Raw genomic sequence first — 51,616 nt, forward strand, 5'->3', positions numbered from 1 at the left:
CAAGGGTTGTAACGGGGCTTGGGGTATTGGCTAACAAGGAAAGGTAGGGATAAACAAAAGTTCTTTAAGCAATAGTGAGTAAAGTAAAGAAATTAAGACCTAGAATTCCCTTAGAATGCAGAAATCAACTTTTAGACAAACAGGGGAGATTCAAACAACTCTTAGGGCCTAATTCATTGTTTTGGGCCCTTACTTCAACAACCAATACTTTTCAATTTTTTTTCTTTCATTTTTTTTTTCTTTTCTTTTCAACTCTTTTTCATTTTTTCTTTTCTCTTCTTTTCTTTTCTTTTTTTTTTTTTTTTTTTCTAACCGTGCCTATGGAACATCAACTCACATCAATAATCCTTCCCCCACACTTATTTTCTGCGACACTTTAATCAAAGGGAATTCATTCATGCTTACTATGCTTCAAGAACAAGGGTAAGGATGGTCATAATCTAGGCTAGGTGAGGATAATGTGGGTTAACAAAGAAAGTAGGCTACACAAGGCTCAACGGTGTTAAATCCTACAAAACAAATGAAAATGGAAATATGGCAATTTGGCTATGGTGTTCACTACACAACTTCATCTTGAATATGTGTTATGCAAATCAATGACATGCTTTGAATGAAATGGGCATGAGTTCTAGCATTTGGAACTAAGTGATGAAATGCCTTCTAAGTAGTAACCAAGAAAAGAATAATGAGATCATGCAACGACTTAGAAAACAATGATGCAAAGATTATAACTCTCCAAATAACGTTTAGGCTCAAGTCTCACAGGGATGTAGCGTTTGTTTAAGTTCTTTCCTTCAAGCATGTTACAAAAACTGATTTTTTTCTTTTGTGATTACATGTGAATTCGTAAACTATAACTACAACCAAGCATAAACCAAAGAGTATATCAAACGTCCAACCATGTTTGTAACTTTCTTTAACCATCATGCAATTAAAAACCAAATCCTCATCATTGTGTTGGAAGGTGACCTACGACACAAACAAACACACAAAAACAACTCTTTTTGGGTTTTTCAAAACAATTTTTCAAATTTTTATGGTGTGGTATTTTCGGATTTTTAAGTCAACACACACTAAAACACTCTAAAATAGATTAAAAACACTTAAAAACAGCAAAGAACAAGTTTAAACATGTTAGGTGGTAATACCCTACGAATTTCATGCACAAAGTCTCAAAACAGAATGTTACCCCCCCACACTTAAACTAAACATTGTCCTCAATGTTTTAGACACAATTAAAAAAAAACATTACACAAAACATAAAGTAAGCAACAAAGGAAAGGGTTTAGGGACGCAAATCTGAGTGTGGAGCGATTCCCAAGTTCTTCCTTTGTTGATTGCATGGGTTGCCTCCCACGAAGCGCTTGCTTTAACGTCTTCCAGCCGGACGAAACCTTCTTCACTCCTTACTAGGGCCCACGGCTTCCAAGGGTATGTCATCCACGGCATGCTCCACAAAGGTGTCATAATAGGGCTTCAAACGATGCCCGTTCACCTTGAATTCATGTCCCGTTTTCAAGCTTTGGATTTGGACTGCACCATGAACAAAAACGTTAGTAATAACAAATGGTCCAATCCACTTAGAACGTAACTTACCAGGAAACAAACGTAAACGGGAATTGAACAATAGCACTTTCTGCCCAATTGAGAATGATTTCCCACAGATCATGTTGTCATGGAAAGCTTTGGTCTTTTGCTTGTAAATGCTTGCATTATCATATGCCTCGTGCCTTATCTCATCAAGCTCATTTAATTGCCATTTCCTTTGACTTCCTGCTTCATCGAGGTTCATGTTAAACTTCTTGATGGCCCAAAGTGCTTTGTGCTCCAATTCAACGGGAAGATAGCACGCCTTGCCATAGACAAGTCGAAAGGGTGACATCCCAATGGGAGTTTTGTACGTCGTACGATACGCCCAAAGTGCATCATCTAACCGTAAGCTCCAATCCTTCCTTGTTGGCCCAACAGTCTTCTCAAGTATTTGCTTGATCTCTCGGTTGGAAACCTCGGCTTGGCCATTCGTTTGAGGATGGTAAGGTGTAGAAACCTTATGGGTGACATGGTATTTCCTTAATAACGCTTCAATGGTCCGATTGCAAAAGTGTGACCCTCCATCACTAATGATCACTCGTGGCATTCCAAACCTTGCAAAAATGTTAGTTCTAATAAACTCTGCAACCACTTTAGAATCATTAGTCTGGGTGGCCTTGGCTTCCACCCATTTTGACACATAATCAACCGCAAGCAAAATATACATGAAACCATACGATGAAGGGAAGGGACCCATAAAATCAATACCCCAGACATAAAAAATTTCAACATTTAGGATAGAAACCTGCGGCATTTGGTCCTTTGCACTAATGCCACCCATTCTTTGGCATTTATCACATGTTAAGCAAAACGTTCTAGCATCCTTAAAAATACTAGGCCAATAAAATCCACATTGTAACACTTTGAGGGCCGTGCGTTGTGTGCCAAAGTGCCCTCCACATGCATATGTATGACAAAAACTCAAGATTGAATGACATTCAGAATCATGCACACAACGACGTATAATCTGATCGGGACAAAATTTCCATAAGTATGGATCATCCCACACATAAAACCGTGCATCATGCCAAAGTTTGTCACGTTGATGCCTATTGAACTCACTTGGAATACGTTTTGCCACCAAAAAATTAACTATATCGGCATACCAAGGTGTACTAACCTTTATGGACATCAATTGTTCATCGGGGAATGTCTCTGCAATGGGTAGAGGCTCCTCATTATGCACCATTCGGCTTAGGTGGTCAGCCACCACATTCTCCACGCCCTTCTTATCCCGAATCTCAATGTCAAACTCTTGTAAGAGCAAAAGCCATCGAATTAGTCTAGGCTTGGCCTCCTTCTTTGTGAGCAAATACTTGAGAGCTGCATGATCAGTAAAAATAATAACTTTAGTCCCAAGTAAGTATGACCAAAACTTATCTAATGCAAATACCACAGCAAGTAATTCTTTTTCAGTGGTTGAGTAATTTAATTGAGCATCATTTAATGTTCTAGACGCATAATAAATAACATGAGGTTGTTTGTCCTTTCGCTGTCCCAAAACAGCACCAATCGCATAGTCCGAAGCATCGCACATCAACTCGAATGGAAGGCTCCAATCTGGAGGTGTGATAATGGGAGCCGAAGTGAGAGCCTCCTTGAGGTGCTTGAAAGCCGTGGAGCATGCATCATCAAACTCAAACGCCACCTCCTTTTGCAGCAGTCGGCAGAGTGGCTGTGCAATCTTTGAGAAATCCTTAATGAACCGCCTATAAAAACCTGCATGACCAAGAAACGAACGAACCTCTCTAACCGAAGTTGGAGCGGGTAAGTGACGAACAAGGTCTACCTTAGATTTATCTACTTCAATGCCTTTTTCAGAAATAATATGTCCTAAAACAATACCTTGTTTAACCATGAAGTGACATTTTTCCCAATTAAGCACAAGATTTGTTTCAACACAACGGTTCAAAATCAAACTAAGATTACTCAAACAACCATCAAATGAATTACCAAACACACTGAAATCATCCATAAAAACCTCAATGATTTTCTCGACATAATCAGAAAATATGCTCATCATGCATCTTTGAAATGTAGCAGGTGCATTACATAAACCAAATGGCATGCGACGATAAGCAAATGTACCAAAGGGGCATGTAAAAGTAGTCTTTTCTTGATCATCCGGGGCAATAACAATTTGATTATAACCAGAATATCCATCAAGAAAACAATAAAATGAATGACCCGCTAACCTTTCCAACATTTGATCTAGGAACGGCAAGGGGAAATGGTCTTTCCTCGTGGTGGCGTTTATCTTCCTATAGTCTGTGCATACACGCCAACCGGTTTGGACTCGAGTGGGCACTAGCTCATTCTCCGCGTTCTCCACAACCGTCACTCCAGATTTCTTCGGCACACATTGGATCGGTGACACCCACTTACTATCCGAGATTGGATAGATAACTCCACAATCTAACAGCTTGATTATCTCCTTCTTCACAACTTCCATCATCGGAGGGTTAAGACGGCGTTGAGCCTCTCTAGTTGGTTTGGCCCCCTCCTCAAGAAATATGTGATGCATGCATGTAGCGGGACTAATACCTTTGATATCGGCCAACGTCCAACCTAGGGCAGATTTGAACTCCTTCAAAACACGCACTAGTTTCTCTTCTTCTTGTGCCGTGAGTGATGAAGAAATGATGGCCGGTAATGTCTCCTCTTCCCCCAAGAAAATGTACTTCAAATGGCCCGGTAATGGTTTGAGTTCAAGGATAGGTGCCTGAATTATAGATGGAAGCAATTTGTTAGTCGAAATGGGAATGGACTCACGGTTAGTATACTTACCATCAAGCTTAGGTGAGGACTCAAGGGTAGCCACAACTTCAAGTAATTCCTCACTAGGGGGCACGGCATGGAGTAGAGAATGTATGCCGTGGGCATGCATGCAATCTGCCCCCTTTGTTTTGAGTTCCATGCCTCGTGTAATGACTTTTTCAAGCGCATCGTCATTCAAATCGTCGAGATATCCCTGCGCCAAAGAGTCAATTATATCAATAGAAAAGCATGAATGGTCCTCACTAGGGTATTTAATGGAATCAGAAAGATTAAAATTAACAACTTCCCCATCGAATTCCATGGACAAAGTTCCACTATACACGTCAATCTTCGTCCGGGCCGTCTTCATGAATGGCCTTCCAAGTAGAATGGGCAGCGAAGGAGCATGGTCCGATTCATCCATTTCAAGGACATAGAAATCCGCCGGGAAGACCAAATGATTAACCTGTACAAGAATATCTTCCAAAACTCCCTTTGGATAGGCGTTAGATCTATCGGCCAATTGTATTATTACCCCATTATTTTTCAATGCTCCTAAGTTCATAGATGCATAAATGGAATATGGCATAACATTTATAGAAGCACCTAAATCAAGCATGGCAGATTCAAATCTAGTATTCCCAATGACACAAGGAATGGTAAAGCTACCTGGATCCTTGCATTTGGGCGGTAGTTTGCGTTGCAAGATGGCGGACACATTCTCACCAACCTTTACCACTTCCTTGGTCGACATCCTCTTCCTCGTGTTGCAAAGCTCCTTTAAGAACTTGGCATACCTCGGGACTTGCTTTATTGCATCCAACAGGGGTATGTTCACTTGAACTTTACGAAACGTCTCAAGGATGTCCTTTTCAGCTTCTTCTTTCTTCGTTTGCCTGAACCTACTAGGAAAAGGAACATTCAAAGGGAAAACATTAGCAGGAACTGAATTTAACACATTTTTACCTTTATTGGCCGAATTGGGCATATTTGGGACCATAGGGACTTGCGGCAAAGGTGGAATCACCTTTGCCGTGGGCAACCTTGTTTCTTCCTCTTCGATTCTTAGTTTTTCATCCTCTTCGGGGCTTGATGGTGATGGTGTAGGACCTGCCCCGACTTCTTTTCCACTTCTCAATAATATGGCCTTTGCGCTTTCGAAGCCTCCCTTCGGATTTGGAATGGTGGAACTAGGGAGTTGTCCGGGATCTCGAAACTTACCTACAAATTCGGCAATCTGCCCAATTTGTTTCTCAAGTTGATCCACCCTCTTATCTTGGTTTTGCATAGCCTTCGCTTGATCTTCCTGCCCATTAGACAACTTAGTTAGTATCTTAAGGAGTGCATCATTGTCAAGAGACGTACCTGAGGCACTTGGGCCGGATTGGGCTTGATTTTGGGGTGGGCCGTAGGGTTTGGGAAAGAACCCCGGGGGTTGTTGCCTAAAGCCTCCTTGATTCTGAGGTTGCTGGGAATCCCTCCACCTGAAATTTGGGTGGTCTCGCCACCCCGGATTATACGTGTTGGAATATGGATCATGTCTTGACTGATTTTGACTTTGAAACCCAATGGCATTCGCACTCTCCCATCCGCCATTCTCGATGAGTTGAGGACACTTTTCGGAGGCATGTCCTTGGATAGAACATACGCCACATACCACAGGTCCTTGTATCTTCATTCCCTCGGCCATCTGTGAAACAATAGAAGTAAGATTAGCCAATTGTGAATGAAGATCAGACGTTGAACTTACCTCATGTACTTGGTGCCGTGGGTGTCCTCTTTGGCCTACTCTCTCATACTGTTGAGCATTCAATGCTCGGTTTGCAATCAAGACCTTGGCCGCCATGGGTGTCTTGTCCACCAATGCTCCACCCGCCGATGCGTCAAGCATTTGTCGTTCAATTGGCAGGAGCCCCTCGTAGAAGTATTGCAGAAGTAACTCCTCATTCATCTGGTGCTGTGGACAAGAAGCAACAAGAGATTTAAAACGTTCGTAATACGTAGGAAAAGACTCACCATCTTCTTGCTGTATACCACTTATCCTTTTTCGTAAAAGGATGATTCGAGAAGTTGGGAAGAACTTCTCCAGAAAAGCCCTCTTCATGCTCTCCCAAGAAGTGACAGTGCCGGGAGCTAACTCATATAACCAATCTTTGGCTTTATCCATCAAAGAGAATGGAAAAACCTTCATCTTCAATATGCTTCCATCGACGTTGACGAGAGTCATACTAGAGCAAACTACTTCAAATTCTTTCAAATGTTTGTTAGGATCTTCCATGGACAAGCCATGGTATTTAGGAATATGATGAAGTAAACTTGACTTTAATTCAAACTCATCCGTCTTACCTTGGGCTGCCGTGGGGTATTGAATGCACAAGGGTGCGGCATTATCCAAACCTGAGGCGGAAAGCTCCTTGAGTGTACAATTGTCCACCGCCATGCCTTGGTCTTCTTCAAATATCCCTGCCGTGGGTTCTTCTTCCTTTTCTAGGCCTTGTTCGTCAAGCTCAGGTTCCGGGCTTGGCGGATTTGATTCGTGATGCTTCTTCCTTCGTCTCAAAGTCCTCTCAAAGTCACTGTCAAAGTCCGAGATACGCTCACGAATCGGTTGAGAACTCCGAGTCATGCACTAGTACATAAAACAAGAAAAAAAAAACAAAACAAAATCAGAAACTTCAACAAAATAAATAAATAAACAGAAAGTAAACAATCCAAGGGATTAGCAAAGTTGCTAATCCCCGGCAACGGCGCCAAAAATTTGATGCGAACTAAGTAAGCACACAAATTAAAACCCTCTTGTGACAATTGTAGTAAAGATGCAAGTAGGGATCGTTCTAGACCGGGGATTAGGAGGGATTACTAAATCACTTGGACACTGACTCAAAAACGTAAAACAAACGTTAAAAACACTAAACTAGACTCAAAGAATGCAAAACTAAACAATAAAACACTAAAACAAACCAAAAGACTCAAAGAATACAAAACACTTATAAACACAAATTAAGACACTTTCTAACTAAATTAGACACTAAGGTAAAGGGGGATTGAGGTTTTGACGAAAATAAATTAAATGCATAGATTGTAAATTTAAAGGCAGAATGTAAATATGAATGTGATGAAATATGGAATGAATGCTAGCTAGAAGGTTCTTCTCCACACATGTTACACTTGCATACAAAATGATTTTCAGTTGGTCTTTCGATAAATTATGAAACTCAACGCCCCAAATTAACCGTGAATTGCACTAATTAACCCTCAGTTTTTCCACAAGTTATTAAGTTGGATGATTGCATACGACAACCCAAAACATTCCCTACAAGTTCCCTACATGAATTGCATAATAGAGATACAAGCAAGAATCATTAAGTTCTATGAAAAACATAAGCATTGACGAAGCATTCGTTACTATGAATTGCATGAAACTTATGCTAAGAATTCATTCAACGCGATCGTTTTCAAGCGACCTTCATTACTTGTGATTATAAGATTGTAACTATTAGGTGAAACTCCCTCATAATCTAGCATCATATTCATGCATGAAAACTAAGCGTGCACTCTCAATCAACATACACAAATACGTTATCAATCAAATAGATGAACGAATTGAATCCACAACTTATGAAATTCCAACCAAAAGTAATCAATTCATATTGCAAGCATAAACATGGTTTCGAATCACCCCCTAGCTAACTAGGGGGATTTAGCCTCTCATGTTCACAAAAAGAGAAATACAATTGAATTTAAACATAAAGCATAAAGGGTTGATTACACCTAGAACGCCCAACGAATCCACTTGAATTTCTGCGCGTCGAAGCTCCTCTTTCCTCTTCTCCTTGCTGCGACAGTGAGGTTAAATGGTGTTTTTGGTTGATTTTCTGGTTTGGGAATGGGTTTAGGGTAGTGTGGTGGTGCGGCAAGGGTGTGTGGAGGTGTAGGGTGGTTTGTAAGGTGGTGGAATGGTGTAGATGGCGGCTGGAATGGAAGGGGAAGATGGAGAGAATCTGAGATGGTGTTGCGGCTGGATGGGGAAAGGCACGGCTGGAAGGAATTTTATGGGATGGTGGCGGCTGATTGTGAAAATATGTGGAAGAACTCTTGCGGCAGCAAGGAATTATATGATATATTGGCTGATTATTGTATTAGGTTGAATGATTAATGGGGGGGGCCACGGCAGAGAAGGAGTTAAAAATATATGGTGCTGCGGCTGTGTTGTTTTGTGGGAGAATTTGGGAGGTTAGTCACGGCTTAGGATGTGGCAGATGTCTTGCGGTTGTTATGAATTCTAGGAATATGGTGGCTGCTGCCCTTTTTTAATTCCTTAGGGTTATGGTGCGGATTGGAGTGTAATAGGTTATCAAGGTGGCTGCATGATAGAGTTAGGGTGAATGATAGTGCACGGATTAAAGATGAAGGGCTGATGGAATGCACGACTTAAATGAATTTTGAAGGAGAGGTGCGGCTGCAAGGGTGTAGAACTAGGGTTTAAAAGCATGTGTTTTAAGTGCAACCCTAAGACAAAATTGCCCTCCCTTGCACGGCAAGGGAAGGGAAGAAAATAAAAGGGCACAGCAAGGATGGATAAGGAGCCTAGGGTCTTCGTTTTGTGTCCTAAAGTACCTACAAGGTCTTCAAAGTGGCTAGAAAATACGGACGTTTAGATTAGGAAAGGTTACCAAAACGGGAAACTTAGGGTTAACTTTCCTAAAATAGGAAACCTTGTTTGAGTAGGATTCCTCGTTTTGGTAAGAATTCATCGTTGGAGTAGGATTTCGTCATTTCTTCAAGTCTTCAACTCATTCATTCCTTTTTCGCTCCAAAAGGCTCCAATTTGCATCTTCTTGCACACTTTGGCCTTGTAATCTGAAAATACACAAAAGTGACCTTAAACACTAAAACAACTAAATAAACACAATATAAATGCACGAGAACAAGCTAATTAAGTCGCATGAATATGCTCCTATCATATATCTACCTTCTATCTCTAAAAAAAAAATTAAAAATTAAAAACTAACAAAATGGTTACTTAACGTGCCCTAAGGTATACGTTTTCTCATACTAATGACTTCGTAAACTTGATATCAACACGAAGTTTAAGTTTTGTGGAACCGGAAAGAATTTGAGTTCATTTTTAATTCCAGGTGCATTTAATCTACACGTGTGGCTTCATAAAGTTATGCACTTCTTATTCTCAAGCGATGCTTTATCTAATCTAAATTACGGGAAGGAGGGATTTCAAGCTCAGGTACGGGATATGAGGAATTCAAACTTAGGTGGAGGATTAAAATCATACTATTCTAGCCAACTTGACCACATGTCAGCTTTTATAAACTTAGTTGAATTGTGAAATTTTGTGGACCATGCAGGATTTTAGAGTGTAAACTGTAGAAGGTTTATTTACCAAACTCAATTACAGATCACTTCGTTCAGAAAAGCTTCAAAAACAAGGAATAAAGGTTCGTCCGGTCCTTCTCAAGAAATTCCAAGCTTTCTCACTTATCATGGTGTTTCACGTTTGAGATGAAAACTAATAGAAGCAAAATGTGATTCATGCCTTTGTTCAAACATGCAAAAAGAAAATCTGCTCACACGTAAAACTTTCTCACTCGCACTGAATTGCCGAAAAAAGGATGCTCGAAGGTGAAAATCTGACATGAAAGTTTTATTTGATTGTTGACGAGCACCATCTTACACTGTTACATGGGAAACAAACCATCTTACACTGTTACATGGGAAACAAAATTTAAGTCGTTGTATTCGTCAACTCGTCCGTGCATAAATAGTTGATGATTTTAGCCTGTTTGTTGAAGATTTTACTAGTGTGATCAGTTTGGAGCAAATTATCCTCACCTGAATTTTTGATGTGCTATATCCTCTCTGCTTCTCTCGTGTTTTTCCCATTTTCCGCCATAGCTCAAACTTATAGAAACATGTCTTTAGGCTCATCACTCACTGCACGAAATGATAATTCAGCATCCTGGCAATCACCATCTGGTGAATTTGCTTTTGGTTTTCGACAGATTGGAAACGACGGTTTCTTACTAGCCATCTGGTTCAATAAGGTACCAGATAAAACCGTAGTGTGGTCAGCCAATGGAAATAGTGTTGTGGTGCAAGGATCCAAAGGTGAACTCACTGCTGTTGGCCTGTTGCTGCTCAATGATATCGCGACAGGCAAAGACACGTTGGTAGCTTCAGTAGGTACTGGGGTTGTTACATACGCAGCCATGCTAGACACTGGAAATTTTGTGCTGGCCAACGCACATTCGAACAGTTTGTGGGAGAGTTTTGGTCATCCAACCGATACAATCCTACCCGCACAGACAATTAATCAATGTAGCAGACTATATGCTCCCTATACGTCAACAAATTACTTGATGGGTAGATTTCTGCTTACACTAGAATCTGATGGAAATCTCAAGCTTTCTACAACAAATTTCCCCCAAGATTATCCCTATTACGGTTATTGGAATTACACCGATACTCTGCATAGTGGCTTTCAGGTCATCTTCAACCAGTCTGGCTCTGTTTACCTCACTGCAACAAATGGAACAATACTCAAGGTGGTATTACCCTACACATTTTTTAACCAAGATTTATACCAGAGAGCAACTCTTGACTATGATGGAGTATTGAGGTACTATGTATTTCGGAGAAGCAATGACTCAAGTGGCGGAACATGGTCTGCATTGTCCTTCATTCCCTCGAACATCTGCATGAGTATCGTGCAAAAGCAAGGCGGGCGAGCGTGTGGCTTCAACAGCTTATGTAATCAAAACCAAGGTCGACCGATTTGCCAGTGCCCATCTGGTTATACCTTGATGGATCCACATGATGCGTTGAAAGGCTGCAAACCGAACTTTGTTCCACATAGCTGTGATGGGGCCTCGTCGGAGAGTGATCTTTTCTATATGCAAGAGATGCAAAACGCGAATTGCCAGGCATCTCAGTATGACGAGTTTTATGGTGTAACTGAGGATTGGTGCAGGCAGGCATGCATGCCTAGCCGATTGTTTATGTGACGTTGCCAGTTACAAAATTAGTATGTGTTTTCTGGAGGCAATCCCTCTTCTCAATGGGAGGATAGACCCCAGTTATAATGGAAAAGCTTTCATCAAAATAAGAAAAGACAATTCTACTTTGGGATCAGCTGGTGCCGCGAAGACCAAAAGGAAGAAAGAATATGATTCAACTTTGATTGTTGCCGGATCAGTGCTCCTGAGTAGTTTGGGGGTTCTCAACTTCCGCTTGCCATTAATAACCTATATGGTTGTTTCTAGCGCATATTCTAGAAAAGCTAAGCCAATTCGATCTAATCCAATCATGTTAGGCATGAACTTGAAGTGTTTCACATCTGAGGGGATCAAAGATGCTACGAACAAAGTCTTGGAAGAAATAGGACGTGGTGCATCTGCAACAGTTTTTAAAGGAGTTTTGGCATCTGATAATGGGATTGGCAAGTGTGTTGCTGTCAAAAGTTTAGACGCGAAGGTTAGAGGAAATGATGTGGAATTCAATGCTGAAGTGAGTGCAATTGGCAGAACAAGTCACAGAAATTTAGTCCAGCTACTTGGGTTTTGTGACGAGGGTGAACACTGAATACTTGTGTACAAGTTCATGAGCAACGGATCTTTAGCGAGCTATGTTTTTAGAGAGTTGAGGCCAAAGTGGTTCCAGAGAAGGCATATTGCCTTGGGAATTGCAAGAGGGCTTAGTATTTGCACGAGAAGTGCAGCAGCCAGATTGTACATTGTGACATCAAGCCTCAAAATATTCTTCTCGACGACTCTTTCACCGCAAGAATTTCCGACTTTGGATTGGCCAAGCTATTGAGAATGGACCAGACTTGAACCACGACTGCAATTAGGGGAATGAAAGGGTATGTGGCTCGGGAATGGTTCAAAAACTTGCCTATCACAGGGAAGGTGGATGTTTACAGCTTTAGCATTTTGTCGTTGGAGATTATTTGCTGCCGGAAGAAATTTGAAGAAGACGTCGAGGATGAAAATCAAATGATATTAGCGGATTGGGCGTAAGATTCCCATAAGCAAAACAAACTGCACTTCTGTTTCCCAATGACAGTGAGCCCATGGAAGCCATCAAGGGATGGAGAAGTACGTGATGATTGCAATGCGGTGCATCGAGGAGGATCCATTGTTGAGGCCCACGATGAAGAATGTCACACATATGCTTGAAGGTACTGTTGAAGTCTCATTTCCACCTGATCCATCCTCGTTCATAAATTCGACATTTTAAGTGCTTGCTGTATAATTTCATATTTGTATGTTTGATTTTCTCGGGTAACAGTCTAAGCCATGAGTTTGGTGAGTCAGATAGTCCTTAATCTGCGGTAATTAATGTATTACTATGATAAACCTCATGCAAGATTGAATCCTCAATAGTATATAAAAGAGTTAAGTACAAATAACTACCTAACCTTTTGGGATCATTCCAAATCGGACATAACCTTTTAAATCATTCCAAATAACTACATACAGTTTTGAAGAAATGATATTTGTTAGGTTCACTGGCTTTAAGTGATGTCGTGGACAAATATGAAAGCGTGTTTTAACTCTCAAGTTATCTATGGTGCTTTGGTCACATCCCGGCCTGGGTCCTCACCACATCACCGGCTCGATTGCGTTGTAGCACAATATTATCCGCTTTGTACCCCGACCACGCCCTCATGGTTTTCCCAATAAGAAAACCGAACTTACAATAAAAGAGCACTAAAACGTGTTTTGTATTACATGTTTAGTGAAAAACATAATAATTAATTTAACGTTTGTTAATATTTCTATCTAATGTTTAGGGTTTAGATAGATTTTTTGTTTTAACCTTCTAGGAACCTTCTTCGCCAAATTCATGGCAATTAAGTGATGAAAGAACATGATTTTCTTTTATCGTGCAATGCGTGTATAATGTGCCGTGGTGATCATATTATCAGTGAAAGTGAGGAACTTTTGAATTTTGAATGGCTACGTTGATTTCAATTGGAGTTAGGTGGAATTAGAAAAAAATTGATTCGATATCTGTGTAGTTCTAGAACTATTTTCAATCAAGACTTTTTGACACCATAAAATTTTCGGTGTCCACCGACCCACTCAAGAAGAGTGAGACTTCCATACATGTCATGTTTTCATATGGTATTGCGTTATTAAAATGTAAATTAGATTGCTATAGTGATGTACCTCTTCAGGTGTATGTAAGTTATTCTCTTGATACTGGCTTAAAAACTCTTAAAGTTATCTACTTTTTGTTGAAAATAAACCTCATCGAGTTGTAGACTTTTGTGAATTTGGAGGATTTTAGAGAAGAAGAGATACCAAACTCAACTAGAAATCCAGGCTTCCTCACAAGTCTATATTCGTTGCTTCATTTCTTCATAGATTTGTGCATTTTCTCAATTGACAGATGGTGGTATGATTTTTTGTTATTAATAAAATTTTCCTTGTACTTCAGGAAAAAAAAAAAATGGTAAGATGAGTCAAAGTAAGGCATGATTAAAGGAGCCAAAAAGAAGAATGGGTACAAAATAATGTTCAAGAATCGGAGTAAAAAAAAAAGCTGCTTCCATTTACACATAAAGATAGAAGAATAATTACTCAAAAGTTTGAAGAAGAATTACACCCAATAACTTGTGAGGATGAGATTGTCCTGTTGTCGAAAAATTAAAGAATCTAGCATGAGCTAAGAAGTTGATATATGCTCTCTATTGCCAGTTGATTTCAGGTATGGCTTCAACTTCATTAATGGTATTAGAGCCGGTTTGCTACTTGGAAACCCTAACGGCCACACAAACTCCAAGTCACACATAAACTCAAACAATTATATGAAAATTTTATTTTATTATTGGATGTTTTAGTGCCCCTCCATTTGATTATTTGTTAATTGATGTTTAGTTCTCTTAACATGCAAAGACTTTTGGGTCGTCGGACTCGTCAACTTGTCGTTAACATAAAATATAGTTCAGTTGATATTGAGTCTATTTATTGAATATTTTAGTAAAGTTTGATCGGAGCAAATTACTGTCTCACCTTAATTTCCATGGCTTTTGATGTTCGATATCTTCTCTTCTTCTTCCTTTTCATGTTTCTACCATTTTCCACCACTGCTCAAACTCATAGAAACATATCTTTAGGCTCATCACTCACTGCACAAAATGATAACTCATCTTGGCAGTCACCATCTGGTGATTTCGCTTTCGGTTTTCGACAGATTGGAAACAACGGTTTCCTACTAGCCATCTGGTTCGATAAGATACCAGAGAAAACCATTGTGTGGTCAGCCAATGGGAAAAATCTTGTGCGACAAGGATCGAAAGTTGAGTTCACTGCAGAAGGCCAGTTTAGTCTTAGTTACATCGCAACGGGCAAAAGCACATGGATTGCTTCTTCTGCTGGTACTGGAGTTGCACATGCAGCCATGCTAGACACCGGAAACTTTGTGCTGGCCACCGCAAATTCAAGCAGTTTGTGGGAGAGTTTTAGTCATCCAACCGATACAATTTTACCCTCACAAACTCTAAATCAAGGCAGCAGACTCTATGCTCACTACACGTCAACAAATTATTCGAGAGGTAGATTCATGTTTGCAGTACAAAAAGTTGGAAATCTTATGCTTTACACAACAAATTTCCCACAAGATTATCCGTATTTCGGTTATTGGAATTACACCGATACTCTGGGAAGAGGCTTTCGGGTAGTCTTCAACCGGTCTGGTTCTGTTTACCTTACTGATAGGAATGGAGCGATACTTAATGTGGTATTATCCTATATGTTTTCGAACCAAGATTTGTACCAGAGAGCAACTCTTGACTATGATGGAGTTTTGAGGTACTATGTTTTTCGTAAAAACAATGGCTCTAGTGGCGGAACATGGTCTACATTGTCCTTCATACCTTCGAACATCTGCATGAGTATCTTGCAACCAAAAGGCAGGGGCGCATGTGGCTTGAACAGCTTATGTAAACATGACCAAGGCCGATCGGTTTGCCAGTGCCCACCTGGTTATACCTATATAGATCCAGATGATATGTTGAAAGGCTGCAAACCTAACTTTGCTCCACAAAGCTGCTATGAGGCCTCATCGGAGAGTGATCTTTTCTATATGCAAGAGATGCAAAATGCGTATTGGACTTTTTATGAATATGACAAGTTTCAAGACATAACTGAGGATTGGTGCAGGCAGACTTGCCTAGCTGATTGCTTCTGCGCAGTTGCTAGTTTTAGAACTGGTAACTGTTGGTTGAAAGGAGTTCCTCTTCTCAATGGGAGGATCGACGCAAATTATAGTTGGAAAGTTTTAATCAAAATAAGGAAAGATAAATCTACTTCTAGATCAGGTGGCGCTGCGAAGAACAAAAAGAAGAAAGAATATGATTCAACTTTGATTGTAGTTGGATCAGTGCTCTTGAGTAGCTTGGGGGTTCTGAATTTCATCTTGCCCTTAGTAACCTATATGGTTGTTTCTCGCATATATTCTCGAAAAGCTAAGGTGATTCCACCCTATAAGGTTATGGCAGGCATGAATTTGAAGTGTTTCACTTATGACGAGATAAAAGATGCTACGGACAAATTCAAGGAAGAACTAGGCCGGGGTGCATCTGCAACTGTTTTTAAAGGAGTTTTAGCATCCGATAATGGGATTGGAAAGTGTGTTGCTGTCAAAAGTTTAGACGCGAAGGTTAGAGGAAATGATTTGGAATTCAATGCAGAAGTGAGTGCAATTGGCAGAACAAGTCACAGAAATTTAGTCCAACTACTTGGGTTTTGTAACGAGGGTGAGCACCGAATGCTTGTGTACGAGTTCATGAGCAATGGATCTTTAGCGAGCTTTGTTTTTGGAGAGTCGAGGCCAAAGTGGTGCCAGAGAAGGCATATTGTCTTGGGAATCGCAAGAGGGCTCTTGTATATGCATGAGGAGTGCAGCAGCAAGATTGTACATTGTGACATCAAGCCTCAAAACATTCTTCTCGAAGACTCTTTCACCACAAGAATTTCTGACTTTGGATTAGCCAAGCTTTTAAGAATGGACCAGACTCGAACCACAACTGGAATCAGGGGAACGAAAGGGTACGTGGCCCCAGAATGGTTCAAAAACTTGCCTATCACAGTGAAGGTGGATGTTTACAGCTTTGGCATTTTGTTGTTGGAGATTATTTGCTGCCGGAAGAAACTTGAAAAAGACGCTGAGGATGAAAATCAAATGATACTGGCTGATTGGGCTTACGATTGCTATAAGAATAACAAACTGCACCTTCTATTTTCGAATGATGGTGAGGCGAACGAAGACATCAAGGAGATGTAGAAGTACGTGATGATTGCAATACGGTGCATCGAGGAGGATCCATTGTTGAGGCCTACGATGAAGAATGTCACGCTGATGCTCGAAGGTAATGTTGAAGTCTCAGTTACTCCTGATCCGTCCTCTTTCACAAATTCGGCACTTTAAGTGCTTTCAGTTATAGTTCCAAGCTTTTGTATGTATGATGATCAAGCACTCCAGAGTCCAGTCTAAGCCATCAGCTTGCCGTAGGTCAGATAGTCTTTTAATTTAATATGCAGTAATTAATGTGTCGCAATTATAAATCTCATTTGAGTTGTCCCAATAAAAAGAGGGATATATTCTTCTTTGTTCAATATGTGCATTCAAAAGAAAAGAATTTCTCTGTAATTTCGTTTCTGTTTTCCAACTAAATTAATGCAAAGATTTTTATATGTTATCAGCTTTTCTTCTTGCATATTTAAGCGCTTAAATCAGCTTCATCTCGAACGTGAAACAGAATGGTAGGTTTCTGGCTTACTTTACTAGGCTTGAGAGGTTCTGCAGTAAGTGAGAAAGTACTTGCATACAAAAAAATTCACAAATTTTTAATATCTCGAAGAAATTGATTATAATCTGAAGCACCTAAAATATTGAACTTATGAAAGAAGATGGATCGGGTGGAGTTGAGACAACAGTTCCTTCGAGCATGGATGTGATTTTCTTCATCATGGGCCTGAGCGACGGGTTCTCCTGAATGCAACATATTGCAATCATAACATACTTCTCAATTTTCATCACGTCAAGCATTCCCTCACTGTCCTTGAATAGCAGCTGCAGCTTCTTAAGCTTATAGCAATCGTATGCCCAATAAGCTAATATCATTTGATCTTCATCCTCTGCCATTGCGTTAAAATGCTTCCTGCAAAAATCATTCCTAACAACAAAATACCGTAGCTGTAAAGATCAACCTTGGCCTTGATAGGCAAGCTTTTGAACCATCCAGGGGCCACATACCCTTTCGTTCCCCTGATTCCAGTCGTAGTTTGAGTCTGGTCTATTCTCAAAAGCTTGGCTAATCAGAATGCAGAAATTCTCGGCAATAGTCATCAAGAAGAATGTTTTGAGGCTTGATGCCACAATGTACAATTTGGCTGCTACACTCCTCATGCAAATACAAAAGACCTTTTGCTATTCATAATGCAATTTGCCTTCTTTGGTGCCAGTTTGTCATTGAATCTTCAAAGCGAGGAAGCTTGCTAGAGAGCCATTGCTCATAAACTCATATACAAGAATATGACAGCAACACATTTTCCAGTTCCACCAAGACCCCTTTGAAAACTGTTACAGAAGCACCGCGTCCTAGTTCTTCCTCGACTCTATTTGTAGCATCATTTAGCTCCTCACAAGTGAAACACTTCAAGTTCATATCTGACATACTGGATAAGGCTGAATGACCTTAACTTTTGTATAATAGATTCGAGATACAACCAAATAATTTCTCGACGGGAGGAGGAAGTTCAGAACCCCTGAGCTACTAAGTGAGTAGTGATCCAACAAGGATTGAGGAGAGAGATGATCAGAACGCTGCATTTTGGGAGTGTAGAATAGCAAGTTGCAACTCAATTGCTCTGCTCTTCTGGTAAGTGTAAAGTTTCAGAGAAATCAAAAGCGCGCAGAAACTCTTCCATTGCATGGAGGTTTTGAAGCACCAAAAAAGAATCCAAACAATGTGAAAAGTCCAAAACATCACTTTTGGTATATGGCAACAACAAATTATCTTTTAACAGGTGAATTACAAATTCTCCGCTCACTTTTTTTTTTTAATTAAATGACGCTTCCTTCTTTTAATTTTCTCGCATCTAAAATAACACAAATTGCTTCCCTTTTTTAACTTTCTCACATCTAAAATAACATAAATTCCGTCCTCCGTAAGGTTTACATCATGCATACTACTATTTAATTTTCAAGTCAACTGTGATGACTCCATCGCCTTCACAAACGACTAAGTAAACGTTGAATCATGGTAGATATTGACACGCCCCGACCCCGATATTCCCCGAATACCAGGATAGGCACGTGCTGGCCGACACCCGAGGGTGACGAAAGCCATTTATTAAGTGCAAATGCTGAAAATAAAGGATAAATAAGGTTTATAAATATAAAAGAATAATGAATATGCAAATAAGGACCGTGTTCAGAGCACACCACTAATCTAGAACACTAAAAGAAAATAATATAAAATTGAATGAAACAAAGAAGTGGGTCCTACACCGAGAGGACTCGAAGATGCCGATGCGGAAGTGCCTGGACGTCGGGATTGCATGCCTCGATTCTAAGTCCTGAAGGGGGCGCAAAACAAACATGAGTGGACCAAGTTGATATATATATAATAAAACAGTTATCAACATACTAACCCCCAGGTTTTATGAAAACACATATATATAATGATAAACATAGGTTTTCCGAAACCTAGCATGTCGTGCAATGTCTCAAATCATAATTCGCATAAATAATAAACACTAGTGAATGTCCGATATAACACTTCAGGCCCCATGCCGGCTCCCCGTCTCTGAGCACATAGTCAGAGGAAAATACACTTCAGGCCCCTTGCCGGCTCCCCGTCTCTGAGCAGACAGTCAGAGGAAAACACACTCCAGGCCCTATGCCAACACCAAACCGTCGCCCGGGACGGACCGGATCTATCCCTACGTCCCGTAGCGGAAAGGACCACTAGGTAAGTACAAAACCAGTGAACATACATATATTGAAAATCAACTTCATAGTATAAAGTCATCCATCATCTATACTATAAAGAGGTGTTCTAAACATGTTCTAAATATCATATCGTCATCCATCAGATATTCTACAAGAACATGGGTTATAGGAAAAATAGTAATAATTCAAACTAGCCTCAGTAAGCATGTTATCTCGTAAAACGTTTCATAAAACATAATCATCAAATCATGCTTTTCATGTATGCATTTCTACTATCAAAACATGTATTTTTAGAAGGGGTCCACTCACAGTACTTCGCCGTCGAAAAGCCACACCATCTAGCGAAGAAGGAAACGCCATCGATAACTGCCCCTAAGCACATAAACGGTACATTTAGTTAAACTCTACTCAAACGGTTGAATTTGGGAAAACGGACATCGGAAACGGGTTCAGGACGTCGAAATTAGCCTAGGGGGGGTCCCGCACGAAAACCGAAAAAGTCAACCCCGAGGTCAAAGTCAACGGTCAAAGTCAACTTTGACCGTTGACTGGTCAACGCTGACCGTTGACCGGGTCAACGGTCAACGGATCAGGGTCAACGGGTCACGGGTCATGGGTTTGGGCTTTAGGGTTTTGGGTTTGGTTTAGGGTAAATGGGTTTGGGTTTTAGGTGAATTGGGTTTGGACTTGGGTTGGATCCGGGTTGGGCCTAAGGGTTTGGGTCTAATGGGTTTAGGGTTAACGGGCCAGAGGCCCTAAAACAAACGGCCCAAAGGCCTAATTACAAAGGGTGTTGGGTTGGGCTGCCCAGGTTTTGGGCTTGGCAGGAAAGGCCCAAAGGCCTTGGGTGTTCGCCGGAGTCCAAAGAGGGAGAAGGCCGGATTTCGGCCGGAGAATTCCCAAGCTCCGTTGGAGCTCAAAACTCAACCAAAACATGTCATTCAATATACCAAATTGAAGCCCCGAAGGTAAGGAATCGAAATATACCCTTGGTTCCCGTCATTGTGGCCGGAGTTGGCCGGAAAACAGCTTGGAAGCCACGGGTGTCCGCCGGAAACTGGGTAAGATTCAAATGAGCATAACTTCTTCAATACTCAATGAAATTAGGTGAAACAAAAAGGAAAGTTGTAGTACTCAGCGAGACGAAGAGATTGATACCTCGCACGCCGGCCAACTCGCCGTGGTTTGGCCAGAAATCGCCTCGAAAGGGACGGTGCTCGCCGGAAAACTGGGAAATGTCTCCGAGGTGGTTTCTTCGTGATTTGACGTCCAAAACAGAACCATGGGGTTCGAAAAGAGCTATAGGTGTGGGCTTGGGTGTGTGTGTGTGTGTGTTCTTGTCGGACCGAGAGGGGGGGAAAGGAGAGAGCATGGAGGAAGAAAGAGAGAAGAGAGGAGAAGACTTTTCAGAAAAAAAAAAGAAAAGAAATGGGAAAGGGGAGGAACCGGGGGACAAAAACAGGGGGTGGGCCCCTTGGGCTCACCAATTAAGGCTCAAAAACAATTTTAAAAAGGAAGGTATCCCCCAAGCTTAGTGAAAATACAAAAATACCCATTTTCTTACGTAAATTCCAGGACGGGTTGTTACAGATATGCAGTTGGAGGTATTTGTCATTCGGGGTAAGGGATGCAAAGTCTTTTTAAATCTTAATATGCAAGCAGCCCAATTACTTGGAAGCTGCCTTCTTTGAATACTTCAAAGAGATGAAACATCAATGCTACCCTGACTCTAGTTTTAAATTCAAGTCTTTCCTCTCGTCCAATCTACTCTTTTTTGTAGAATTTAGTGTGAGAATGTTTCCAAGTAATGCACAGTTAAAGATTGCATCAATCAGATGCCATGATAAATAAACTCACGATTGAATGAATCAGTAACACATTAGACCTGTACAAAGAAAAATGAGACCAACTGAAAATTCCACTAGGGTTCACGACTTGTTCGGTGAATAAAAACCGAGGTTTTGAAGAAGAGATTGGTTGATAATAACTGAACAATGTAAAGCGTTCGGCAGGCATGGCCGGAACAAGAAGAAAACATTGGAAAAGAAAAATTGTTTGGTGTTTGTCGGCTGAACAGTTAAAGACCTTTGTAGCAGTACTAATCCACTGAAAAAAGGTTTTAACAGAAATAAATTGTAATCTTGAATGCACACGTTGGACAAATAAAAACTAAACAAACTTTTGATAAACATAAGAAATGGATAATTGGAAGCACTTAAAGTATTGAACTTATGAAAGAAGATGGATCGGGAGGAGCTGAGACTTCGACAGTTCCTTCGAGCATCAATGTGACTTTCTTCATGGTAGGTCTGAGTGACGGATCCTCCTGAATGCACCATAGTGCAATCCTCACATACTTCTCGATCTCCTTCATGTTTTGCATTGCCTCATCATCATTCTTGAATAGCTGGTGCAGCTCATTCTGCTTGTAGCAATCGTACGCCCAATCACCTAGTATCATTTGATCTTCCACCTCTGCCGCTGCCACGAAATGCTTCCTGCAGAAAATAATCTCTAACAACAAAATTCCGTAGCTATAAATATCAACCTTGGCCGTGATAGGCAACCTTTTCAACCATTCAGGGGCCACATAACCTTTTGTTCCCCTGATTCCTGTCATGGTTAGAGTCTGGTCGATTCTCAAAAGCTTTGCTAAACCGAAGTCAGAAATTCTTGCAGTGAGAGAGTCATCAAGAAGACTGTTTTGAGGCTTGATGTCACAATGTATGATTTGGCTGCTACACTCCTCGTGCAAATACAACAGCCCTCTTGCAATTTCCAAGGCGATTTTTCTCCTTTGATACCAGTTTGGCATCGACTCTCCAAAGAGGAAGCTCGCTAAAGATCCGTTGCTCATAAACTCGTACACCAGAATTCTGTGCTCTCCCTCGTAACAAAATCCAATTAGCTGGACTAAATTTCTCTGGTTTGTTCGGCCAATAGCACTCGCTTCCGCTTTGAATTCCAAATCATTTTCTCTGACCCTAGCGTCTAAGCTTTTAACAGCAACGATCGTTCCATTATCAGAGGCTAGAACTCCTTTGAAGACTGTTGCAGAAGCACCGCGTCCTAGTTCTTCCTCGAATTGGTTCGTAGCATTGTTTAGCTCCTCATAAGTGAAATGCTTCAAATTCATACCAGAGATGACTGGATAAGGTTGAATCACCTTCGGTTTTCTCGAATAGGCTTGCGAAACAACCAAATAGGTTATCAATGGTAGGAGGAAGTTTAGAATCCCAGAACCACTCAAGATGACTGGTCCGAAAAGGATCAAAGTTTTATTGTCTTTCTTTTCTACGTTGGAACCTCCACCTGATTTCACAGTCGAATGTTGTTTCCCAAATTTTATAAGAGTTTTTCCTGTAAAACTGGGGTCAGTCTTCCCATTTGCTAAAGGGAGTCTCTTCTTAACACACCCTCCGTTTCCAAAAAATGCCCCGGCACAAAAACAATCATCTAGACAATTCTGTTTGCACCAATCCTCAGTTACATCCGGAAAATTCTCGTAATCTCCGCCCGGATAATCTGTGTTTTGTAGCTCTTGGAAATCGAAAAGATCTGTTTCCTCCTTTGACACTTCACCACAACTCTGTGGGGCAAAGTTTTGCTTGCGTCCTCTGCGCTCATCTTTTGGATCAGTAAAGGAATAACCATTTGGGCAGTGGCAAGTCGGTCCTTGATCTTCAAGCGTGCACAAGCTATTTAAGCCACATGCACCACGACCCATAGAATCCACAATTGACACGCTGATGTTTGGAGGTTCGAATGAGGAAGTGGACCAAGCCATAGCCCATCTTCGGGCGCTTAAGCTAGTGATTTTCGGGTAAACATAGTGCCTAAATACTCCATCATACTCTAGTGTTGCTCTCTGGTAGAAATCTTGCATTGAAACCGGACTGGATGTTATGTTACTGAGTAAGCTTCCATTCTTCGCTGTGACGTAAATAAGGCCAGACTGATTGATCTTAGAGTGCCATGTGTCACAATCCTAGGAGAGGAGTTAGTTAGATGATTAGCTTAGTCATTAAGCTAACTAGTATGTATAAATAGTGGAGTGAATGGGTTTGTAATGACGTTTTGCATTCTGAATGAAATAACTTTCTCTATTTCTCTCTGTAAGTTTTTCCTTGCTCTCCAAGGTTCCATGGCATTGCTTTCTTTGATCTGTTATGAGATAATACAGTTGGAGATTTGCCAATTGAGTAATGGATGCTGTCTTTTTAAATCTTAATATGCATGCAGGGCAATTACTTGGGAAACTGCCTTCTTTGAATGCTTCAAAGTGATGAGACATCAATCGTGCTCCGACTATTTCTAAATTCAAGTCTTTCCTCTCGTCCCTGGCCTACAATAAGCATTCTTTTCTACCCCTCTTTTTGGGTTGAAGCCCTAAGTCGTCCAATCTTGACTTAAAAGCTCTATACAACTATTCTTTTTGTAGAATTTAGTGTGAGAATGTGAGGACAAAATCTTACATCGGTGAGAGATCAAACTATGCAATAGCTTATAACGATTTGAGCTATTTTTCATATTGCTAATTGATTTATAGTGAAAATCACATTCCTTCATTTAGAAATGACAGCTTATAGTCACACCCAACAATTATCTCTGCCCGCCCAGCACCTCCATGAAAAAGAACCTCTCAATATGGCAGATCCTTTGAATTAGACCGAGAACAAGAAACCACAATTCGATGCACCATTCCCACAGTGTCGTAGGCTGTGGCCCTTCAATAAAATATACGAGATTAAGAGCTCGTTTAAATGTACCATTAAAATAATAAAGTATTTTTAGAAAAAATATTTTTGTATTTTAAAAGCACTTTAAATGCTTTCTACGAGAACCACCAATTATGTGATTCTTCCAAGAAGTACTTTAAATGTTTTTTCAGGATTTACTAACATTTTTACTAAGGATTTTTTTTTCAAAAATATTTTCATCAAAAGTGCTTTCAATCATTTTAAAATCACATCTAAATAAGCTCTAAATTTAGAATTTCATCCAACGTAAAATAAATACTAATGGATAAAAAATAATCATGTTACATAAATTAATTTGCGAGCATTTGGTTTTCTTTTTCTTGGTCAAATTTTCTAGAATTTGTAAGCAATATTTGTTGATGTGTGAGGTTGGGGGTGAGCGAGGTGACCCAACGGCTAATGGATAAATGGGTATATGCCTTGACAAACCACAAACACCATTATTATGCCAACCCAGAAAAATGGGTCCGCTTTGCAAAAAAATATGACACGTTATCAAATTATTAAATGTTGGTTGAATGGGTGATAAGGACAGAGGACATACACTAATATGAGCTGGTTTTCAGGGGAAAGGAGAAAAAATCCAAAAAATTAAAGAATAATCTGTATGAAACGAATTTATTGCCACGTAACATTTTAAATGTAATAATGTAATGTTGTATGAAGAAAAATTTACGCATAATTTATATAATTAGACCGAAACTTTACGGTAGTTGTAAACTTTTTCTTTCTCAAAAAGTTGAGGTGAGGGCCAAGTCCCTCCTTTTCTTCTTGACTAAAGAAAGATAATTTATTATGGCTGGTGGTGGAGGGCTCATTTGAATGGCGTTGGAGTTTGGGCATTTGTCGGTAAGGTGAAATTTTTAGTTGTAACGAAAACACAAGCGGTACATCATGTGTTTTTATGTAAGTGGTGTAAAATTTTATTTTTTAAGTTATTAACTTTTTAACACATATATTCCACCATTTATATAACGACACGTGGTGTACCATTCTGTGTGACGGTCACACTGAACGATACTCCTTGTGGCCGACAAATTATCCAATATTTCGGTAATTATCACTCTCAATAGGAAGATCCTACCAAATTGTGGTGCATTTTATTTTGGAATGTGCTATTCATAACACCCACTTTTCTCATAGAGTAAATTATAGTAATAACTTTAATTAAATTGAAGCAATAGTTCATTAACTAAAAATCTATTATAATTGATCCCTTTACGTTAATTCGATTAGAGAAATGGTCTCTCAACTTTAAAGGGACACTTACCATCAATTACGAGTTTATGCTCAATGGCACGCGAATACGGGACGCTAAATCTGCCGGTACTGGAGTTTATACTCGATTACTCCATCTCTCGAAGTAGGCTAAATCGAAGCATTGGAACGGATTGGGAGAAGGGAGAGGGAGAAGGGAGAGACGAGAGAGAATTGAATTGAGAGAGATTTTTTAATTTTTTTAATATTTAATTAGTTTTTTAATTCAATCAAGTAAAAGAGTGAATCCTATATCTTCCACGTCAGCAGTTAATAGATAAATTGACAGAATTTTTAATGGATATTTGACATTACAACAAATTTGTAAATTAAGGTATGATACTGTAATGTTTAAAATATGATGTATGAAATTGTTATGCGACACATAATTAAAATAGTTTTGTACAATTTATCCTTATCAATTAATTTGTTTTATAGTGTCACAGTGTGGGAGGTGAACTTTTTTCAAATCCATAACATACTATTCATTCAAATAAAAAAAATTAATATTGTCTTGAACTTTCAACCATGCATCTCGCGGAATATTCAGAAGCTTGAAGCTTGACTGAGTCAAAGAAGACAGTTTCCAAGTAATGCCAGCGCGGAATATTCAGAAGCTTGAAGCTTGACTGAGTCAAAGAAGACAGTTTCCAAGTAATGCCAGCGAAATTTAGTCATTCACGCAAATGAGCTCATTGTTGACCTTGTTGTGTTTTGATCCTCTTATTTAATACGAAGAAATCACATCGTCGTCCAGCAGCTAAGTTTTTTATTTCATACTTGGAAGAGGATGAAATAAAATATTGCAATTGATTGAAACAGAGTCCCTCTGTAAATTTTGCCATGGCTTGTCCACTGATAAATCTTCTCTTCTTCCTTTTAACGTTTCTTCCATTTCCCACCACTGCTCAAACTTATAGAAACATATCTTTAGGCTCATCACTCACCGCAGTAAAAGATGATAACCTATCCTGGCCATCACCATCTGGTGAATTTGCTTTCGGCTTTCGAGAAGTAGCAAAAGATGGGTTCCTACTAGCCATTTGGTTCGATGAGATACCAATTAAAACTATTGTCTGGTCGGCCAATCGGGATAATCTAGTGCCAAAGGGATCGAAAGTGGAGCTTACGATCGATGGCGAGTTTATGCTCAATGGCAAGCGAATATGGAACACTGAATCTGTTGGTACTGGAGTTGCCTATGCATCCATGCTAGACACCGGAAATTTTGTGTTGGCGAATGGAAATTCATCCAATGTGTGGGAGAGCTTTAGTAATCCAACTGATACAATTCTACCCTCACAAACTCTAAATCAGAATGGCATACTCTATGCGCGCTACACGGCAACAAATTACTCGACTGGTAGATTCCTGTTTTCACTACAACCTGATGGGAATCTTGTACTTGCGACTACAAGGTTCCCACAAAATACGCCCAATTACGCGTATTGGTCGGTGCAAAATCCAAATACTGGATTTCGATTCATCTTCAACGAGTCTGGCTTTATGTACGTCACATCCAAGAATGGAAGCTTACTCAGTACCATATCATCCAATACGGTTTCAATGCAAGATTTCTACCAGAGAGCAACACTAGAGTTTGATGGAGTATTTCGGCATTATGTTTACCCAAAAAGCACTAGCTCGAGCGCCCAAAGATGGCCTAAGGTTTGGTCCACTTCCTCATCCCCATTCGTACCTCCAAACATTTGCACGTCGATTATGGAATCAACCGGCGGTGGGGCATGTGGCATAAACAGCTTTTGCACGATTAAAGATCAAGGACCGGCTTGCCAGTGCCCAAATGGTTACTCCTTTATTGATCCGGAGGATGAGCGCAGAGGATGCAAGCAAAACTTTGCTCCACAGAGTTGTGGTGAAACGTCAAAGAAGGAGACAGATGTTTTCCAACTTCAAGAGCTGAATAACGCAAATTGCTGGGGCGGAGACTACGCGCTTTTTGAGGGGGTACCTGAGGATTGGTGTCGACAAAATTGCCTAGATGATTGTTTTTGTGCTGTGGCACAATACAACAGCGCTGGACGGTGTTATAAGAAGAGACTCCCTTTCTCGAATGGGGCAATTGACCCCAATATTAATGGAAAAACTCTGATAAAAGTTGGGAAACAAAATTCGACTGTGAAATGGGGTGGAGGTTCCAACACAGAAAAGAAAGACAATAAAACTTTGATCCTTTTCGGATCAGTCATCCTGAGTGGCTCTGGGGTTCTAAACTTCCTCCTACCATTGATTACCTATTTGGTTGTCTCGCGATCCTATTCGAGAAAAGCGAAGGTGAGTCAAAATCATCCAGTCATCTCTGGTCTAAATTTGAAGCATTTCACTTATGAGGAGCTAAAAAATGCTACGAACCAATTCAAGGAAGAACTAGGACGCGGTGCTTCTGCAATAGTTTTCAAAGGAGTTCTAGACTCTGGTAATGGGAAGAGCGTTGCTGTCAAAAGCTTAGACACTAGGGTCGGAGAAAATGATTTGGAATTCGAAGCGGAAGTAAGTGCTATTCGCAGAACAAACCACAGAAATTTAGTCCAGCTACTTGGATTTTGTTACGAGGGAGAGCACCGAATTCTTGTGTATGAGTTTATAAGTAACGGATCTTTAGCAGGTGTCCTCTTTGGAGAGTCGATGGCAAACTGGTACCAAAGGAGGCAAATCGCCTTGGAAATTGCAAGGGGGCTGTTGTATTTGCACGAGGAAAGTAGCAGCCAAATCATACATTGCGACATCAAGCCTCAAAACATTCTTCTTGATGACTTTCTCACTGCAAGAATTTCTGACTTCGGTTTAGCAAAGCTTTTGAGAATCGACCAGACTCTAACCACGACCGGAATCAGGGGAACAAAAGGTTATGTGGCCCCTGAATGGTTCAAAAGGTTGCCTATCACGGCCAAGGTTGATATTTACAGCTACGGAATTCTATTGTTAGAGATTATTTTCTGCAGGAAGCATTTCGAGGCAGCGGCTGAGGATGAAGGTCCAATGATATTAGCTGATTGGGCGTACGATTGCTATAAGCAGAATAAGCTGCACCAGCTATTCAAGAATAACGATGAGGCAATGCATGACATGAAGATGGTGGAGAAGTATGTGATGATTGCAATATGGTGCATTCAGGAGGATCCATCGCTTAGACCTAACATGAAGAAGGTCACATTGATGCTCGAAGGAACCGTCGAAGTCTCAGCTCCACCCGATCCATCTTCTTTCATAAGTTCAATACTTTAAGTTCTTCCAATAATAATCCCATTTCTTATGTATATCAAAAGTTTGTGTATTTTTCATTTTCAAGTACTCTTTGCTCTTAACGTACTGTATGGTATTGAATGTACATAATTCTCTTAAAATGTCCGAATAAATAGAGGAATTATCAGTTGTATAAAACCTAGTTCGTCATTTTTTTTTTGTCTGAATAAATAGAGGAATTATCGATGGAGGAACCTTAATTATCTTCATGGTATCATAGCAGGTTGGCCTACGTGTGAAGCCTAACGGCTAAGCATGCTCCACAGCACTTATCTATATTAAGGGGAGGGGGTAGGCTAATCTTCATAATGGGCTAGCAATACTGTGGTTCAAATTTGCCTTTGGTGGAACGAATACGTTAAGAGGGATTATGTGGTACAAAAATTGGGAAAGGGATCCTCTCCGGATCCCATCCACCAAATCCACCCAATCAATTAATCTGGGCCTTTAAAATTTGATCCAACGGCTACAAACAGGGGGTCATTTAAAAGTTATATTAACTTTAGCTGTTCGATCAAATTTCAAGAGTTCAGATTAGATGATTAGGTGGATTAGGTGGAAAGGATCCGAAGAGGATCATATTTTTGGATTAAAATCCGTTTCAAGGACAAGCACGTCCCACGTTATTTCTTACGCCAAACATGGGACGAATCAATTATGTCCCACTGTGTTCCATCCCACTCCACGTTGCACAAGGCTAGTAGAAAGTAGGAACCCATCTTTTCTAATTTTCCGAAAACCAAAAGCAAAGTCATCAGATGGTGATGTCCACGACGATGAGTTATCATCATTTAGTGTGGTGAGAGATGAGCCAAAAGAAATGTTTCCGGAAGTTTGCATCATGAATACAAACTACTTAATTTTCAAGTCAACCGTCAATCATGGTAGATTTACAGTTGGAGATTTAATTTGCCCTTTGGGTACGTAATGGATGCAAAGTCTTTTCTAAATTTGAATATGCATGCAAGTCAGTCTTGTCCCTGTGCTACAATAGATGAGCCAAAAGAAATGTTTCCGGAAGTTTGCATTATGAATACAAACTACTTAATTTTCAAGTCAACCGTCAATCATGGTAGGTTTACAGTTGGAGATTTAATTTGCCCCTTGGGTACGTAATGGATGCAAAGTCTTTTCTAAATTTGAATATGCATGCAAGTCAGTCTTGTCCCTGTGCTACAATAGAATATGCATTCTTTTCTACCCTCTTTTTGGGTTGAACCCCTAACTCGTCCAACCTTGACTTAGAAACTCTATAGAACTACTATTTTTAGAATACGCATTCTTTTCTACCCTCTTTTTGGGTTGAACCCCTAACTCGTCCAACCTTGACTTAGAAACTCTATAGAACTACTCTATTTTGTAAAATTTAGTGTGAGAATGTGAGGACAAAGTTCATTGGTGAGAGATCAAATCGTGAAAGGGCTTATAAGGAGTTTGGTTACTTTTCATATTGCCAATTGATTTTATAGTAGAACCTCAATTCTTTCATTGTGGAACACTAATTCTTTCTTGTTTTGCTTTGTTAAGTTGTCTAATATTGTAAGCTTTTGGATCTAAACAAATATAATTTAGTGGCTAGTATGCATTTGGTCTAGACAGGTCCTCACAATGAGGACCTTATGAAAGCACTCTTGTCACTCTGCACACTGCATCAAATAAAGTAATTACTACTTTATTGTTTTACCTCAAGATCTTGTTCAGAATGAATCTCATATTGATGAGAGAATGCATCTTGCACAATTTTATAAGTAAGTTGAACTACTCTCTATATTATTAATTGATTTTACAGTAAAAACTCAACTTTCTTCGTATTCAAAACATATTTTTCAACATTCAAAAAGTTTAATAGTGTCTTGGACTTTCATCCATGCATCTTGTAATATTCAGAATAATAAATTATATTACATGTCATGTGGAAATTGATAAAGGAATTTGGATCCCATATGGATTCATATTGTGAAGATCCTAGGTATCATCACATTTTAGCCGTTTACTGTACATTGTGCGGTAAAAATTTATTTTAAATTTTTTATTTAAAATTAAACACAAATAATCCTTAACGAAAATTGGCTACACGATATACAATGAATGGCTAAATTATGAGGATCCCTAAGATTCCGACAAAAAGAATCTGGAGATGATCTTCCCTTGATAAAGTACGTAAAGAGTCCAAGAAGGCAGTTTCCAAGTAATGCCTGGGAAAATCTTAAAAAAAAAGGACTTAACCAGAGTCAATTCAATCAATGAAGAAAATGAGCTCATTGTTGACCTGGTTGTTGCTTGATCCTCTAATTTAATCAGAAGAATTCACATAGTCGTCCAGCAGCAAAGATTTCTGTCTCATAAATACTTGAAGAGTACGAAATAAAAATTGCAAGTCATTGAGACAGAAAATATAGTTTATTTGAAAATTTTCTTCACCTTTGTAATTTTTCCATGGCCTGTCCACTGAAAAATCCTCTCTTCTTCTTACTTTTCATGTTTCTACCATTTCCCACCACTGCTCAAACTTATAGAAACATATCTTTAGGCTCATCCCTCACCGCTGTAAAAGATGATAACCCATCCTGGCCATCACCATCTGGTGAATTTGCTTTCGACTTTCGAGAAGTAGCAAAAGATGGGTTCCTACTAGCCATTTGGTTCGATGAGATACCAATTAAAACTATTGTCTGGTCGGCCAATGGGGATAATCTAGTGCCAAAGGGATTGAAAGTGGAGCTTACGATCGATGGCGAGTTTATGCTCAATGGCAAGTGAATATGGAACACTGAATCTGTTGGTACTGGAGTTGCCTATGCATCCATGCTAGACACCGGAAATTTTGTGTTGGCGAATCGAAATTCATCCATTGTGTAGGAGAGCTTTAGTTATCCAACCGATACAATTCTACCCTCACAAACTCTAAATCAGAATGGCATACTCTATGCGCGCTACACGGCAACAAATTACTCGACTGGTAGATTCCTGTTTTCAACTTTTCGCTAAAACCTGATGGGAATCTTGTACTTGCGACTACAAGGTTCCCATAAATTACGCCCAATTACGTGTATTGGTCGGTGAAAAATCCAAATATTGGATTTCGATTCATCTTCAATGAGTCTGGCTTTATTTACGTCACATCCAAGAACGGAAGCTTACTCAGTACCATATCATCCAATATGGTTTCAATGCAAGAGTTCTACCAGAGAGCAACACTAGAGTATGATGGAGTATTTAGGCACTATGTTTACCCAAAAAGCACTAGCTCAAGCGCCCGAAGATGGGCTATGGCTTGGTCCACTTCCTCGTCCCCATTCGTACCTCCAAACATCTGCACTTCGATTATGGAATCAACCGGCGGTGGAGCATGTGGCTTAAACAGCTTTTGCACGATTGAAGAACAAGGACCGACTTGCCAGTGCCCAAATGGTTACTCCTTTATTGATCCGGAGGATGAGCGTAGAGGATGCAAGCAAAACTTTGCTTAACAGAGTTGTGGTGAAACGTCAAAGGAGGAGACAGATCTTTTCGAATTTCAAGAGCTGAATAACGCAAATTGCTGGGGCGGGGACTACGCGTTTTTTGAGGGGGTACCTGAGGATTGGTGCCGACAAAATTGCCTAGATGATTGTTTTTGTGCTGTGGCACATTACAACAGCGCTGGACGGTGTTATAAGAAGAGACTCCCTTTCTTGAATGGGGTAATTGACTCTAATGTTACTGGAAAAACTTTGATAAAAGTTGGGAAACAAAATTCGACTGTGAAATGGGGTGGAGGTTCCAACACATAAAAGAAAGACGATAAAACTTTGATCATTTTCGGATCAGTCATCCTGAGTGGCTCTGGGATTCTAAACTTCCTCCTACCATTGATAACCTATTTGGTTGTTTCCCGAGCCTATTCAAGAAAAGCGAAGGTGTGTCAACCTTATCCAGTCATCTCTGGTATGAATTTGAAGCATTTCACTTATGAGGAGCTAAACAACGCTACGAACCAATTCGAGGAAGAACTAGGACGCGGTGCTTCTGCAATAGTCTTCAAAGGAGTTCTAGCCTCTGATAATGGGAAGAGCGTTGCTGTCAAAAGCTTAGACACTAGGGTCAGAGAAAATGAATTGGAATTCAAAGTGGAAGTGAGTGCTATTGGCAGAACAAACCACAGAAATTTAGTCCAGCTACTTGGATTTTGTTACGACGGAGAGCACCGAATTCTTGTGTATGAGTTTATGAGCAACGGATCTTTAGCAGGTGTCCTCTTTGGAGAGTCAAAGCCAAACTGGTACCAAAGGAGGCAAATCGCCTTGGAAATTGCAAGAGGGCTGTTATATTTGCACGAGGGAAGTAGCAGCCAAATCATACATTGGGACATCAAGCCTCAAAACATTCTTCTTGATGACTCTCTCACTGCAAGAATTTCTGACTTCGGTTTAGCAAAGCTTTTGAGAATCGACCAGACTCTAACCACGACCGGAATCAGGGGAACAAAAGGTTGGGAACAAAAGGTTATGTGGCCCCTGAATGGTTCAAAAGGTTGCCTATCACGGCCAAGGTTGATATTTACAGCTACGGAATTCTGTTGTTAGAGATTATTTTCTGCAGGAAGCATTTCGAGGCAGCGGCTGAGGATGAAGGTCCAATGATATTAGCTGATTGGGCGTACGATTGCTATAAGCAGAATAAGCTGCACCAGCTATTCAAGAATAACGATGAGGCAATGCATGACATGAAGATGGTGGAGAAGTATGTGATGATTGCAATATGGTGCATTCAGGAGGATCCATCGCTTAGACCTAACATGAAGAATGTCACATTGATGCTCGAAGGAACCGTCGAAGTCTCAGCTCCACCCGATCCATCTTCTTTCATAAGTTCAATACTTTAAGTTCTTCCAATAATAATCCCATTTCTTATGTATATCAAAAGTTTGTGTATTTTTCATTTTCAAGTACTCTTTGCTGTTAACGTACTGTATGGTATTGAATGTACATAATTCTCTTAAAATGTCCGAATAAATAGAGGAATTATCAGTTGTATAAAACCTAGTTCGTCATTTTTTTGTCTGAATAAATAGAGGAATTATTGATGGAGGAACCTTAATTATCTTCATGGTATCATAGCAGGTTGGCCTACGTGTGAAGCCTAACGGCTAAGCATGCTCCACAACACCTAATTTGTGTTGTTCACGTTTTTGGCTTGAAAATTTGTCACACGTGAAGTAACATATGAGGTTGTGAAGGTTAAAGAGTCGTATCAGTGAAATGAGGCTCATAAGAGGTTGACTTGAATCCTTAGAGACATGGGATACTGCTACTTCAGTTTCGCAGCTTATCCGAGTTTTATTTACCTGGTGCACCATTTTCACAGTGTAGTAGTAGCTCTATAGGTTGATGGGATTCGTTAGATATGTGGGACTTTCAACTGTAGTTGTGTTGGTGTTGAGCATCTAGAGTGACCAGGTTCCTTAATTGCCTTTATTTACCTTTCATTTTAGTACTTCACTTTGCAAGCCTAAAGGAAATTTTTTTTTTTTTTTAAATTTTTATTATTATTGTTTTGAACAAACAATCTTATCTATACTAAGGGGAGAGGGTGGACTAAACTTCATAATGTGCTAGCAATAATGTGGGCTAAGCTTTCTAAGACCTCTCACTTACAAGTGAAGATGAATATTATTAGACCGTAATATTAAGTGACTGTCATTGTTTATTAGGTACTTCCTTTATATATTTTATTGAAGTCCCGAATCTAGTTTGATTTTTATGTTTTTGAATAGTTACGTCCTATGGTCACGTTTCGATCCTGGAAGTATCTTGGGATCATGGCATGCCTGCGCTGCAATGTTTCTATTTTGTGATTGTATTTTCTTTTGGATTCAAACTATGCGTTGCAGTTTATAATTATCTGTTTATGCTTGACTAGTCTCATCTAATGTTGGATTTTTTAATATACCATTCGATATTAGATTTCCCTAATTTGACTATAATAAATCAAAAACTGTAATGCAAAGTCTGTATTTACAGACTTTGCGTAACATAAAATGCAATGCAATGTTTGAATTCATATTGACCCTATACTAAACTATATAAAAAAATGAGAACGGGGTGCCAGCTGTAGTGGGTGCCAACCATAGAGGCAGATTTTGTGATTTTTGTTTATATTAAATGTATTTAAGTATCACAATACATGATTGACTATTAATAATTAACATAAATATTGTTAATATATTATTAATATTGTAACTTTTATTGATTTAATACAAACCCTAAATATTCCTAAAAATATATACGCATTGGACCTTTTTGTATATTCAACTTTCTAGACGGGAAAGTAAATAAAATTTACAAATTTCGCATGCATGTTTTGACTTTTGTTATTGTGTTGCTTTAAAGGAAATTAACTTGGATGGCAAATGTATGCTATTGAATGCGCAAATACGATGGAACATTAACTTTCTTCAACATGTACAATTATTCTTTCAACAAAAATTATGAAGGACTATCTGTGAACTACAAATTCAAGATTTTGAGTTTTCGATGATCAAATAACAAAGAAACAACCACTTAAACTATTGCACTCATAAATGACGATGGATTCGGTGGAACTGAGCTTCAACAGTTCCTTCAAGCATCTGCGTGACTTTCTTCATCGTTGGTCTCAGTGACAGGTCCTCCTGAATGCACCACATTGCAATCATCACGTAATTCTCCATCATCTTGACGTCTTCCATCGCTTCATCGTCCTTCTCCAATAGAAAATGCAGCTCCTTTTGCATATAGCAATCATATGCCCAATAAGCTAGTATCAGCTGATCTATTAAATTATTGAGGGGTTATGTTTAGCCCTTTTCGGTTGGAGATGGTATATAAATATAATCTAACACTGTTTATTTAAAAATAATATTTTGTAGGGCTATAATTGTAAACGGAGCTATACTTAACCCTTTCAGTTGGAGATGGCCTTAAGGAGAAAAATGAAGTCCTTTGCAATACGGGTAAGATGACTTAGATTGCGATACATCAATAAAGGATGCAATATTTTTCCTCCGCTGTATTTTTTTCATCAGAATAAAAGATAAAAAGGTAAGTGTGGATGTGAGAACGATTAACTTGTTGAACACCGTGTTTTACAATAGTTGTATGTATGGGTGTAAGTATCATTTTATTTTAAGAAAAACTATGAAAATGAATTAAAAACTTTGAGTTTTAACAATAATGACAAAATAAAAGGTAAGATGAATAGTATCAAGATTGACTTTTTAGTATAAAAATGTGATTTTTCGTTAAAATGAACAGTACCAGAAACTTTTCGTTAAATTTCTTCTTATTTTATAGAGAATTGAAGAGTTAGGAGTTTTCCAAAATAAAATAACAATTACAGGGTTCGATCATGGGTCATGTCCAAATGATGAGCCTAAATAGAACTAGACTGAATTAATTGATGGGCCTGATCCAAGTAGATCTAGAACAACCGCGATCAGATCCTAAATGGAAACCGAAACAAAACTCTGCACAGTTTTTTTTATTCGCTCATCGTGATCGTGATTGGTACCAAAATTTCGAAACCCTACCTTAAGCCATAAGGTATCTCGAATATGGTGAAGCGCTCCAATGACCCCAATGAGAAGCGTTCTCGGACAAGAAGAAGGTGACTCTCTATCTCTATCTAATTTGAATTTAAACTTGCTAAAATTTGGGATTGAAGAAAAACCTGATAATTTTGTGTTGTTTGTTTCAGGTTGAATGCTGTCGGTGATGGTGATGGTGATGTTGCTCAAGGCACCTCAAAAGTTAGGAATGGGCGAGTGCAATTGGGTACCAAATTTGCTACTCTTCTTCGAGTCAAGGAGTCTACAAGGCAACGGAAGCGGAAGCGGAGGGAAATTACTACCTCCGTAGAGGTCCAAGAGTGTTGGCCCCGGGTCAAAGAGTATAGGCAGCTAAGGGGAATTTCTGTTTCAAGCAGCAATGTTCCAAAACCCATCAGGACTTTGGGTCGCACTCCGTTTCCAGGTACCTACTTTTTACGTAGCTTTCCCTTCTTCTTGTATCATGTGTTGGAAGCTAGCTACATGGGAAGCTAGCTACATGCATATGTCTATTGAAATGATTTCTCTTGATCGCAGAATATGTTAAGGATGAATTTTCAAAAGCTGGATTCGTCAGGCCTACACCAATTCAAGCTCAAGCATGGCCAGTGGCTTTGGAGGGCCGTGATTTCATTGGTATTGCTCCACCAGGATCCGGGAAGACGCTAGCGTATCTCTTGCCTGCAATTGTCCATGTAAAATCCCAGAAAAGACTATGTGAGTATTTTATATGTTAGTTACCTTAAGATGATCAAATCCTGGCTCTTTGAATCCTATATATTTGGTTTATATTTATCGGGATTAAGTTTTCCATTTTACAATTTTTCTTCAGCTTGTGGAGATGGCCCAATAGTATTGATTTTAGCTCCAACCGAAGAGCGCGCTCGTCAAATCCAACAAGAGTGTACTAAATTTGCTGCAGCACACATTTTAGCCTTACTCGGCAGTGAACTGGATTGTTATAAAAATTCTCTTGTGGCATGTGGTAGGTGGTGGTGCTGGTGATGAACTACGTTTGACATTGTATTCTTATTATTGTGCTACTGCTACGCTATTTCATTTATTGGATATTATCTACTTGATATTCTGTTGTAGGCATTGGTTATAGTAACATGACTCATAATCAATTTTGTGTAGGCCGGTGACTTTAAGGAGGACTTCTTGTTTGAGTATATAGTTATTCTTCTTATTGATTGCAATTAATATTTTGGCTCAGGCGTTGGAATTTTAATTGACACACCTGAGGCCGTGCTTCATGAGTTAGAGTCGTGTCATACAAACTTGCAAAGAGTCACATACCTTGTGGTGGATGGTGCTGATTGGATGCTAGCAGAAGAAGACGTAGCAGAAGAAGGCGAGGACTGTAAGGTTCTAGTACGAGAAGTTCTTTCTCAGGTTTAAGATATTACCCCTACTTGGCTCTTCATACTTGCGGTGTTGCTTCTTAAATGTTGAACTCTTTAGCATTTTTAAATCCCCTCACTCACACCCACACAAGCAAACGTGTGTGTGTGTGTGTGTGTGTGTTTATATCTCAAAGTTTATGTTCGGCTGAAAATTGTATTTTGGGTTTTCTGTATACAGATTCCCCCAGACTGTCAAAAATTGTTCTGGGGTAGTAGCTGGCTGGAGGAGGCTGATGAACTTGCCAGGCCATTCCTTCGCGACACAATCAAAGTAATATATCTCTTACTCTTTGTTTTTTGTTTTTTTTTTTTTTTTGGCATCACTTGGTCATTTTTAATTGTTGTAACTGGATGATATTAGTAGTCACAAAATGTCTTCTATCTTGGGATGGCAATAGTTAGTTTGAGGTTGTATCTGCGTTTCTGATTTGTTTCAAATTTTCAGATTGGTAGGCTTGCTAGGTGATATCGCGGATGGCAGCAGAATACTGATATTCATTGAAATACATGAAGGATGGAATCATGTAGTCTCCTTGCTCAGAAGCTTTCCAATGAAGGTTATGCAGTCTCGGTTCATGAAAACGTATGCCAATCGGAAAGGGTCCAGATTATCTCTGGGTTTCAAGGTGACTATGTCCCCATAATGATTGCAACTGATGTTGCTGCTCGTGATCCAGGTATCAATAGAATTTCTTTTAGTTTGTGAAATGCTTAAAAGAAGTTTTTTCGCTTGTGCTTAAAGAGTTGTGTAGACATCAAAATTTCGGTGAAATGAATGTTGACCAATAATTAAAATTTCAACGTTCACGTGTCACATAAATTTTACATGTAGCGTGTGATTCAACGAAAAATCGAAATAAATTGGAAAAGTCATCAAATATGACACGTGTCAATACCTGGCAGAAATGATTTATTTCATCTGATTATTTAAATCCAAAAATCAAGTTTTGGAATTCTATAAATAGGAGGCCAAGGCATTCATTTGAGAGAGAGGAAGAAGGAAAAGAAGGAAGGAAGGAAGAAAGGAAGGGAAATTGATATCACACCAAAACCTTCAAGCTTCGGAACTCTAAAGCTCTCAAGCAAATCCCGAAGGATCAAGAAAGCACTCTTCGTTCTTCGTCAAATCAACCTTCAAGATCAAGCCCCAACGGCCCTTGAAGAACTTCCACCAACTCAAGATCAAGCCCCGACGGCCCTTGAGGAAAGTGTTCATTGTTCATCATCCATCAACCTTCAAGATCAAGCCCCAACGGCCCTTGAAGAACTTCCACCAACGCAAGATCAAGCCCCGACGGCCCCTTGAAGAAAGTGTTCATCGTTCATCATCCGTTCATCCTAAGTTCAAGCCCCAACGGCCCTTTGGATCAACAACCTCAACAAATCCACACATCCGATCGTTCTTCAAGATTAAGCCCAAAAGCCCTTGAAGATCCGCTCATCCATCAACCTTCAAGATCAAGCCTCAACGGCCCTTGAAGAACTCCCACTAACTCAAGATCAAGCTCCGACGGCCCCTTGAAGAAAGTGTTCATCATTCATCACCCGTTCATCCTGAGATCAAGCCCCAACGGCCCTTTGGATCAACAACCTCAACAAACTCATACACCCATTCTTCAAGATCAAGTCCAACGCCCCTTGAAGATCCATTCATCAACTGTGCATCCTTAGATCAAGCCCCGACGGCCCTTTGGATCAACAACTCATCCACAAACCCACATCGTACGAAGATAGAATCAGAGGATCAAATTACAAAGAGATTGTAACCCCAAAATCATTAATACAAAATATATATTTTGTACACGTATTCTTGTCGCTTGTGTTTCAGGAATTTCTCGTGTTTACAAATTTGGCACGCCCGGTGGGACATCTCTACCTCTCATCTCTATCATCAAATCATCGAAAAACGCAAATGGCATCAAGAAAGGATCAAGCTGTTCCTGCAATCAAAGCAAAGAACAAGAACATCATCGCCGCAAGTGGTGATATTTCGGGCATCATAACCCGAAGTAAGGCAAGAGATCTTTTTGCCGCGGCTTCCGCCCCTGCATTAACTCTGTCAAATGAACAAGAGCACCTGAGGTACGAGCCTGTGATCACCCTAGCCTCGCTAAGGGCATCAAGGGGGGAGAGCCCAAGGAAATACTCAGAGTCCCTACTCTCCGACGCTGATTCGAGCGGCAGTACAACCATGCAAGTCATGACCACGGGAGCAACTTCAATCGAGGAGCAGCTAGCTCAGATGAATGAAGCAATCGCAAAGCTCACACGAATTGTGGAAGAGAAGGACTTGCAGATTGCCGCACTTGTCAACCAACTAGATGCGCTGCCCGACGTGAAAGTCGACCCAATTGTTGGCCTATTAAAGAAAGAAGACGACGAAGAAGAGGAGCCACCAGCGGAGAAAGTCGAAGAGAAGCCGAAGCTAGACCAGGTAACGACATCCATGGGATCTCTCTCTATCCAGCAGCTACAGGAGATGATCGCAAGCACTATCAAGACACAGTACGAAGGAAGCTCGCATGACTCCGTACTGTACTCAAAGCCTTACTCCAAGAAGATTGATGCTTTGAAGATGCCAAGGGGTTATCAGCCCCCAAAATTCATGCAGTTCGATGGAAAAGGCAACCCGAAGCAACATGTCGCCCATTTCATTGAAACTTGCAACAATGCTGGGACAGAGGGAGACCACCTCGTCAAACAGTTCGTGCGTTCACTGAAAAGTAACGCTTTTGACTGGTACACTGACCTCGAACCTGAGTCTATCAATAGTTGGGACCAGCTAGAAAGGGAATTCCTCAACCGTTTCTACAGCACTCGTCGTACTGTAAGCATGCTAGAGCTGACCAGCACGAAACAGTGGAAAGATGAACCTGTCGTCAACTACATAAATAGATGGCGCTCCTTAAGTCTGGATTGCAAAGATCGGCTTTCTGAAACCTCTGCCATTGAGATGTGCGTTCAAGGCATGCAGTGGGGACTACACTACATCCTTCAAGGCATCAAACCACGAACATTTGAGGAGTTAGCCACCCGCGCCCATGATATGGAGTTAAGCATCAACCGTCATGGGAAGAAAGAACAGATCGCCGACTACAAGAATGACAAAGTTTTGGGGCCAAAGGTGGATAAGGCTACGTGGAAACCCACCAAGGAAGCAATGACGATCAACACAACTCCAGTCAAAATCCCTACACGAAGCAAGGCGATTCAAACCGAAGCTTTTCGTGATCAAGAGATACGTAGACGCACTTTGAAGGAGCTTGAGGAGAAGACTTATCCATTCCCCGACTCTGACGTGGTTGCCATGTTGAAAGACTTGCTTGACAAAAAGGTGATCGACCTCCCTGAGTGCAAACGACCAGAAGATATGAACCGTACTGACAATCCAAGGTACTATAAATTCCACCGCTTCATTAGTCATCCGACGGAAAAGTGCTTTGTGCTAAAAGATCTCATCATGAAGTTGGCTCAGAAAGGGATCATCGAGCTAGATCTTAATGATGTGGTGAAGTCAAACTATACCACCGTCACTTCTGGCTCTTTGAACTCAAAATCTTCACCTCAACCGCTGGGGGCATGCTCCAAAACCATGTCAGTCAAGTCAAGTGAAGTTGAAGGATGGACTTATGTCACTCCAAAGAAAATGCACAAGAAACATAGGTCTCCTCCACAAGTTCACCAATCGGAAAGGGGGCAAAGCAGCTACTGTCAACCTTCAGAGCTACATGAAAGTGTTGAGGATGATGAAGTTATGACACAAAGATCGTCCGTTGCCATCACGATGCGCGATTTCTTCCCCAAAGACTTCTTCAATCACTCAGTTAAGACTCCTTGCTATAAAGATTGCAAGGAATGCCTCTCTAAGATTGTTTGACAAATTCAAAAAGCTCCTCGTTCGCACGAGCCTAAAAGGCGACAACCAAAGCTCCTTGTCCGCACAGCATAAAAGGCGACAACAAACGCTCCTTGCCTGCACGAGCTAAAAATGCAAACGGCACCAAGACGCTCCTGGCCCGCAAGAGCATAAACTGTGTACGGCAAAATCATCATTAAAACCATCACTCATTTGAACTACGTCTTGACTTGATCCCTCCTCAACCAAGGGTACGTAGGCAACTTGAAACTTCAAAACTTCAAGTACAGTCACATCACCAACAAAAACACAAACACTTTGAAGAAAAAAAGCGAATTCAAACTATGAATACTTTATTTCTTTAAAGGAATGATTTGGTTACAAAGCCATATTACAAGGGTGAGCATCACACCAACGTCACTACCGAGGAAAGTTGTGACCAAAAGACACTACACAGCATAAACTCGCTGCAGTCTTTTGCACAACCACACACGATAAAAGTGACACTTTGGAACAAGCTTCAAGTAGCAGTGGCTCTAGCACCACCTGCTCAGACGTCAGCAACAGCGCCGGCTCCTTGTTCTTTCTCCACCCAACTCGCCAATGAATTCCCCACAAAACCCACCTCTCTAAATCCCCAGAATCCAATCCAGGAATCGTTTTCGAATCCGGGTTTTCTCCCAAAGGAACCAGCTCCTTTCCCTGGTGGGTCCTAATAATCCAGATCTTAGAAGCTTCAAATTTCGGGAGCGCCAATCCAAAATCCAAAAAAATTGAGTCGTTGGGTTGTTCTCAATTTCGATTCCGATCCCAAAGATTTCTGCTTTCTTTAATTTCAGATGGATCTTCACAAAAATTCAGAAGACCGCCGCCGAGGACACCATGGTTGCCTACTCCACTGCTCTGCAATCTTCCTTGGCATGACCGAAAAGCTTTCGCCTCGCAATTTGTTGCAGAAAACAAGTCATTTTCTTGAGGGACTTTTCGAGTGGTCGTTCAAAGACGTACTAGTCTGCCTCAAGAGCTGCTTCGCGTTCTTCGACCACGCAGACTCGTCCGGTCTTTTAGACAAACTCATTACTGCACTGCTTGCAAAGATCGCTCAGAATTCTGACGTGAGCAACCTTATTGACACGTCGCCTTCGTCTTCGTCTTATCCGGAAACTGGATCTGGGTTCAGACTCTCTTCCACCCCGGAATCCATCAGGCCGAGCTCGTCCAGCAGAGCGTGGTGGTTCGATGACGTGGCCCTTCTGTCACCAAATATCATTGAGAAACTCCTCCAGATTTTAGGTGCTTACGGACCTGAAAACAACAGCTTGATCCTCACCGCCAAGCTCCAGAAGTGCTCCCTCATCGACTCTCTTTCTCTCTCTCTTCGCCGTCTGCGCCATCGACCACCAGGGCCATGGATTCTCTGATGGACTCGTCGCTCACATCCCCGACTGCAGTGTACCGCTCTCTCTCTCTCTCTCTTTCTCTCCCGGATTATTCACTCAGCCCCTCTACGAGCGGCCCGTCCGCCGAATCGTCGCCGACGTGGTGAAGAACCTTGAGCGGGCGTTGACCCTGGTCCGAAAATGCAAGCACAGTGGGGTCCTCCGGCAGGTGTTCTCCATCACCACCACTGCTGATTTCAGAAAAGTCTCGAACCTCCTGGAATCTTCGATTGGGGACATGAAGTGGCTTCTCTCGGTGTTTGAGTCCGACGGCGCCAACCTCTCCCTGCCGCCGATCGCCAGCAACGACCCGATTTTGAGCTGGGTCTGGTCCTACATCGCGACTATTCAAATGGGTCAACTCAGGGACCGAGTTGACGTGGCGAACTCTCTCGTTTCACTCGCTCGGGACAACGACCGGAACAAGAAGATAATCATCGACGAAGGAGGCGTGACGCCGCTGCTAAAGCTTCTGAAAGAAGTTTCTTCTCCGGACGCCCAAATCGCGGCTGCTAATGCTCTGTTTCACATCGCCACTGATCAAGAAAGGGTCCGAATTATAATTGATTTGTTGAGAATTAACGTTGTTGTTTCGGCTTTGGGCGATTCACCAATGAAGGTTCAGGTGTGCATGGTGAGATTGGTGTCGGAAATGGCGGAGCTTGACCCGGTGGCGCAAGAGGCGAAACCCCAGAGCAGATTCTCGATGCAAGGCTTCTGATAATAAGACTACTGATAAAGATGATGATTCATTCGATGCTTGGAATGATTTCGCAAGCTCGAGTAGTGCACCAAATCTTGTGGATGGTTCTGTAAAACAAAATGGTGTTGATTGGGTTCAAGGCAACCAATTGCAGACCACTAGCAGCAAGGGCGTCCTTCTTCTTCCTCGCACCCATGCCCAGCAACCTCTCCACCACCGGTCACCATCTCCACGCCAGAAAAGCTGCAAACCCAGCTCCAGCAACTGGACTTGCCGTAGATTGCTGTGATTCACCAACCTTCTTCATCTCCACCGATTGCAGCAGCAACCATCCTTGCCGTCTTTGCCGATGTCAACTCCTCCCGCGGAGTGTTCCTTCTTCATCTCCACCGATTGAGACATTTGCAGCACTACAAAAAAAAAAAAAAAAAAAAAAAAAAAAAACAACGGAGATCTCACCATAGCCGCAGCAATTCCTCCACTTCAGGCTTGACGCCTTGCACTACCTCGAGCTCGTCATTCTGGCCACCATGGTCAAAATCAACGAAGAGCTTCATTGACCGCTGTCAAACGACTAGCCGGTCTTCAAGCTCGACGCCTTACACTCTGCCTCAAGCTCTGGCTGTTTCTGCACCTCCACCATGGCTGCTGCCTTTGAATGTGATCAACAAAATCAAAGTTTGTCAACTCACACTCAAAGATCTCATCCGTCTGCTTGCCTCTGCTGCTGCCTTTGAATGTGATTGACAAAATCAAAGTTTGTCAACTCACATCCAAAGATCTCCTCTGTCTTCTCTCGGACTCGCCTGGGTTTTCACCCACGAACTCAGCCTTGCAGATGGCCATATAAAGAAAAAAAAATAATAAAAAAAAAAAAAAAAATAAAAAATAATGATGATGCTGGGAAGCATCTTTCAAAAGAATAATAAAAAAAATAGCAATCATGATGCTTCTGGAACCATGTGCAAAAAAGAAAAAATATATATAAAAAGAAAGAAAAAAAAATAATAATAATAATGGTGGTGCTTCTGGCATCATCTGAAATATATATATAAATGAATGGTGGATCAGTGCCACCAAAAACCAAAAAAAAAAAAAAAAAAAAAAAAAAAAAAAAAGAATAAAAAAATTGATGATGGACGGGGATGTACATGTTTTTTCTGTATTTAGCACAATACGCTAAATAAAACGAAGTATATTCATTGATTTTCGAGAAATTACAAGTGCGAAATTACAAGTGTCTAACAAAGAAAGAGAAAAATGGAGCCTTCACAAAGGTTGTTCACGTGAAGCCCCACTACTCGGCCAAACTCCAGGAGCGGGAAGCACCGAAGATAGATCATTCGAGGCCCCAATACTTGGTGGAACGCTTGATGACGCAGGAAAAAGGTGTCTCTGGAAGAAAGACGCAAGCCTTTGACGGTCACTTTGAATGCGACCTTGAGATTCTTGCATCTCATCAAGCTTCCTCTTCATGCCCGACGAATAGTTATTTGCAAGCACATGCAAACTTCTATTCTCGTACTTAAGCTGTTTAATCTCCTGCTTAAGATCTTCCACCTCTGCCATCAATGATTCCACCTGACGGGACCGAGCAAGCAAGCGTTGGCCCATGTTGGACACAGAGCCCGCACACTGAACACTAAGAGCGAGGGACTCTTGAACGGCCAACTCATCGGACCGTCCTGACAGCAGCCTACTATATTTTGGAGTAAGGAGGTTCCTAGCTACTATTGTAGCTGTTGTGGCGTCCTGCATCACGGAGTCTTCACCTGTAAGAGGACCGTTAGAAGATAAGAAAGAAGGGCACCATACATTACCTTGAAGCGGCGCAACCGGATCACTGCTGAGACTCAATTCTAAGCTAAGGTTCGATGGGTTAGCCATTTTTCAAAGGTGTTAAAAGAGATGGGTGGATGGAGTTAAAACTCAAAAGGCCGGAGATGATTTTCAGGAATGAGCAACCTTCAAAGTATGCATGTTACAGGTGATCAATACCTCTATAAAAAGGAAGAGGCGCTTGCTCAGAAATCGAAGAGGCGCTTGCTCAGAAATCAAAGAGGCGTTGGTTCAAAAATCGAAAGGCCGCTTATTCAAAAGTGAAGAGACATCGCTCTGCAAATCTCAAAAGCTGGATTTTCCGGCGTAAGTTAGGCGACGCTTTCTCGGCTTTTCAGAAAACGCGTTCAACTTTGTCAAAAGATCTCCGACAAAGTTGAAAACACGTGGAGGCTGGCGACGCTTTCGCGGCTTTTCAGAGCACGGGTGCCACTTTGTCAAAAGATCACGTGGAGGTCATCATCGCAGCTACACATCTTTAGCTGACAAGCGCAAAGTTCGGCGACGCTTTCTCTGCTTTTCAGAAAACGCGTGCAGCTTTGTCAAAAGAGGCACTCGTTCAGAAATCGAAGAGGCGTCGTTCAAAAATCAAAGAGGCGTATTCAAAGATCGAAGAGTCGTCACTATTTCAAAAAGCCGGATTTGCGGGATCAAAACGTTTGTCGACAAGGGTAAAAGAACAGTACCACCACTTGCTATTGGGAAATCCCTATATATGTCAACCTTCATCTTTTATGGCAAGGCAGACCTGCGAAAAAAAAACTGCCCAACTCTTCCTCACCTCCGAGAGTACACTCCCAGCAAAGCATCTCAAAATGCTCAGTTTTCTTCCTCTCCGGGAATACCCTTGCAAACAAATGACACCAAGGCAAAAGTATCTCATATCATCAAGGGCGAAAGCAAAGGTATCTCATATCATGTTTTTCCCCTATCTTTTCCTTTGCCCTTGTTCTCACCTGCCAGGACAAGGACAGAGAAAGCAATATGTCGGAACCTCCACTCAAACTTGCGCTGCCACCAAGAAGTGATGGTCCATTCAAATGCAAGGTTTGCATTCAACTCCTGCATCAGGAACAAATAGTACAAGAGAAGATGCTAAACCTGCATAAGGAAATACCACTTCTGCAAAGGGGAGCAAGTAAGGCAAGTGAAAATGATGCATTGAAGCATGTGGAGACAAGCTACGACTGCATATGCTGAGCTATCCTCTAACCCTCTTCAATACGAATTGGAGAGATTGAACAAAGAAACAGAAAAAAAGGAGTAAGCTCAGACCTTCGGGGAAGACCAAAAGAATCCTGCTGCCCAGTTCAAGAGTAGCACAAAGGAAAATCAACGATAGGGGGAGACCAAAAGAATCCTCCAGCCCAGTTCAAGATCAAGCCTCGATGGCCCTTGAAGAAATCACAAGTCCGATTCAAAATCAAGTGTTCACCACCCTTGAATCAAATTCAACTCCAGATCAAATGAGTAAGTTCAGACCTTCGGAGGAGACCAAAAGAATCCTTCAGCTCAGTTCAAGAGTAAGCCTGCGGAAAATCAACGATTGGAGGAAACCAGAAAATCTTCCAGTCGAACTCAAGATCAAGCCTCGATGGCCCTTGAAGAAATTTCCAGCCCAATTCAAGATCAAGCCTCGACGGCCCTTGGGTTGACATCTACATTAAGGGACTTCAAAACGCATCTTCTACACGTGACAAGCACATGCCTACGACGCGCCTTGAAGTGGGGGCATTTGTAGACATCAAAATTTCGGTGAAATGAATGTTGACCAATAATTAAAATTTCAACGTTCACGTGTCACATAAATTTTACATGTAGCGTGTGATTCAACGAAAAATCGAAATAAATTGGAAAAGTCATCAAATATGACACGTGTCAATACCTGGCAGAAATGATTTATTTCATCTGATTATTTAAATCCAAAAATCAAGTTTTGGAATTCTATAAATAGGAGGCCAAGGCATTCATTTGAGAGAGAGGAAGAAGGAAGGAAGGAAGAAAGGAAGGGAAATTGATATCACACCAAAACCTTCAAGCTTCGGAACTCTAAAGCTCTCAAGCAAATCCCGAAGGATCAAGAAAGCACTCTTCGTTCTTCGTCAAATCAACCTTCAAGATCAAGCCCCAACGGCCCTTGAAGAACTTCCACCAACTCAAGATCAAGCCCCGACGGCCCTTGAGGAAAGTGTTCATCGTTCATCATCCATCAACCTTCAAGATCAAGCCCCAACGGCCCTTGAAGAACTTCCACCAACGCAAGATCAAGCCCCGACGGCCCCTTGAAGAAAGTGTTCATCGTTCATCATCCGTTCATCCTAAGTTCAAGCCCCAACGGCCCTTTGGATCAACAACCTCAACAAATCCACACATCCAATCGTTCTTCAAGATTAAGCCCAAAAGCCCTTGAAGATCCGCTCATCCATCAACCTTCAAGATCAAGCCTCAACGGCCCTTGAAGAACTCCCACTAACTCAAGATCAAGCTCCGACGGCCCCTTGAAGAAAGTGTTCATCATTCATCACCCGTTCATCCTGAGATCAAGCCCCAACGGCCCTTTGGATCAACAACCTCAACAAACTCATACACCCATTCTTCAAGATCAAGTCCAACGCCCCTTGAAGATCCATTCATCAACTGTGCATCCTTAGATCAAGCCCTGATGGCCCTTTGGATCAACAACTCATCCACAAACCCACATCGTACGAAGATAGAATCAGAGGATCAAATTACAAAAAGATTGTAACCCCAAAATCATTAATACAAAATATATATTTTGTACACGTATTCTTGTCGCTTGTGTTTCAGGAATTTCTCGTGTTTACAAGTTGCATCTCTTCTTACTATAATAATTTTATTATTGCTATTATAATATTATTTAGAAAGAAATATCTTCTTCAATCTCCTCACAGTTGAAAGCATTATTTAATTTACTAGTCGACATCACCCTTGCCAAAATCTTGCCCTTTTAGTAACCTAGGATTTGTTTGGTTACTGTGGGAGTGTAGGTTTGTCAACCTGGCAATTTTTGTTGATGCATTTAACCCGTGAACTGGCCTGAAGCCTTGTTTCTAATCACTTTGTTTCATGCTTAATTTGCAGTTCTGAAGAATGTGAAATATGTTATCAATTACGACTTTCCGGGATCCATTGATGATTATGTTTACCGCATTGTCCTTGCTGAGCCAAAAGGAACAGCATACACGTTCTTTACAACTGCTAATGCTAGGTGCGCAAAGGAACTTACCATCTTACTCGAGGAAGCTGGACAGAAGGTTAGTCCTGAATTGGCAGCACTGGCGCGTGATGTACGATATCCAGGTGAGTAACTATAAACACTGGATTAAATAATGTTGTACACTATACACACATGATGCTAGACCTTTCAGGTCATTGGTATGGAATGTTGGATGTCTTTTTTGATAAAAAGAGCACCTTGTCATGTCCTAACTTCTCCCTGTGTACCAGCTGCTGTCGTATGATTTCGTAGGGTCTTATATAAATATTCGAGCTTTGATCTGATCACTTATCTGGTCGCCATTCGTTCTTTTAAGCCTAAAACTAGTTTAGCTGCCCTACTTCAAATATTGACTTGACGATGTTTACAGTTTATTCTTCTGTGTGGTCTATGGTTTGCGTATGATGCAAATGTATGGTTACTCTTTGACTTCCAGTTATTTATGTATATTTTTTGGGTATGAAAGTACTATTGGAATTCACTTCTTTTTTGGATTTATGATATGGCTGCCAACTGATGTCTTCCAGGTAGCTGCATACCTGGAATGCCTCTCGGAATAGATAGCAATTTGATTGGGAAGGTATATAAAAATGTGTGTGCGCTACAGCGCTTCAGCTTTAGTACCTAACTTTGCATTTGCATATAAGACCATTAGATAAGGGCATGCACCATCTGTTTATTACCCTTTCTTTGTGGCAAATAGAATTCAAAATTCAACCGCTGCTGTCATACACATGCAGTGTACAACACATTTGCATATAGGACCAAAATTAAGGGTTGTATACTGCTAAATTTGTTCCGCTTGCCTTTATTTAAACAGGTTACAGTTGGGCATTACGCTACAATATATCGGCATTGTCCCGAGATGAAAAGTTATGCCAGTTTCGCTGTGGACACAGTAAAAAAAAAAAAAGGGGTTAAAACCGATCAACTCAGATCCGAATTTGTCAAAGCTGATGGTCTACTTCTTACGTTAGCATGTTCTGTTTTACTGAGTAATCTTTGATGGCGTACTTGTCTAAGTATAATGTTCTGCATGGCTTCTTTTTTAGAAACTTCAACTGCATTTTGTGAGACTGGTGGAGGCATACGAACACTTTTCCTGCCTTCCTATTAGAGTGATTTATCTAACTCTTGAGGCCGTTGATGGCACGGCTTGTGAAATGAATGCTTATGGAACAAATTACATGAAGCTTGACTGAGTCAAAGAAGACAGTTTCCAAGTAATGCCAGCGAAATTTAGTCATTCACGCAAATGAGCTCATTGTTGACCTTGTTGTGGTTTGATCCTCTTATTTAATACGAAGAAATCACATCGTTGTCCAGCAGCTAAGTTTTTTATTTCATACTTGGAAGAGGATGAAATAAAATATTGCAATTGATTGAAACAGAGTCCCTCTGTAAATTTTGCCATGGCTTGTCTATTGGAAATGTGCCCTAAAACCAATCATATGATGATACTTTACGGACATTTCAGAAAGTTAAACTAATGTAGTTTAAATGTAAAGGGCAAAGATTATTGTTTGAGCCGTCTCATATAAATGTTATATGCTTAAACGATAAGTCCAAGGAATATGTGATTGGAAGAATGCGATCTAAAGAAGTTAGATTCATGAGACCATTCTTTCGTTGACACATCCTAAACGTTCCTGATCATAGGATTGTCAATTGGGCATTGACAGTCCGTTAAGATCAGTACGTGCTATGTCTTCTCTCAGGGAGAGTGACTAGTCTCGAGTCATTGGTGTGTGTGACATCAAGACAAGTACGTAGGTGCTCAATAGAGAATGAGTTCACTGAACACGATCAACGAAGAGTTCTCATATTCATGTCACATGAGAACTCATGGTTGGGATAATGTAAATTAGTCTTTTGACCTGAGGCATCACAGTTGTCTTATGGTTAGGTCCTTAATCTTTGATTATGTCAAAGTCACTCCATCAGGAGGGTGTCCATGGCATCGTTGGGGTTAAGCCACTTAGCCATGAAGGCAAGTGAATGCGCAACAAGGGATCTCTAACCTTCAAACTGTTTGAGGGAGAATACTCTATGATATGATTAAGAATCTTTGGCCAAAGTATGAATGAGATTTAGGAATGTGTTCCAAATCACATTCAAGGTAATCATATAAGCACAAGACTCACATTGGATAGTAGACATGAATAAACTATCAAACCAAACAATGTGGTCAAGAGTATTGTATTAGAGAAAGACTGTATTGCATTTGTAATCCTAAAACTGAATAGGTTCTCCACCTCTTCTGATTAGCTTGGGTAACCATGACATGCTGCTAGGCGTCAACCATGGTTTGTGGAAGCCCTAAAAGTGTATTATCACTAACGGGAGAATTGAAAGTAAGTTTCAATTCACAATCGATTAGAAAGAATTTTAATCGCCCACTGCCTCGCTAAAAGGAACCTAATGGATCGTTCACCGAGTAAGGTAGAGTTTGAAGAAACAACGGAGATGAGTAAGAATAATTAAATGGTTTAATTATTTATCTAAGGCTAGGATTAATTAATATGTTAATTAATCAAACGAATAAGTTCGTTAAAGACCTCGGGTTAGTTTTGGGCCGCAAGGCCCAATGAGATTTGAATGTCAAGCCCATTAACTCAAGTTGTATGACAACTTGAATAAACAAAGGGCTTGAAAGCCCAATAAACCCTATAGACTTGCCATGTTAGAAGAATATGGCTTTTGGTCCATTAGGTCACTTATTTGAAGGGACTATATAAAGGACTTTATAGCCTAAAATTTATATATGGTAATTTTTGGGGAAAGGATGAGAACACAAGCTCTCCTTTCTCTCTAAAATTTAGGCCACCTTGGAGGGATCATCTAGCAATCAAACTCATCCAAGGTCACTCATTTCTTCTTCATTATGCCTTGGTGATGAATCATTAGAGGTTCTCAATTTTGGGAACTTGGAGAAACTTTTTCATCCATCCAAATCCATGG

At 40.6% G+C, this 51,616-nt stretch overlaps 4 protein-coding genes and 3 pseudogenes across 4 annotated transcripts; 6 read left to right on the top strand and 1 right to left on the bottom strand.

Annotated features, from left to right (window-relative positions):
* The first annotated feature begins 10,274 nt into the window (after nucleotides 1–10,274).
* LOC125470655 (G-type lectin S-receptor-like serine/threonine-protein kinase LECRK2) lies at nucleotides 10,275–11,366 on the top strand. Its single transcript, XM_048569962.1, has one exon. It carries the CDS (start codon nucleotides 10,275–10,277, stop codon nucleotides 11,364–11,366), a length of 1,092 nt encoding a protein of 363 aa, XP_048425919.1.
* Nucleotides 11,367–11,388: 22 nt separating this feature from the next.
* On the top strand, nucleotides 11,389–12,559 carry LOC103954647 (annotated as a pseudogene).
* Nucleotides 12,560–14,251: 1,692 nt separating this feature from the next.
* Nucleotides 14,252–17,068, top strand: LOC103954609 (G-type lectin S-receptor-like serine/threonine-protein kinase LECRK3). Its single transcript, XM_009366445.3, has one exon. It carries the CDS (start codon nucleotides 14,392–14,394, stop codon nucleotides 16,651–16,653), a length of 2,262 nt encoding a protein of 753 aa, XP_009364720.2. The 5' UTR covers nucleotides 14,252–14,391; the 3' UTR covers nucleotides 16,654–17,068.
* Nucleotides 17,069–17,095: 27 nt separating this feature from the next.
* LOC103954657 lies at nucleotides 17,096–23,487 on the bottom strand (annotated as a pseudogene).
* A 2,524-nt stretch (nucleotides 23,488–26,011) lies between these two features.
* On the top strand, nucleotides 26,012–28,757 carry LOC125470644 (G-type lectin S-receptor-like serine/threonine-protein kinase LECRK3). The gene has a single exon (XM_048569938.1). The coding sequence runs from the start codon at nucleotides 26,187–26,189 to the stop codon at nucleotides 28,587–28,589; it is 2,403 nt and encodes an 800-aa protein (XP_048425895.1). The 5' UTR covers nucleotides 26,012–26,186; the 3' UTR covers nucleotides 28,590–28,757.
* Nucleotides 28,758–32,411: 3,654 nt separating this feature from the next.
* On the top strand, nucleotides 32,412–33,471 carry LOC125470656 (G-type lectin S-receptor-like serine/threonine-protein kinase LECRK3). Its single transcript, XM_048569963.1, has 2 exons — nucleotides 32,412–33,138; nucleotides 33,189–33,471. Exons 1-2 carry the CDS (start codon nucleotides 32,537–32,539, stop codon nucleotides 33,469–33,471), a joined length of 885 nt encoding a protein of 294 aa, XP_048425920.1. The 5' UTR covers nucleotides 32,412–32,536.
* A 2,631-nt stretch (nucleotides 33,472–36,102) lies between these two features.
* Nucleotides 36,103–49,664, top strand: LOC103954650 (annotated as a pseudogene).
* The last annotated feature ends 1,952 nt before the right edge of the window (nucleotides 49,665–51,616 follow it).

Source organism: the organism of the source record quoted next, unplaced genomic scaffold (assembly GCF_019419815.1).
Source record: "Pyrus x bretschneideri cultivar Hongxiangsu unplaced genomic scaffold, Pyrus_bretschneideri_v1 Contig51, whole genome shotgun sequence".
NCBI lineage: Eukaryota > Viridiplantae > Streptophyta > Magnoliopsida > Rosales > Rosaceae > Pyrus > Pyrus x bretschneideri.

Bases quoted from the DNA above. Each gene is read 5' to 3' on its own strand.
- LOC125470655 (XM_048569962.1), top strand. From the start codon at position 10,275: ATGTCTTTAGGCTCATCACTCACTGCACGAAATGATAATTCAGCATCC.
- LOC103954609 (XM_009366445.3), top strand. From the start codon at position 14,392: ATGGCTTTTGATGTTCGATATCTTCTCTTCTTCTTCCTTTTCATGTTT.
- LOC125470644 (XM_048569938.1), top strand. From the start codon at position 26,187: ATGGCTTGTCCACTGATAAATCTTCTCTTCTTCCTTTTAACGTTTCTT.
- LOC125470656 (XM_048569963.1), top strand. From the start codon at position 32,537: ATGAATTTGAAGCATTTCACTTATGAGGAGCTAAACAACGCTACGAAC. The intron at 33,139-33,188 runs GTTGATATTTAC...TATTTTCTGCAG, and splicing joins GGTTGCCTATCACGGCCAAG to GAAGCATTTCGAGGCAGCGG.